The sequence below is a fragment of the Amblyomma mixtum genome, chromosome 5 (assembly GCF_055824585.1).
Source record: "Amblyomma mixtum isolate Tamu chromosome 5, ASM5582458v1, whole genome shotgun sequence".
NCBI lineage: Eukaryota > Metazoa > Arthropoda > Arachnida > Ixodida > Ixodidae > Amblyomma > Amblyomma mixtum.
Genome location: NC_143016.1, coordinates 157,180,732 through 157,252,820, shown reverse-complemented (window position 1 = coordinate 157,252,820; position 72,089 = coordinate 157,180,732). Strand labels below are relative to the sequence as shown.

The window sequence follows — 72,089 nt, the reverse complement described above, 5'->3', positions numbered from 1 at the left end:
AGGACCCTGTCTTTGTCATTTGGTCCGATAGTGACCTCGCTCTATCGACTCAGTTGTCTCTAAACTCCAGTTTCAAAAATTACTAAACCTACATCAAGTAAGTCGCTGCCTCGTTGAAATAATTTTTGTCTTGCATCTTAACTTCCGATTTCTACGCAACAAACTTTATGGCCTTGTTTTTCAGATAATTTGAAATAAAATTTTCTTGCAGTTGTGTTGAGAAAAATGTGGGGCGTATGCAATGCTGATTCCGGGAAAGAGCCCGGACAATCTTTCGTTCCTCAATCGCTCTTCTCGGGAAACAGGCGTTGCCGTCTGCGTAAAAGGTGTCCTAAGTAGAGATGTACTACTACACTTCTCTATAATAACCTGTGATTGTGAAATGCTTTCACTGCAGATTGCTAAGAAAATTGTTTCTGTTATTTACAGCCCGCCGTCAAGGGATCAAGATAAATTTCTCACATATCCAGATAAAATTTTTGAGTTTAACTCAAAAATTCAGTTTTATGCCATTATGAGTGGGGATCTCGACATCATTATAGTGATTTAGAAGGGTTTATAGCGCAAACAAAGACACGGACAAGGGAGACGAAACGCGCACACAAGCGCTGTGTTTCGTCTCTCTTGTCCGTCTTTGCGCTATAAACACTTCATCAAGATGAACTACCCACTCGCCCAACAAGAAGTTTTAATCGATATAGTGCACCCTTCTAATACCAATTGGCACTTCAAAACCATAATCATATCTACTAGTATCACCAATCTTGCTGTTAAAGAACCCCACGTTAAAGAACCCCAGGTGGTCAATCCGAAGCCTTTCACTACATCGTCCCTCATAGCCTGAGTCGTTTTGGGAGGTTAACACCCCATAAACCGAAACCTAAACTTTCCAGTGTTTTCGTCGTGACTACTGTGTACACGGTGAAGGAGAGTTTATTCTTCTCTATCAAAGCATCCGAAGCATCGAACAGGCTTTTCCTGATAACGAAACTGTATTCATATTTTGTCGAATAAGGTTGTTGAATGAGAAGGCACTGGTTCTTGGGACATTTTGTTGATGACTTTAGCGAAATATAGGCGGCACCGCAGTGTAGACAAGATGGTAACCGTAAAGAGGATGCCGTCTGTGATCAGCGTGGATGCAATAAGAACTTTGGTGGCATCATTGAGTCACGTTTTTACCTATATTTAGCTGAAAACTTTGTATTAGACCTTTTAAAACGCACAACCGACGAAAAACTGAAGGTCGACGACCTGTGTCTGCAAACATCCGCCGTTCAAGCCGTGCCGCACGTGATGGTCGCCCCCTCCGGGGCGTTTTAGCAATGTCAAGATCGCCAGCCCTCAGCAATCTTACATTGCGTGAGTGAGAAAAATGCAAGCGCGTTTTGGGTTTCCTGTTGCATTCTTCAGTTAACCAGTGATTTGCAAAATCATTGTATAGCGCTGAATGACAATGGTTTGCAATGGTTTCGTTTATGACTGTCGTGTGCTTGGATTACAATTCAGCAAGTTGAACCCCCTAGGAGTAGCGTGTGCCCATCACTTCTAACAAGCCAGCAACGTCCTTGTGTGTACATTTCTGAGGAGACTGGTTTAGAGCTTTGGAGTAGTGTGCTGAGGAAGAAATTGCAGCGCGCAAAGGCCTAGTTACACGTATCGCGCTGCTTCATTGTTTTTATTTTAATGCATATTCGCTTCATCATGAGCACTGGCCGTGAAGCACAGTACGTGCTGTAAGATATTTCTGTCGTCACTCTGCAGACGCCCGTTCGAGCGCTCCGATACGCGTATGCTCTCATCTGAAGGTTTCGGTGTGAAGTCAATAGCATTAATTGAGCCTAGGCGCGCCCTCGGAAGCGCGCAGGCACGGGTCTCTTCGCTTTCAAGTTTTTTAGGGGGGACCGTCAAGATAAAAATAATAAACTAATAAACAAGCACCAGTACAAAATGCGGAGGGGAAAATTAAAATGTCGGCGCCCTATTTGCAGCTTGGATTACGACGAGGTGCAATTATGCGAGTTGTGTAGTTGCATTTCGGCAGGAATTACGACCAGCCGCGATTTTCATCCTAGTCGTTCAAAGAAACCAAAAACCTATAACGGCACCGAGTCCTTACCTGCAAGGAAGAAGTAGTCTCCCTGAATATGCGGAGCACACATTACTATTGACGCTGTGATTGGCATGCCAATCCGCCTTTCTGCAAAAAAAATTGTAAATTGTAAATTGGTTTTTGAGGAAAATAAATGGCGCAGTATGTGTCTCACATATCTCGGCTCACACCTGAACCACGCCGCAAGGGAAGGGACGAAGGTAGGAGTGAAAGAAGAAAGAGAGAAAGAGGTGCCGTAGTGGAGGTCTCCGGAATAATTTCGACTTTCTTCTGTTCGGGCTGCTAGCAGTTTTTAAGCAGTGCAACAATGACTTTCAATGTTGGTGGCGCTGAAAAAAGGCGCCCATCCTGCTTCTCAGCTTTCTCTTTGCCATGACATTTCGGAGACGACATTCGAAGGTGCTTGCTGCGCAGCAACAGCTGCATACAGTATTAATCTTTATGGCTAGCTCTCCGGGGAGAGAGAGAGAAAAAGTTTTATTTACACAGGAATTCGGGGCACGCCCCAGGGTCCCCGCCCGACCCCACTGCACTCAAGTGTTTATGTTCCTGAGGTCCATAACACTGGCAGCACGGCTGGTGGCGATGGTCTGCACGGCCGGGTCCTCCGAGCGCAGCAGGGTCTCCCAGTCCTCCCAGGTCTTGAGGTTCTCTAGGTCCCGCGGGGGAGGGTCCGCCGGGCAGAGGGAAAGTATGTGGAGGGAAGAGGCGAAGGGTTCTGGGCATAGGGCGCATGCTGGAGTGGGGAAGGAGGGATGATAGTGGGCTAGGGTAAGGGGTGAGGGAAGAGAGTGTGTCTGTAGTCTTCGCCAGAGCGTTGCGTGTTTGTTATCTAGGGAGGGGTGGAGCGGGGGGTAGAGCTGGTGTGAGGCTCTGTAGGCCTGCGTCAGCTCGCTGAATGAGTGCATGCGCTCCTTTGTGAATCCCCGATCCGAGGGAACCTGAGCCCGGTTTAAAGAACCTCGGGCTAAAAGGCTGGCAGCCTCGTTTCCGGGATTCCCGGAGTGCGCAGGCACCCATATCAGCTCCACACGGCGGGGCGGGGGTGCTTCGGGCGAGTCCAGTATGTCAAAAGCAGGGACATGAACTCGGCCTCGAGCAAAACGAGCTCGTGCCGTAGTAGCAGTGTGGGGCGTCTGGTGGCGACAATGTCTGTATATGTCAACGAGGCACTCGCAAAGGAGCAAATAGATGCTTCCGCTCTGGAGACCCTCCTTAGAGTAGCTCATGGCGCTGCCTCAGCGTGGCTTCGGTTTCGTGAAAATCGCCACCGGGACCCTTGGTCGATCGGTACAACCACTAGTTCGTCTATCCAATTTTCTTTAAACGGTTAAGAATGTTTGCCCTGACTACTCGGCTTGAGGGTTCGGTTGGTGAAGAAAGAGATAAAGCTCGTGGTGAGCCTATACTCAAATTTTTTTTTTTTCATGCTGTAGTTTACGATACTTTTTATCAGTAAGTGCCTGAGCCATCAGGTCCTGATTGAACAGGTCTTGACCTATTGCTTTGTATTATGGCCATTTGTGCAATATGCGGACGTAGACAAGTTGAGCGGCTACAGCTTTCGTTCTGGCAGATTTAACAGCTCTATATTCGAAGGTTTTCAAAACCCACTGGCAGTACGATCTGTAGCTAAAAGAGGCCCAATTACGAGACGATTAGTTCTGCTTTCTAATTTTGATGGGGCTCCAAAGATATTGAACATCGAATAACTGTATAATTTTTTAAACAAGGACTGAGCCGCTTTCGTATTCTACGTCACGTTTTTTTTATTTTATTTGTCTTCCTCTCCTTACACCCGTAGCATCCTACAAATATCTAGGTGTCATCCTAACGCAAAATCTACTTGGAAAGCACACGTCACATCAGTCATCTGGTACCCTGAGCGCATGCTTGGATATCTGAAAGACAATCTTTACTTCGCACCGGCGCCTGTTAAGCTTCTTTTACACAAATCACTTGTCCGTTCCAAATTAGAATGTGCTTAGTATGGGAAGTTTTCACTCTCCGCCTTGGAAGAAGTGCAGAATTGAGGAGTTCATTTTATCACCCGTAAATTTGATCGTTTGTCGAGTGCCACAGAAATAAAGAATCCTTTGTCAACACCCCTCTATATCTGCGCAGGAAAGTATCACGCATGTATCTGTTCTTCAAAATTCACAATATGCACTCTACTCTAAAAAATGCGCTCATCACGCCGCCAACGTATGTCTCATCGCGGATTGGTCACAAGAGAAGTTTGCGTTCGCCGGTACAATATCCAGCATGAATTATTTCATTCCAAAGACACTGTTGGAGTGAAACCACCGGTCACCATATGATTCACTAGCGAATGGCATTGAAGAATTTGAAGCAAATATATCAGTATATTATTGCTTACCATGGTCATTGGTCATGCGTTCTGTTATGTGTATGGCGTTCTGCAATATGCCCATTTGTGTTTTCTATATTTGTACTAATGGCAATGTTCTTTTTCAGAGTTTTCTTTGTGTGAATTTTTCTCTCTTTGGTATCTGTATTTATTCTCGTGTTTCGATTTGTCGGCTGTCACATTCATTACACTTTTTAAATTTTATTTAAGCACAGTTGCGTACAGACTTTTTTTCGGTTTACGCTTTATCCCCTCCTGTAACTAATTTATTTGTTTCTATCTACCGATCCCCTCAGTAACGCCCTGTTCAATATGACAGTATCAGAAATAAATAAACAAACTACGACAAGCTCAATATAAGACATGGTTTCACGCCGAGCTGCGTGCTCTAGTTCGAAGACTGCGAAGATTGCATCAAAAATACAAGGCGTAAAAATTTCCGGAGTATTTGGTCTTGCTGAACGCAATAAAAACTGAATTGAGACAAAAATCCAATATGTCTGACTTCTAGTTTTCCCATCTAAGTGAAAGGCTTGCCAGGGACAGAAAATAATTTTGTAGCTATGTGAAACGTATTGGCAAGAAGAATAGCTCGGCACCTGGCATTAAAATGATGCATTGATTCATGACAAGTCCAGAGTTGAACTTTTCAGCCGTTATTATTTATCCGTGTTCAACCCCTTAGCTGACGTGGAGTTGGTTTTATATTGACTTCTGAAATAGACCGCTTACTGGAACGCCTTCTCGGCTTATTACACAGTTAAATTATTGGAAGATGTGAACTAGGCAAAGGCATATGGGTTCCTAATTATGTTCATGCCAGAATTACAAAAAACTGCGCGGATACGTCATGCTTCTACTTCAACCGATTGTTCCAGAAGTCCCTCACTGAAGCCTACTTGCCTGCCTATTGGAAGTTAGCGCCAGTCGTTCGCATTTAGAGGAGTGGTATGCGATTCTCCGCTCAGAACTGCAGACCCGTTTTCTTGACTTCCTAACCTGTAAAATTATGGAGCATATAATGCGTAGGTGTGTTATGACTCATTTAACCGAATTGTCTCCAGGCGTGGTTAAACTTCAAGTGGCGCTTCATTCTGTTCTGTATCTTCGTGTTTTCTCCATTTTTGGACCCTTAAAAATCGTGAGCAATAAACAGTTGGCAGAGTTTACGCACCATTTAGCCTTGGACATTGGTAAGCAATAAGTCACTGATTGCTTTTTCTTGAATTTCCGCAAAGCATTTAAGGTAGTCGCGCAGTCTCCTCATTGACAAATTAAAAGCTTACTTCATTTCATTTCATTACCCTAAAGGCCCAGGAGGCCATTACAGTAGAGGGAGAGGGTGGAAGGCATCATCAAAACATTATTCGTGTCATCAAATGTTTACAACATCAACCGGTAAAAAAATAAAAAAATGCAATAGGTGCGGCGAACACAAGTAGCGTGTACTACAGCGGTGCATTTACATACACAAGTAACATATGCATCAGTCATTGAAAGCACAAGCAAGAAAAAGCAGCAATAAAGCACACGAGGTAAGACAGCTCTCATTCGGGTCAGTAATTCTGCCCAGTGAGTTGAGTGGCTAAACTGTCTCCAAATTCTTCGTGTCTCGCAATGCAAACAATCTTTTTACGAAGGACATCCTATACACTAAAAACAAGGTAAAGAAATGAAAGCAGTATTAAATTTGCTATATCAAATGGAGGTCCTACTTTATGGTTATGGTCGATATGAGGAAAGATATTTCTGGCGGGTTTAATTATCTCGGTCGCGTAATCAGACGGGTTATACGCGGTGAGTCAGCGAAGGCAAACCAAAAGTTTTGAAAATAGGCTTTTTCAGGTATCAAGGCACTTTCTGCGGCACAAAAATACCTGCGTTGAAGGACATGAGAAACATGTAAATAATTTTAACTAATTATCCGCTTAACTAATGTGTGATAAACTTTTTTCACTACAACAGTTAGGCTACTGGCTGCAATTAGAGATATGCAGCAGGTCGTTAGTGATAGCCATATCACTTTTTATAGTTTCGAAAACAAGATTACCTAGACGCGGTGACTTGCAAAAATGTATTTTTTAACTAGTTACTTACACTGAAAAGGTTGTTTCGGCGGAATATATTTTGGAACCATGTAGCCAAATTTTTTTGAGCAACAGAGCCGAAGATAATCTTGTTTTCGGAATTCTAAGCTTTGGAGCAACGTAATTGTCGCAATTGGAGCGTTTTCTGATTTCTGGCATACGTACGTACGTGTATGGCCGCCGCGGTGGCTCAGCGGCTATGGTGCTCGGCTGCTGACCCAAAAGACGCGGGTTCGATCCCGGCCGCGGCGGCTAGAATTTCTTTGGAGGAGAAATTCTAGAGGCCCGTGTACTGTGCGATGTCAGTGCACGTTAAAGAACCCCAGGTGGTCGAAATTTCCGGAGCCCTCCACTACGGCGTCTCTCATAGCCTCAGTCGCTTTGGGACGTTAAACCCCATAAACCAAACCATAAACCAAACCAAACGTACGTGTATGAAGCTTGCTTTGTGGCAGGTGGCCTAGCTGCCCACCGGGTTGTGAACAACCTGCCAGATGTGTACGCCTGGCAGATTGGCAGGCTAAATATTCCGCGCTTAGCAATGCTAAATCGTCTGCTATTTTTTGTATACCAGTGATATTTCTGTTGGTATACAGTCTACATGTAGGTTTGCCAATGATTGTGTTGTTTATATCGTAGTAAGTGTTTTTTTCTTATTCACAAATCATGCAAGCTCATGTAGTCAGTAATAAAGCATGTTGGTTTGGGGCTCAGGAATGACATTAAATATGGTAGAGAGATGGAGACTAGTCCCCTACAAATCAGGCGGAGTCCAGCGTGGCTGAAGCAAACAGGCCGGCTGGCCTGTTTGCTTTAACATTAACTAAGTGTACACTGCTTTATTCTCCTTACAGCGTGGCGCCGTGCCGCCGGGGCCAGCGCGTGATGCGAGCCGAAGCGGAGCAGCACTGATGATGGTGATAGCGGCGTTCCGGGACTGCCCCCTCCCTACCCCCCCCCCCCCCCCCCCCCCATTTCAGAGAGGAAGGAGAAGATTGGCGGTCATCAGCGCGGTAACCAGCAGACACGCTTGTTGGCAGCACGAACCGAAACATCGCAAGGACTTCACCTTGATGTTTCTACGGAGAGGGTCGAAAGAAAACCATCCGCGACATAGAAGGTTTCACTCGATCTATTGCGACTATCCCTTCTCGCCCATCGATGGTTAGCTTCAGTTTTATGGCTGCGCTGAAGGAGTGGATCAGGTTCGTCGTAAGGAGAGGTCAGTCAAGGCTTGACGTTGAGGTTACGCGCAATGACTTATGTGGACGTGACGAGGTCTTTGCTGACAAAGACGTCGCGAGGCGAATGGCGTGTGAGGACAGGTTGAAGCGCCTGAAGAGCAGTCGTAGTTGCTCGACGTAAGCAGGCGGAGCAAGCTCCTCGGTTCGCGCCAAAACGAAGAAATCGCCTGGCAAAAGGAGGGCAGTCCCTTAGACCAGCTCAGCCACCATGCTCTGGAAGTCTTCTTTGAACGCTGATCGAAGGCTAAGGGGAACTACCGGAAGGTCATCGGGCCAAGAAGTAAGCGCTTCGCCTGCAACAAAGGCGGCCTTCAGCGGGAGGTGTAAGTATTGAGCCATGCTGTTCGCGGAGGGATGGTATGCGATGGTGTGAATATGGCGCACGCCAAGCAGAGAGGTCAGGGCTTGAAACAAGGCGCTCTCAAACTGGCGGCCACGATCCGTCGTGACCACGCTGGGGCAGCTGGGGCATCCATTTATAAAAGCCGATCTTGAGGGGCTACCAACAGAACCCATGAGGGCCTGGGCTTCACCGATGGCTTGAACTGGAACGATGACGCAACCGTCCGTGAGAGGAACGTGGGCAGCGGTTAGGATTCGAAGCTCGCAGTGCGGCAGGTGTGCTCGCGAGCTGGTCGATTTTATAGCGAAAGCAATACTACTTGCACTTTCACGCCGTTGCGTGCCGCGGCCGGTGACCACCATCGTGCCGCGGCCGGTGGCCACCATTGACCTTCATTTGACCTTGATTGCATTACATTGGCTTAGATTAGATTAGATTGGATCGGATTGTATTGTATTGTATTGTATTGGACTGGATTGGATTAGATTACATTAGATTACATTGGATTGGATTGGATAGGAGTGGATTGGATTGCATTGGAGTGGATTGGATTAGATTGGAGTGGATTTAATTGGATTGGATTGGAGATTAGATTACATTGGAGTGGATTGAATTGGATTGGAGATTAGATTATATTGGATTGGAGTGGATTTGATTGCAGTGGAGTGGATTGGATTAGATTGGAGTGGATTGAATTGGATTGGATTGGAATGAATTGGATGAGATTGGATTGGTTTGGATTGGAGTGCATTGAATTGGATTGTATTGGAATGGATTGCATTGGATTGGTTTGGATTTCATTGGATTGAATTGGATTGGATTGTAGAACCGATGCATCACCACAAGTCTAACCACAACCACCATCACCAGCTACACTACCAGCTGTACTATGGCGTACGTACGGATATTGCTTTCGCAATTACCGGGCTTAACCAAGCTAAGCCACAGATTTTTTATCCTCGAGGCTTGACTGCCGGTCGATGAAACTGGAGGACGGGGCGGACGGAATTGCAGCCACAGCACGCGGGCGGGTGTTACAGACACTGTCAGCCAACTCCGCGAGCTTATCTAAGGTAACCTCACCTGCTGCGACAAGGACGACTACGAGGTTCTTGAGGCAGGCTCTCTAGGAACAGCTCGCGGTCTGTCGGGCTGTTGACATCCTTCGAGCGGTGCCAAGCAGCTGTCGAATGCGATGAAGGAGGTGAGGTGGTCGACTGTCGTCATGGTGCACGGCGCTGAGGAACTGCTGCAGGCGGCTGCGTTCTGAGATGGTCTTCCAGACCAGAACCATAGATTTGAAGTGATCGTACGGGGAGGAGAGGTCAAGCGTCTTCAAAACGTGGTCATACACGTCAATCAGCTCAGGGGACAGAGTCAAAACGACGTGGAGATACTTCACGCGTTGTGATGTGATGCGCCGAAGGTCGAACACGACCTCCACCGGCGCGAACCATACGGTGAGGTCCGAGGCTAAAATGGTGGCAGCTGAACGTGGATGTTGGGGATGCCCTCCGCAGCTGATGCATGACCCCCGGGACCTACGGCCTGGGCGCCGCACTCATGGCGGCGTTGTCCGCGCCTATCACGTCCGAGTCTAACAAACCCTACACGGATGAAGACTGGGCTCTACCAATTAGACGGATTGCGACGCGGATGAAGCACGGACGCGGAGAGGCTGGGAGACAGGTGTAGACTGCTTTAATCTCCTTAGCGAGTGCGGAGGCAGCGCAGCACTGATGATGGCAATAGTGCTAAAAAGTACAAAACTGTTCAACGTCACCTTTACAAGAAAACGCACGAGCCGACTGTGCAAGCTTAGAAGTAATGATATTACTTAGACAGGAGCAAGGTACTTATATACTTAGAGGTCTTTTTACGTTTTACTTACGATATAATTAGCCCTGTTACCTGTTTTGAAAATAAGGCAAGATCCGCATCGAGATTGTTTCGGCGCAATTTCAGCCATTTAAATTTTAGCTTAAAAACGCAGCTCTATTCCAGTAAAATCCGTGGAATACTTTAACATATATATGTTTTGTGTGATCCACATATCTCCTAGCTTAGTTGTGGAAATTTAAATATAATTTAAACATTAGTAGGTAATAACTTAAACATAATTGATTAGATAGCTGAAGAAAAACAACCACATGCGCCCGGTGATATATGAACCCACGACCTTCTAATTACTCGTCCAGTGCTTTAAAAACTTAGCTGCGGTGACGGCTGTTCAATCTCCTGTTGCATCGTTGCATTTTCTCCGCACACTCCGCCTCAGCCGCCGCCGCTGGGAGGGGGAGACCCGCCAGCTTCGCATTCCAGAACCATGACGTCATAGACCTGGCAGGCGCGCCGGCGCCTGCGCGCGTTCCAGGGGGTAACAGATGGCCTATGGCTTCAGCGCCGCGTTTCTGGCACAACGTTGTCAATGCCAATGCATGCAGCGCACGCCTGTCACTACCGCCACTTAGCTTAAAGGGTCAGTCTACTCACCGAGATGAGTGTATAAATAATGGCATATTCTGGTAGTTGGCACCCTATAACGTTAAAAACGAGGGAACTGCTCCCGGTTTAGGCAGCAATTTATATTTTATTTTGGCGTTAAAAATCGCGTAAAAATGCATGGTGGCGACCCCATACGTTCATTTTGGTGCTGCAGGGGGTAGTGTTTGTTTGTAGAAGCATAAGTGAAAATAAAGAAATGTATATAATAATAATAATAAAGTGTAATAAATGTAAAAATAAATAAATTAATTAATATACTACGCGTTAGTTAATATACGCGTTAGTTACTACGCGTTAGTTAGTATATAGTTAATATACTACGTTAGTGTGCCCCAATGTCACAGAAACGTGCGTTTTGTTCTAGTAAACTGCAGAAGGCTTACGGCTCGCTTTTTCTGTAAATCACATGGATATTCATAGTTATACGCACGCTAAACGCAGACACATTCCCAATTTTAGTTCGGGGTATGCTAGCAAAGAGGCAAAAACAAACTCAGCCTATATTGGCGGCATATCGTTGTCAGGACGGGAACAATTACTGTAATCGTCACTCTAATTAAAAAATAAAGCAAATTTATCAGTTATACATTTTCTTATAGGCGAGGAGACGAAGCGAAAGACCGTCGCCCCATTTATGGACAGTGAATGCACTGAATAAAGCAGCAAAAACGAGAATTCAGTCCGAAGCGAGAGGTCGGGCTTTGAAGGGTGCCGTTATGTTTGTCGCCGCGCGGCGCAAATCGTCGGGATCGTCGCTACTCTCGCCATCACTTGGGCTGTCGCGAAAGCGTTTATACGGAGTTGACCGCGAAGAATATTTCCCACCGTGGACTTGACTCATATGGGCCAAAGTTTTGTTCGTTCATCATTGACAATATTCTCTTTTCAACTTCGCTCAGGTTCTGCAAGCTTGATATCCTGCCTGTTAAATACCATGCACCGCGACGCCGCTTCGTCTTCGGTTGGATTGATTGCCGCACCCTATCATGGTCATGGGTCTCCCGTTCCTGTACATTATTATTGACAAAATACTGCTTCTCATAACTGCGACATATGTAAGCAATGTGCTTTCAGTGCCGATTTCTTTTAATTATCTCAGCAGTTAAAAATTGACTTTTTAAATTATATAACATTTTTATTTTTATCGCTGCCAGATAAGACTACCATCTCATACAAATGTGTTCCCACATAAATAATTTCCATTTTAAAATATTCTACCACACTTCTTGACACTACACATGGCTAAACGGTAATTTGAGCAAAGAGCTATCGGTTGACGCAAAGAAAGTACGGCCGATAAAATTCAGTAGACTGACCCTTTAAAGCACGGTTGAGGTGTCCACTTTGCAAGGGGGGGGGGGGGGGGCAGTTATGCGTCTCCCTCTGGTTCAGGTGTCCACCGATATCTGGACACCTCGCCCTCACCTCACGCTACTTATATCCTGGCATAGCAGAGCTAAGCCACTGCCATATTTTTTCTCTGTGAGGCCTCACCACCGTTTGACGACCGGAGGGGTGGGAGTCGCTTTTGTTCGAAACGCAGAGCGAAGCGCGGACCCGATCGGGAACCGTCAAGCCTTCCTTGGAAATACACGTATGCGCTTCCCGGTGTGTGTTTGTGGATTTTATGTGTTTGTGTCTTTTCTCTGCTCCTAAGTTTCTGTCTTGGCAGCGTAGACAAGACGGACGAGCGAGAAGCAGTGTGTGTGTGGAGCTGTCGAGCGCGCGAACGCGGGAAAGGCTGTACGACACTCGACTTAGCACACACACAGAACACGCTAAAGCATACATGAACTCGCACGAGTTACAACCTTTTGGGGGGAGGGCGGAGGGAGGCGAGGCGGGAGGGGGGGGGGGGGGGGGGGGGGGGGGGGGGCGTATGCGTGTGCGGAAACTAAAGGCGCTACGGAAAGCGCGCGCGCGCCGAGCAAACTACGCGACGAACCGGCACGGCCACTCTTCGCCCGTAAGTCAGAACGACGCATCAATAGAATGCCTTTTGCGAAGGTTTTCAAGACGAAGTCAGCTTACAGGCTCGGGAGCTAGAGTGGAGGATGAGCATGTTTGCTTCTCTAAGGAAAGAGCAAACGGGCTTTGATTTGAATTTTTACAGCTTTTCGGGACGCGCACTGCTCTAGTATTTTGCAGAGATTAACTTTGATGCCTCATTTATGCACTGGGCTTGTTTGTCTAGAATGTTCAGACCCCTGGTCAGTGTCCTTTTAAAGAGAGGTTGAAAGTAAGCTAAAGTATGTCATGGAGCCTATTATATTGGAGAAACCTCAGCAGACTCCGGCACTTTGCGTTCTTCGTTAACCACAAGGACAGTGTTCCTCTCTTGCAGACAAAAATTCACCTTGTAGTAGTGGTCGTCTTGAGTTCTGCGTTACCACATCATGTTGGCCGGCAGTAAGAACCCGTTCAGCGGAATAACCACAAAGGGGCAGTGGGAGAGCGCGCTGCGCAGCTCGGACTTGTGGCAGCGAAAGTTCCTCACAGAGAGAGCGGACCACGTCGCCGAGATCCAAGAGATCAAGGCCACTAAGCGACAGGAGCCCGCTCGCGCCAGAAGAGAGCCCTCCTCTTCAAAGACTCTAGAAATAGTTTATTCTCTCTCTCTCTCTTCGGCCCTGAGCGTTCTTCGTTAACAACAAGGACAGTGTTCCTCTCTTGCAGACAAAAATTCAACTTGCAGTAATGGTCTTCTTGAGTTTGCGTTCCTGTATACGCGCCATTTTCTTTAGGTCAACAGGTAGAATATGCCGTAATACATGTAACCGCACAATGTGTACCCTGAAAACTGCTGTAGGTTATTAATTTAAAACACATGCAAAATGTATGCAATGCCAAGCATCCACAAAAGGACAAAAATAAACAAAAGGCCATAAAGGAAACAGTTGCGCCCCAAGAGCTCCTGACGGAAGAAGTCGGAATTATTACAGTATAATACATTCAGCATTTAAATTTATATCAGAAATTTTTTTTTAAAAATTCACATCTTTTAGTTCACTACTGTATATGGCAGTTTTTCCTGAAGCTCCTCTCTCTACTCTCGCACGTGTTTCAGGGAGGAAGGGCACTGGCACCCAATATATCCTGTGGTGGAACACAACTTATTATGTTCTTGTATCAAAAACGTCCAGGACAGCTTGCCGTACAATAACTGTTTTAATTTCTCCGGCCTTAATGGAGGGTCTTTCAGGTTTCCATTGTTTAATAACTTGACGAATATAGCGGCGGTGTCTATCCCTGATGAATAGTTCTTTGAATAAGGTGTGCCAGTTGCGCAAGGGCGTCTAGTATTGCGTCGCATACTGTAGGGTTAGCGGCACGCTTATCCTTCGCCGCATGCACCCAATTTGGCGCGGTGCAACCGATCTAATCTTGCCCAGCGCCGACCTGCTATTCTTACTTCCTTCTGGCGCAGGTGTTCAATTTGTGCTGCCAGCATTGCAATTTGTCTATGTCATGCTTCTGACTTCTGCAATCCTGTAGTTCCGGAAACTCATCGCCAGCGCACGTCGGCATCATCCTCTTTCTGTTTCGCTCGATCCGGAGCGCTGAAGCGTAAGATGACTTGTGCTACGCGTATTCTATGAGTGACTTCGCGACTCCTGCCGTCTCACTGTGCACCTCTTGAGACAGAAGAGCAAGCCTGTTATAACTGTTAAAGCATCATTGATTTCTGTCGCCGTTCCCGTGCTAATTGAAGCTTTAAATTTCTTCTTTGGATACTTTGACGAAGTGATCTCTTGGTGCTTGAGGGGACGTTTGTAGCGCGACAAAAACCGACAAGGGACAGCGGGACAAGCACTAACTCTCAACTGGTTTATTCAAGATTCGATCGCACACATTTATACGTTTCCCTTCTCCTTCAAGAACATAATCACAAGAACACTCGTGGGAATGGCACGCAAAAAATTCACAGGCTTGCATCAGATCAGGCTATCTAAAAAGTTATACTCCTTAGAGTACATCTTCACCGAAGGGCTGCTGACGCAGTCCGGCCCTTTCATTTTTATATGGAACGCCTCTATCAGTTCTCGCGTTAGCGCGTCTTTGCTTCGGCCAATGACCTCTGTCTTGTTTAAAATTGGTAAGCATTTGCATGATTTGCAGTGAAGTACCATATTTGTTCCGCTCCCATTGTCAAGAAATTTTTCATGCAAGCGCAGGCGCTTGTTCAAGCATCGTCCGGACTGGCCAATATAGACTTTGAAACATGAAAGCGGAATCTGATAGACAATTCCCACCTTGCAGCCGACATATCGATGTTCATGCCTCGTTTCGCATTCCTTTTTGGCTTTTTCCTCATTCACCTTTGGACATAGGCTTTTTAGCTTGCAGGGCGCAGAAAAATCCACAGGAAGTTTGTATTTATTTGCCACTTTTTTCAAGTTGTGGGCCACGCGGTGCGAATACGGAATGACCGGTGGCCTTATGTTGTTTTCTCTCTCTCTTCTTACCTTCTTAATCTTTTGCAGCAATGTTTCTGCAACCATAACCAACAGAGACAAGGGAAAACCTGCTGATAGCAGCCTAGATACTTGCACATCAAAACTTTCCTGGACAGCATGGATACATGACTTTTTGATGGCTTCTTCAATGCACATGGTTGCAACGGCTCTTTTTACTGTCTTGGACTGGGCTGAGTCGAACGGCATTATTTCTTTGTGGGCACGAGGCTTATAGCCCTAGCAAGCATGGTCGTCATACACAGAAATTTGAAGATCTAAAAGCTGCAACTTGTTGTCTTCGGCAATCTCATGAGTAAAGTTCAGCCCCCTTCCACAGTTTATAAAAGTAGTTAAAATTTCCACCACACTCTCGTGGTAGGCCACAGTTTCTAGTTTTTCTAAAAACACCAAAAAATCGTCAACGCGCCTGAAAACTTTAATTACTTTTTTCTTGTCTAAGACTTCGTCTAAAACGCGGTCAATGAAAGCGAGAAATATTTTGCACAACACAGGCGCCACACATGACCCAATACATATGCCACTCTTTTGCACAAACGCCCTACCTTCGAAATTAACAACCGCTGCACCCAGATAAAATTCGAGAAGTGACATGAAGCTTTCAACAGTTATGCCAGCTGCATTCTGAAAGCTATCACGCCATTCTCTTCAATGCACTTAAGAACAGAGGTAAACAATTCTTCGTGGGGAATAGAATAATAAAGATCTTCAACGTCTGTGGAGAACATGCTACCAATTGAACGGTTGTCTTGTAGAAAACTTGCTATGACATGTGAATTTCTGGTCTCAAAAGGATCTTTGACACAGATTGGGTTCAAGTTTTTTAGGAGGTACCGGCTCAGCATTTGCTGCCAAGTGTATGGTTCACTCACGATACTCCTGAAAGGTATTCCCGGTTTATGGGTCTTAGCCGTGAAAAAAATTTTAAGGCTATTCTCATTGCAATCCGCTATGCTTTTTGCAAGCTTATTCAACTGCAATTTGGTACACAGGGAAACAGCTGCGGTCTTTACTTTAGCAGGCTTTAGTTTCGTGGCAATGAAGTTCTTCTTGACAGCCCGCATAGCTTTCTCGTTGTACATCCCCGCAGTGAGGACAACGAAGCCTCCTTCCTTGTCACTCTACAGGATTCGTCCTGCAATTTGTTTGAAAGCATGACCTGCTACAAACGCTTTTAGAGCATAGGTTACGCTGCCGACTCTCAATTCGGGAGGCACCCATGCGCGTTCAGTTTTTATAATTGTTACCTCCGTTTTTCCTTCAGGAAACCGTATACGTTGTTTGTCCGCTTGAATCCGGTTTTCTTGTAGGTTGAGCGCTTGTCCTGTTCTTTCTTGCGCTCACGATGCATTTCGAGCTGTCCGCTCCCAACGAAAGGCATTCATCCGCGTCCTCCTATTGCACTGCTCATTATAGTTATGTGTGTCGCTTTGTAATAAAAAAGTGTATCACATGGAATCCCTTTCTTATAGCCTGAAGCATCCGGACGTTCGTTTAAAAACCGTCGGTGACAAGTGGAAGCGCTAGGCACATAAGCACTCAGAGAACACTTGTAGTTTTTTAAGACAGGAAACATGTGTAAGGATGATTTACCTCAGATTATGTATTTTTTTTTTACGCGGACGCAACTAACTGCATACCAAGAACCCTTTCTGGCACTAATAATGCAGGGGAGCGAGCCCCTTCAGCTCTTTGATTTTTCATGATTGCAACAGTAAAAATGAAGAAAAATCGTGTTTATATCAGGATTTTGGCATAAATAGTGTTTTTTTTTTAAATGAAAACACTGCCTGCAAATTTCTGGTGGTTGTAAAGCAAGAACTCAAATATCGGTGACTGGAGCTTCTGTAAAACGCGGACGAGTCCGTCTAAAAAAAAAAAAAACGCTTTCCGGCGTTCTTTTATCATGCCTCCGTACCAGTGATGCCATCTGGCTTGTCGCCGAAGGTTGCAAATGTCAGCTACAGTAATTCGAGGTGCATTAAACTCAGAACTTAGACCTAATTAAAGAAATATACATGTTCCCTCTGGAGACGCCATGGCTGAGGCACCACGGCTTACAAAAATACACGGCTGGAAGCGTCATGAACAGTTAGAACACACAGCACGAAAGCGCTCGAAATTAACAAGTTCACATTTCCAAGTCCACCGACACATCAAATGAGGCTGTCGAGAGGGCGAAAATCAGTGCGCAGGAGAAGTGTTCCTTACAGGTTAGTATAAACAATTTTGTTAGCACTCCAACGCCATTTTTTCTGATCAACATTCCGTTGGCGAGAACACTGCTCATCACAGAGTTTTATTCTACGAGTCAAGCTGTGTTATGTTCTGTTTTAAAGCTTCAGCACTTCTTAGCCGGTTCGGCACTTTCGCGCCCTTGTGTCGACATCCGGAGCGCCGACCTCAGCGCACCAAGATGCTGCGTGTTGACAACATCACGGCCTGATTGTCTTCGACGGGTGTTCTGTCCGGCATGACTCGCTCAGTGAACTTCGCAGAGCGCCAAGACGCACTGCACCCATGAATTTAAACCCCCAAGCAGTAGACGAATTCAGAACCAGTTGCACTACGCTGCCGCCGCCGCCGCTGCCGCGATGCACCCTGGGAGTGGTGGTACTGCTGCCGGCGGCCGTGCCGGTGAGCCGCATGGCTCCTGTCAAACAATTTCGGACAAATAATATTGACAGTTGGACAACTGTAAAATACTTTTATCAAAATATCGAATGCAATAGTCCATTCTTCTGATATGTAGCAAAATCTTTTTTAAAGTGCTTCCGTCGATAGCATCGAACAGTTAAGACTGCCATAGAAAACCAATAGGGAACGCTTTTGACGACAGCAAAAATGTTAATAGAAAAAAAAATTCAATCCTCCCGTCGGGTGACCTGCGGATATATTGATCGTTATAGTGAAATGTTACATTATATGAAAAAAATAGCGTTCATAAAAGATTTCCCGCTCAAATACGCTTTAGACCCTCATTGTTAAGCTCAGTTCAGTTCAGAATAACTTTATTGTTTCAACCGCCCCCCCCCCCCCCCCTACCTATTCTCACCGGCACGGAACGCAGGCCTCCGGAAGAGGAGTAGGGGGTTTATTTACTACTGGACTAACACTTAAGTTTGGTATGTGCGTGCTTTTTCCGTCGCCACACGTTTCTTCATTGTTCGTATTTAAATTTTGCAGGATAGGTGGCTTCGTCTCAACGCCACCGTATGCTGTGACAGATGCAGCGAGAAGACTGCCGCCGGTTTCGCGTTTACTGTAAAAAAAGAGTGGTACACAAAAACAGCGTGTAGAAGTTAAGGTTGGGCTCGCAAAGAAAACGGCGCGAAATACGGGTACACAAGCGAAACACACACGACAGGACCAGCGTGTCTGTCGCGTATCACAGAACCAGTAATGTATGTTTCTCTTCTGCCACCGTATTTCGCGCAGTTTTCCTTGTCTGTCATGAACCAAGTAGTTCAAACTAGAGTTGTTCATGAAGAAGTTGAACACTAAACGAAGTTGGCCAGCCCACTTCAGCGTGTTTAGCTTCTTGTCCCTGTAGATGAGTACGTTGACGCAGTGTGAATTCTCAATGTCTTAAGCGTGTCACCACATGCCGAAGGGCTTTTGCATTAGTCGCCGCCGAGTTCTGCCGAAGGCGAGCAAAGTTCTTGGTCAGTTTCACCTTCGCTCTACTTCCTGAGCCTTGTTAGCAGCATACGCCTTGTTTAAGGATGTGGAGGAAGTAGCCAGTAAAACATCAGTGCTTTATTCAGGCTCCCACGAGATGTGATGACATGCAGCGCGTATTCACAGCTCACCGCTCATGCTGTCACACTGAAGAAAATGCTTTTATTTTATCACATGAGCTGCACGGTGACAGCGGTGTGTTATGTGAACCAATTCATGGTATTTTCTTGCACATCAATTTTTACTATGCGTAAATGTGTTGCATATTTTGGAGCGTGCATTTATGCCGAAATATTCCAGCTTCTTCCTCAATATTTTCTAGAAAAGAAAAAAACGGTAGCTTGAGAATGCACCGGTGCAGCTCCGTTAATCATGGCAGGCAAGCACTGCTGCAGCACTATGCTGCGGAGGGGCCATCACAAGGGCTAGATTAAAATTTTTCTCGAATTGGAGAAAGCTTCTGCAATGGCCACCAGCAAAATCAAATTAAAAACCAGGTAACTAATTGTGTAATCGAATCAAAAGCGCGCGATAACTAGCTGTTTCTTTAACGGAGGCGGAGTATGTGCATGTCATCTACCTTGTGTTCGCTCACACCACCAGCGCTGACGCCAGGAAATGTTCCGCAGCCATTCCTGCTGAAAATTCATCTCTCACCTCCTTATCACTGCCGCATCACCTTCTTATCACTCTAAATCACCATGTGACCAAACTACCATAACTTCCTGCCACCTTCATATCACGTGATGGTGCTTTCCACTAAAGGCAGTCTTTGTTCACCTCTATCCGGGAAGGAACACGGCACTTGTGGCGGCTATGCGGTTCCATACTCGGTACCCCCGAATAATTCATGGGTTCGAATCCAACCCGTGGTACCTTTTTTTCTGTCTTTTCGTTCTGTTTGTGTGACGCAAAAGAGCCCCATAAAGCTCGCTGAAATCGCTTCCCGCGGTCAGTAATGCTAGAGGATTATCGTAAAGCACAAATGCTGTGTAGCTACAAACAAATGCGACCGTCATTATGGCTAATTATCCTCTTTGTCCTGCTTTAGAGTGGGACTCATTCGGTTGGATATAATCGATAATTCACTGAAACACAGCTTGAAGCAACTGCCCTATTTGAGTAGATTTATGTTGGTTTGTGTCAGAAAGAGCAGAGAACCAAGCGCCATTTCTTTTTTTTATTATATATCTATAAAGGAACACGAATGAAGGAATAAAAAAATTCCTGACGAGGATTACTTCCTGGTCTGGCACTGAGAAAATTACCATGGAACAAAAGTGGGCAGCAATGCAAATATCGTTGGAATACGTGAAAACGCGCATGCTAATACACATCGGCATATTTTTGTAGGAAATCCAGGAAAAATTACGGACAATAGCGTTTTGATCGCCACCTTCAACATTACAAGCCAAAAGGTGGTTGGTGATGGGGTTTAACTTCCCAAAGCGACTCAGGCTATGAGACAGGCCGTAGTGAAGGGGTCCGGAATTATCGAACACCTGGGTTTCCTTAACCTCCACTGACGTCACACAGTACACGGGCCTGTGGAATTTCGCCTCCACCGAAATTCAACCCCCTCGGTCAGGACCAAACCCACGTCTTTCGGGTCAGCAGCCGAGCACCATAACCTGTGAGCCACCGCGGCGGACCCAAGCCCAAAAGTTCGTGTGACTAGTAAAACCCATAAAGTGACAAGTGCCCAGTGGCAGTTGCTGCCGTCACTTGCCCATGTTGCAGCGGATGCTGCCCCTCTCCAAGATATACCAGTGTGGTCCCTCTCTCCGTAGCTGCGTAGTGAAGGCAATAAATGCTAAATAAGCGCAAAGAACGCCGCGTAGGAAACCCGCTGCGAGCGCACCTCTTGCCATTCATATCTGCAAGGAAAGTGGGCTGTCACACTGGCGGCGTCGCGAAGGGCTACAGCTATGAAAAATGAAAATTGGTTTTATGGAAAGGAAATGATGCAGTAACTGTTCACAGATCTAGGTGGACACCCGAACCGCGTCGTAAGGAAAGGGATAAAGGAGGGATCGAAATAAGAAAGGAAGCAAAGGCGGCGGCTTAAGTGCTTCCTGTAAGCGCTTGCTTGCCAAGTGGGCTTTGTTGCAAATTGATTTAGAGAAGGCCTTTGACCGTGCATGTCATGACATTCTGTTTAAAATCCTCGAACATGTCTGTGTTGGAGAAGTTATTTTAAAAGGGGTTAAAATGGCCTATAGTAACTGTACCACGAATCTGGTTGTTAACCGAGAGCTCACAGAGAGAATTGCCGTTAGAGCATCCGTGCGGCAAGGCTGCCCAATGTCACCGCTACTTTTCGCTCTGTACCTGGAGCCACTTTGCCGAAATGTAATAAATAACAGCTGTGTTCGTGGTTTCGAACTTGAAGCATGTGAAATTAAAGTATTGGCTTATGCCGATGATGTGGCAGTTTTCTGTAGCGACCACAGTAGCATAGAACATGCGATGTCGGTTGTTCGTAGGTTTTGTGATGTAACCAATAGCGTTGTTAACCTGGACAAGTGTGCGGGCCTTTGGCATGGGAATTGGGCATCAGCGCCTTTGTTTCATGCAAGTGTATAATAGTCACATGTTCCTTCCAAATACCTAGGTGTACCTCTTGACAAGTATCGAGATAACGATGACTTTTGGAAGGAGAAAATTCAAGAACTCTCCACGCGTGCACAGAAATGGTCGGGAAAGGAACTGTCTGTATTCACGCGCGCAAACATACGCAATGTATATCTGGTTTCAAAAGTGTGCTATTTGTTGCAGGTCCTTTCATGCTCTAGACTTAGCATTCAAAAGTTTCATCGTCTCTTCGCAGTTTTTGTTTGGCAGTCCTCATGGGAGAGGACTAAACGTGATAATTTATTTCTGCGTTTGAGAAAAGGGGGTCTTTCCTTGCCACACTTGTACCTGAGGCAGGTGGTGTCAAGATTTCTGTTCCTTCGAGATCAACGCGACCCTTTCCTGCGGACGTTTATTCAAGTGAGGCTTTCTTCGGCTTTGCCAAACTATGTTATTTCCAGTGTGGACGGGATGAGATACAGTGCAAGTAGGTTTTTGAAAGAAGTGGTCTTTTCTTTCCGGTTTCTTAATGCTCGCTTCAGTTTGGAATATCTTTCTAATGTCACGCGTAAGAAATTGTTAAAAGATTTGCTGGACTCTGTCTTCCCGGAGCCAATCTATCGATCTCTGTATAGTGGAGGCCAAGCAGGAAATGTTTTAAAAAGAGTACGAAAAATGGTGGTGCCAGCGGGTGTGAAGACGTTTTTCTTCAAGTTACACACTGGGACGTTGCTGGTTAAAACATGGATGGAGGAGAAGGGATTGTTTCTACCATGGGGTGCTGACTGCTTGTTGTGTCATAAACCAGAGCCAATAGAACACGTCTTTATTGATTGCTGGGATGCGCTGCTCTTTTGGGACGTGCTCCAGCGTACAATAAAGAAAGATTTACCCTTGACGCCGTATGGGATACGACTCCTGGACGTTAAGCTGGATCTTTATAAATATGATGCAATTTTCCTGCTTGGCCTGCACAGTATTTGGCGAAGAAGGATGGCTGTACGACACTGTGATGAAGATACGCGTTCTGTCCGCGATTACTTCAAAGAAAACATATTTAAGCTACGTGAAGTGTACAAGGAGCTATGTTTTGGAGATGAAGTTATCGAGTTGATGGGAGAGTTGTGTTCCCTGAAACCGTTTTGATTATTTCACGCGAGTGAAACACATGTCCGCTCTTGATGTTTGAGAGTGCAGCGCAGAACTTCTGTTTATGATCTGTTATAATCTGTCAAAACAGGCAATAAAGACAAAACAAAAGTGGGCTTTGTCAAACTGGTCTGTTCGGTGAACTCGATCCGAAACGAAAATGCCTAGTACCTCCCGCACCGCAGCTAACGATTAAACATTGGGGTAACACTTAAACCATTCTACGAGTTTTTTTTTTTATTGCTTGGTAGGTTGGGAAATTAAAAACGAATCATACTTATATGTAAACAAAGAAATAGTCACAAGAAGGAACACAATAACTGAGACTGGAATAATAAGTGGCGCGGCATTCACCGAAGCCTTCGCTTCCAGTTCTCGTTGGTTGACGGTGAGTATCGGTTTTTCCGACGTACCTTTCTCAGTGACAGGTCTCATCTTGTCGTAGCCCGACCTAGTACGAAGTGTTTGCTCAGACGTTCCAGTGTAGAGGCTTGCAGCAGCGGAAACTTCTGTACTCGTGGCGGCAAGACTGCCGTAGACGCTGTGGTCTTCATGACTTTCTGTTTCTTTGAAGGTGTTGACTTCGAGTGGAAGCGACGCTTGCATGAACAATTTTTTCGTTCTTTTCGAGGTATCAGGTGAAGTTCTGAGCGTCGCGATGCTCAGGCTAGAAGAAACTGTGGCAGGTTCAGACCTCCGTGTTGGTGTTTCGTGGCGGTGCTCATCTTCAGTACTTCCAGAGCTTTGCAGCGTTGTTTCCTTCTCGTCCACTGCTGTGATCTGCAACGGATGTGGCTCACGGTAGGTAAATCCTGTTTCAGCTGCCGCTTCTCCTGATGCGGGGGTATTCGGGGCAGCGCTTTTGTTACTGCGGTCACTGATGTCGTCGCCCTCTACGGTGCTCTCAACTTGCAAGTCCAGGCCAAACGGCGCCCTGCTGAAGGACAAGTAGGTTTCTGGACTGGTTACAGGCGGGTGTACGCTCCGCGCAGAGCTCAGTTCTTCCTTGCTTGGCTTTTCTTCGGTTTCACTCTTCGCGACGACATTTTTCGTCGCAGCTTGAAGCTTATTTTCAGTGGTGGCATCGATGTTTGCGAGAGTCGCTGTAGTGCAAGGAGTAGTTCTAGAGGCGACCTTGTTCAAGTAATTTGCCTCGTTGGGTGACCAGGTACCGTCTAAAGTCATTGCATCTTTTTGATTAAGAGTAGTATGTCTGGACGCGGATTCATATGCCGCTGACGTTGCCACAGAGACTGGTTCTGTAAGGTGAAAGGGCTGACTTGTTCCCTTGTCGACATGCACAACACCCTGAGCTTCACCTTGTGTTTTCGAAGAATTTGCTATTTGATCGCTTTTTCTTACTCTTTTTTTGAGATCATCCGTAGTACACATGGGTTTAGTAACTCTGCTGTCAAAATATGTCGACTTGGTGACCATGTTCATGTAATTTGCCTTCTTTGGTGACCAGGCGCCATCTAAAGTCGTTGCATCTTTTTTATTAAGAGTAGTATGACTGGACGCGGATGTGTATGCCGCCGACGTCTCCACAGAGACTGGTTGTGTAAGGTGAAAGGGCTGACTTGTTCCCTTGTCTACATGCACAACACCCTGAGCTTCACCTTGTGTTTTCGAAGAATTTGCTATTTGATCGCTTTTTCTTACTCTTTTTTTGAGATCATCCGTAGTACCCACGGGTTTAGTTACTCTGCTGTCAAAATATGTCGACTTTCTTGTACTTATAGACGAGGCAGAAGAGCCTGTGCTTGACATGGGGCTTGTGAAGGTATTCTCCGGGTTCCTTGTCACCGTTGTGCTGCGCATAAGAAGGAATAGTTTTGGCGTGGTTTCCATAGTTGAACCTTCTGTTGCAGTCCCACACTTGCTTCGATCTGTGTTACCTGTTGAACAAGGAACATCCACTGAAGTGGTCGGAGTTGAAAAATCATGCTGGCGGGGAGAATAAAAGAGGGATGTGGTTTCGCAGTTCATGTGGCTGAAAAATAATTGTAGAAGGCTCCACAGCGCTTCAGTGGCGTTGCGATCATTTCCTTTACTCCACGGAACTACTGTTCTTTGTTGGTAGCTTTCTTGCACGCATTTCCGCATTTTCTCCTCGTAAGCCCTGCGAGAAAAAAAATGGTTTTGTCAAATTACGTGCAGCTGCTTCCTGAGACTTGAGCTCATTATGCCTGTGAATATCGAGAACTTGATGAACGAACAGCGCTTTGATATGAAGCAAAAGCTGTATCGACTGAACAAAGGTGTATAACTAAGTAGTAAACGGTTTTCCGCACGCTGAAGAATTTACTTGCGAGGATAGAGACGTAGCTCGCATAACGAGCGAAACAGTTGCTAGGGTAGGAAGTTATGGAAGTGAAAGTTGATGGCTCATGAGGTCATCTAATTAGCCGGGCCTTTTACTGTACTGCGTGCACAGAAAGCTTCCCATATAAAAATATTCTATAGACAGTCTACAGACGTCTTATAGACTCTATTGCCTTGCTATATATATTTATTTTTTCTATACATAGTCAAGAGACTGTCTATAGACAAAGGTCTATTAAAAGTGTATGGCCCCAAATCTATAGGTTGTCTATAGACTGTCTATAGCATTTTTATTGCCTGTAGAATCTTCTCTAGGATTTCTCTCTAGAGTCTATAGACTTTATAGAAAGAAGTCTATGGAAAGTCTATACACTGTCTCAAAAATTTTTTTAAGGGTTTTCTCCAGAACACTCCGTTTAAAGACAGAGTTTCTAAGAGGCCAAAGGAGTGCCAGTGCGTGGAAGCCTTAATAAAAAAGCTCGCGCTAAACACAAGCTTTGCACTGGTGGTGCTGTAGGGGGGCTCATGAGCAGCGGCGCTTGGTTCAGGGAAGACTTATTGGACAAGGTAATACAAAATGAAGTCTGGAAGAGAGCGAGAAAGCTGTTTTATTGTCTTATTTTGAATGTCCCATGAAAAGGCCTGAAACAAACCACTCGAAACAGAAAGAAGGTTATGGAAGAATGGAATAAGAATGGCATTCGGGGCAATTTGGGGGTAGAAAGCGCCCAAACCTCTATGTCCAGATGCAGCTTAAGTCATAAGTGACAGTCCACCCACAATCATGGGCGCTGCACACTATTCCTCCGCGACAAGAAAATAGCCCGAAGTTGAAGCTTTTATTGCTACCTTCACATGATGCTAATCCCAAGCTAGTTTGTTTTTTATTCGAAAAGTCTGCTAAGCGGCATAAGTTGAGAAAGAGGAGTAAAATGTAGGATATAACAAGTTAAAAGAAAGAGTGGAGACCAGCATTGGCGAGGAAGTCCCATAGGCTACTTGTGAACTTACTGCCCATAGTCCTAATCACAAGTTAAAATTGTAAGCTTTGATGCCTTTAACTTCTTCAATAGACTGAATCAATAAAATGTAGATATTAATTATTCCTGCCGCTTTACCGGCTACTACAGCACCCTGCGAGCTTGCATTTGGGTGCGTGGCCTTCTCATTTGTATGGGGCTGAAACTAAGAGCACCTTAGCCGCGGTGGCGGTGTTCTTCCCGCCATGTCATCCAGAAAACGTAGTGCGCATTGTCTTTTCCAATCTTCAAGGCGTCATTTTGCTTTCTAGGCCGCCTTTCTATGGCGGCTTTACTGGCAGCAGCATTGTCCCGTGCCGGTTACCTCGATGAGCGTTCAACGCTTGCGACTGAGGAATCCATCAGACAGGCATAGCTAAACTCTCCACAGGTGAGATGTTCTACTATCTTTTCCTATTACCCAAGGTGAGCACATATAATTTCTGCTCGGCCTCTACCTTGGCAATCGTGCGCTGTTGTTATCACATGTTCCTTTCTTCAGTCTATTTAAGATTAGTTTAATTTCCTCAATGATCTCTGTTCAGAGGTGTTGCCCTGCAATTGTATCCTAACATAGCCATGTAGTTTTATTTTGCACCATACTGAAGGAAGCAAGGAATAGAGAGGAGCGCTTTTTCTTACTCATCGAACAACGATGTAGCCAAGCGATAAATGCAGCTCCGGCGAATGACCACAGTAAGATGGCAGTCTGTTTGAGTTATGTTCAAATATTGAACTTCTTCGCGTGTTAGACAGGTCGGTTGGTCCCATACCACCTGAATTTAGCAATATAACATTTTCCGCACCTTAAGTTGGCATAGTAAGGTACACTCAACTGTTACTCGCTAAAAAGGTTATGATGTTCTCTGCTCTATTTTTGAATTGGTGGTTTATCTGATTTTAGATTTTTGTGCACACCACAGAGACACTTCCGCACGGTCAAGTCCACAAATTTCTAATGACATACATTTTTTAGCCCTAAGAATCTGTGTACCTGCTGGACATGTGCCTTTCGATGAAAAATGTATTTTCCTTGCTCTTCCATAATTCTAAAAGCACAAAAATTATAATTCACGATAACAAATTTACTGTCTTGTTCATATTCATGAAAGTTTGTTTGTCTAGCCTACCGACTCGGAAAATCACCTCACACCTCCAGCGACTCTAAAAATAATCCAATCACTCATATTTTTCTTTAACGGATCTGAAAACTTGGGAAAAAGAATGCAGAGGCATCATCTGGTTTCTTTGCTGCGCAACTTCTAAATCCAGAGTGATCACATGGATTGCATGTTCACGTTGTTCCTCGAGGCGTTCTTGTAGAAGAAAAGAGCGCTCCTGTGTCATCATTCACACCATCAGCATGTCGCAAGAAAAAATTACACATATTACTCATTAATACCGTAATGTTCTCAGGCTTCAGCGAACGCAACCCTCTTTATATCGCAATATTTTGGTTTTCTGGGATTTGTTTGTTCTCCATCTGTCTATTTTGACGCTCCATTCCTACCGCTTTTCTCTTAAACCAACGATTTTTGAAGTACCAGCCCTCCTCCCATCTCTTGCAATCCTGTCCTAGCTAGTCACCTTTTCACCTTTTTGCTTCCTTTAGTTCCTCTTAGCCAAAAAGATTAAAAACACATTTTTATTTTATTTTTTGCAGCCCTGTTGGCCGTTGAAGGCCGTTACAGGGTGGAGGTAGATGACAAGCTTTTTAAGAACAAAAACCAAGGTTGTTGGAAAAAGAACAAACAAAAAACAACACTTATCAGTACTAAATTGCAACCTATAGAAAATTCATTTTAAAGCTTCTGGTTAACACTATTTTCGAATGATGACAACATTTCTGATTGTGGACCAGCAGCTGGTATGTTGTTTGACTCGGCTATGGTTCTTTTTTTTTATTATTCAAATACCCTAAGGGCCCGTGTGGGCATTACATAGGAGGGGAAATAACAGTGAAAAAAATGAAACAGCATAAAAACTGCAATGACTACAAAGGTAGCAGCTGCGTACACCATCACGAAATACACATAAACCACTGTAAACATACATGTTAATCTGACTGCGGTTTTTCACGATACATACACAATATGGAAGGGTCAACACTACAACTCGAGGTAGCGTGTCAGAAAGACTTCAAATTTGTCGTGATCATTGAGAGATGCAACGGTGCGAGGGAGCTGATTCCACTGACGGATGGCGAGGAGGAGAGGCGAGTGAAAAAAGAGATTGGTTCGGGCAAAGATAGGTTCTACTTTCATTTCCTGATCAAGTCGTGGAAAAATGTGACGGGCCGGTGTGATATGGCACATAGCAAAGGAAGAATGACTATGATATATCTTGTGAAAAAAGGATAGAAGTGAAAACATTCTCCGTCTTTCGAGCAAAGGCAAGTGCAGGTCCTTCTTTATTTCTGTTACACTCGATGTTCGCCAATAGTTCTGGGATATAAACCGGGCGGCTTTATTTTGTAAGGACTCGAGTTTCGCTACCAAGTATGTTTGATTTGGATTCCATATCAAGGAGGCGTATTCCACTTTCGAGCGCACTAACCAATTGTACGCCAAGAGCTTTGTGTTAGAGTTTGCTAAACGAAGGTTTCGTCGGAGGAAGCCAAGAGTTTTCGATGCCTTGTTAATAATTGCATCTATGTGACGGTTCCACGATAGGTCGGATGCCAAGTGAACCCCTAAGCACTTGATGGTGGGTACTGATTCTATGGGCACATTTTTCAGGGTGTAACGGCATGGTAAAGGGCTAGAGGCTGTGGTAAATGTGATTGCTTTTGTTTTTGATGTGTTTAATTTTCATTTGCCATTGCATGCACCAGTCATTAATCTTGTTAATATCTGACTATAGATAATTGGTGTCGGAAGGATCATCTATCTGCCTGTATATTACGCAGTCGTCTGCAAATAATCTCACCGTAGAATCCATGTTGTTACCTAAGTCGTTAATATAAACTAAAAATAAAATAGGTCCGAGTACAGACCCTTGTGGTACTCCAGATTTAACGTGAGATAGGTATGATGAATGACCATTTACAAATACTGATTGGAGGCGATTGGTCAAGAAACTTCTGATCCATAGGATAAGTTTCGAATTTATGTTAAGATTATCAAGTTTTTTATTAAACGTATGTGAGGGACTTTATCGAAAGCTTTCGCAAAATCTACAAAGACAGCATCTATTTTTGACTGACCATGAACAGCATAATGAAGTTCAGTAACTAACTCAGACAGTTGAGTCTCACACGACCTACCGTTTAAGAAACCGCGCTAATTAGGAAAAAGAAATATTGCGTCGTCAGATAGCCCATGTAGCAGATGAAATTATATTATTCTTGGGAAAAATGAGTGGCGTAAGCATTAATCCGCGATTGTGGAACGCGGTATAAATAATCATGCCTTCTTCGTAAATTCTTTGATTCTCCTAAAGTTAGGTGATGTGTTGTGTCCATACTAACGACGTTCATTGATAATGAAAAGATAAGTTTCAGCCTAGCCGATTTGCGACGGCCTGCTAAAGAAGACAACCCCAGTGAACTCAGCATTTCCTCTCTGTTGCTCAATCCTGTCATCACTCATTTTCTGCCCAGTCACAATATTTCCTTCTCCAACCAACTGCGAGGCCGCCAGAGCGACGCGAGTGTTTAGATTGGCCTCTTTGTAATAAGGTGTTCAATTAATGGCACTCCGCTGACCCCATTCTAGGCTGTTGTTCTTTGCCTGGGGCTCTTGAAGTAATGTGAGCTTCCACCCTGTGGAGCATCCGTTCCATGTTTAGGCGAGTCGGCAATCGTCACTGGTCGGATGGCCTAGCGTGATGTTCATATTCTTTTCCCTACCCAACCGTTTCCCCTGCTCCGGAAAGTTTCTCATCCTATTCTCCATAACAGCCGCTCCCCTTTGTCAGCGGCGGTGGCTTAGAGTGACGTTAGAGAATTTGGCTGATTTTGGCGGTGACACCGTTTCGAAGGAGCCGAAACAGACACGACGTTCACATGCTGTACGGTATGAGCGTACGTTCAAGGATAACTTCAACGAAATATTATTACTTTAGAATCCCTCTTAAATATGCTCGGTACATCAAAAACGAACTGTGACAATGTTCTCAAATTTTTAGAGAAGACCTTTTGTTATCAATGTTTAAAAAGCACCTACGTGCACCTGCTGAAGTATCGCGTAGTTAGGCAATTTACCGACCATGATGTGCGTATTGAACACGGAGGATTAACTCATGCCGGGCACGTGGAGAATGAACGGATTATGGACGGCGTGGCTTGGCTGACCGATTGTAACACTGTGGAAAACTGTTTGAAATTTTAGGGAAGATTATCATGCTGAAGAGCGATGTAGCCGTCGGGGACATGAACGCGAATGCCACAGATGCTCATCGCAATAAATTCAAATCTAGGAAAACAGTGAGCTATGTGCCGCATACGGCAATCTTTCTTTCACGCTGTTTTATAAGAGGGTCCTTGACTGGTTTGGTCATGATTTATCAAAACTTACCATTGGCTATGCCTATTCTACACAAAAAGAAAGGGTTCGCAAAAGCTCTACTATGAGCGAAATCTTTCGTCGGTGACCGAAGGACAATAGCAAACGCCGCAAAAAAAAGTGGTGCCGGTTGGCGGACGTTCCTTCGCAGTACTGTAAAATGATGTGTGCGCCGTTCGCCTCGAAATACACGGTTTTTACGGACAGGGGCGAGTCGCCAAAACACCGCAACTAGAGCGCCCGAGTGGTTCCATGTGTGCCCGTTTTTACGTCATTTACGGCTCTTAGCAATTGCAGCCTTTTTCAAGTGTCAGCTATAGCGAACGATTCCTGACGCAGTCGCTTCTAATATCAATGTCATCTTTTGCTTCTAGTGCTCTTTTTGACTTACTATAAAAACAACTTTTTACAGGTTCAAAAATTGTGTTACAGTTGGCCTTTAAAGAGCTCCAGGATGTGGACGGTAGTCCTGACCCTTCCACTAAAGCGCAACTTCCTCTCTTCTTTCTTTCACTTCCTCCTCCACCCCTTCCCTCACGGCGCAGCTCATGCGTCCAAGGAGAGATGAGTCGGTTACTCTGCGTTTCCTTTCCTGATCATCAATTCTTCTTAATGCGAGAGGGGTAGAAACCTCATTGAGAAAAATTCTGTTCTTCTACTGAGTTGGAGTGGCCGGGGTGTAACCCGACCGTGGCGGCCGCGTTTCGATTGAGGCGAAACTTCTTATACACCCTCCTCACATGCCCCACCTTCCCTCATCCCCCATCACCAACCGCGGCGGAGTCTTACTGGCAGTCTCTTTTGACCAGCTCGTCCGCTCAAGACCAGCGCCGGATCATCTCCAGCGCTCACAGAAGGATTGCGCTCCAGGGGCTATCCTTCGCGTTGTAAGGGTGCCTCCTCCTCACATTGAGGAGCAATCCAAGTGCCATGTAGGGGGCTTCGCCCCCACGATTTACATCATTGGCAATAAAAGTTTCCACCACCACCAAGAGTCGCTCGTGTGCTGTGCGATGTCAGTGCACGTTTAAGAGCCCCAGGTTGTTAAAGATCCCCAGACCTCGACTACTTCACCTCTTTCTTCTTTCGCTCCCACCTTCCTCCATTCCCTCATGGAGTGGCTCGGGTGTCCAGCTAGATATGCGAGAGAGTTACTCCCTCATTTCCTTTTCTCAAATTCGATTTTCATTTTTGAAAAAAAATGTGTTTTTAGTCATAAAATTCTTCCATTGAGTGGAGACAAGTTAAGTCACCAGTGTTAATAGTTCCCACTGGCTGGATGCACGTGGTGTCAGAAGACCGGAAGTGACGACACTCGTTAAAGGCATCAACAGCTTCTGATCGTATCGCACCGCCAATATATAAGGTGCTTCGGCGTCCGTATCAATTTTTGTTATCGTCCTTCTTCCTTCTGAATTACAGTCGAACTGCGCAAGAGTTTGTGATCGTATTTCAGCGCGCTAATCTATGTGCTTTACATACCTAAACGAAGTGAGAATGAGTACTTTATCTTCATCATTTGAATGAAAAATATTCATTTCATTGTTGCCGATGGTGGAGCAATCATTTCACACGTCAAGGGCCAATGTCACGCATCTGTTCATGTTTTGTCATCAAAATCATTTCCATATCTTCGATGTTTATGATTCATTGCTACCCAGCCAAATAAACCGACCTCACTCTTCGGGAAATTTGAGCTCAAATGAAAGCCGTGTCTTTGTCGAAGAAATTAGTTTTGTCAGGCCTGTTTCACGCTGTCTTCTTCACTGTCTCCAAGGTGATTATCGTGGTCGAGGAGGGGGCGATTCAGGCCGCCTATCACACTCATTCGGCTGTTTTTAAGGAAACTATACCCTGCCTTACAGGGGAGCCTAGGATATCTTACTTTTTTTGGCACAGACCGTTTCACGAGTGACACGGCTATCGGTCCAAATATGTTGTTTTTTTTATGTACTGCCTTGTACAATCGAAAATAAATAATACTTTAACTTCAGGCTGTGACTTTCAAAAATAGAATTTTTGAGGTTTGAAGACGGCTTGCGTTGGTGGTCATCAGATAATAAATAGGTGAATAGCGTTAACTAGTGAGATGGTTAACTAATTTCATACAACTAACTCTTTAAGTATTTTGTTTATGCGGCTGGTTGCAAGCAGAGGTATGTAGCCAGCCGTTAGTAATAGATTTCCACGAACGAGATTCACATCAATGGCATGGCTCAAGAAATTTAGACCACCTCAGGAGATCAGAAGGTTTCGAAATCTCACGTGCAAACCAACGCCCCCAGTGCACGTCATTGCATGGCACACCCGTGCAATTTTTTTTAGAAACTGTACAGAGAGTGCACGCACTTCACTTCTGTCCATAAAGTCTGTAGACTCTTCAGAGACATATCCTAGGGAACAAATGCTACAATAAATGCAGACAGTCAGAGACAATCTATAAATTAATGGCCAACACTTTTAGTATACTTTTGTTATAGGCAGTCTACAGACTATGAATACAGAAAAAGAAATATTTATCGACAGCAATAGGGTCTATAAGGTGTCTATAGACTTTCTATAGACACTTTTTGTTAAGTCAGATTCAAAAGGGACCTACTCTGTACCGCCTGCGCCACGCTGTTAGCCGCTGCTCGCTGTTCCTAACCACGCGAAAGTCCGAAGGTCAAATGACACATGCCCCACGAGGCGACATCGGCTAGGGAATGTGGCTTTGAGGGTTTTCTATTGTGCACGTCCTTTGCGCGGGAAGGCCGAAATTTGGTGAGATACAGCGCCTATGTGATCGTTCTTTTTTTACCTGTCTGCTTGCTCATCCATAAAAGACTACAGATTTTGAAGTAACTGCTTCAGGGGAAATATGGCCAGTAAAGGTTTAATGCTGCACACATTGATGCTCAAAAAATTAGGTGTCTGTACAGTTGAGGTTGTTTAATATCGGTTTTCATTAATAAAGAAACCGACACGTTTAGAAGGCAGATGGGATAGCAAGTGCCACTTACCGGCAGTCTTGTTGTGATTGTGCAATAGAGAACAGCTCTCCCACTCTGGTTGGGCCCACCACGGTGCTGCAGTTCTTAAATTTTTTCATATTCCAGGACGGAAAGTTAGCGAATAAATCTGGGGAACAGGAAGATTAGGAAACCTTTAAGAGGACAGCAACAATTAGAACACATTTCGTTCAATTAAACAGTATGGATATAGCTCCTTTTTAGACGACGTGGAGAATAATGAAGATGTGGGCTCTTGTCGTTTGCTTTTCGAGCGCTAAAGGTGCCCACCAAAACCTTCAAACTCTTGCATATAACTGCGGTTAATACAATGCACAAATGCCAGTGCGACCTAGTGCGGTTAAAAAAATGTGATAGTAGCAAAATATAAAGCTGTCATACGTTTGGCACCTCCAATTTTAACTTATACATCAGCTAACATTTTGCAACCACTCAAGAAAATCTCATCGCGAACGTAAGAACTCCCTGCTCATCATATTTTTATGCCTGCGACCTTTACACGTACTAAAGCAAACATATCTAAGAGAACACGTTCTCCGTGTCAAAATAATTTTCATAACCGGCGCGGCCATGGCTCGTCCCAGAGTGACTGTAACAAGAGGTTGAGTTAATCTGAATCCTGTCCCCGTGGAACATTTTTTACATACGAAACTCAGTACCTGGCAAGGACAGCTTGTTTCAACATTAAATTATCCAAGACCGGCGACAATAGTTACGGTTAATTTAACTCTTAGTTTCATTATTTTGTTAGTGCCCATTTTGGCTTGAAAGCCTAATGCGTAAGCAGCGCGTAAAAGGGGTTGCATGCTTGTACTGCAGGGAAAAATCAACACCAAACTAAATCTGGTTTTTGAAAAAGATTACACCATGATTAGGGAATACTGTGACATAGTATGTGAAACCATTTGCATCGGTTGAAATCATGTGGCGATACTAGGAACAAGGGACAGTGACTTATCCGGAGGCATCAAAGGTGTAAAATCAGCATGACGTGCAAGAATCTTGCAGTTTGCTCTTAGCTTATGGTTTCAGCACCGGCGCGGAGTGAGGGCAACACATTTGCAATGAGGTAGGAAGAAGACAATGGCTCAGAGTACAGAGAGGATTAACTGTGCTCCCACAGGGTTGATTCTTGAAGAACTGTGACATTTAAGTCTGCAAGCCGTGCATGTTGGTGCTTAGTTAGGGAAGATATATCATTTGCGCTAAACAACTACTAGCGTTTCTGTTGTCTGCTCTCTCTTCGTACCTGTGGTCGCTAGTGCCATGTGTTCTCTATGTAGCATTGTGGACACTGTGAGGAGCTTTGCAAGTTGTTTACTTTGCCTAAATCGTATTAATGCCCCCAATAGCAAAGAAAGCGCAATGACAATGGTGATAGTCATTACAATATTGGCAAACGTTTGTTTAAATGCCTACAATGAGGTGCGGGACTTAAATATAAGCCACAATATGTTTCTGCACATCTATGCATGCCTAGAAGGCCGCTGCACAGAGCATAAAGAAAACTCATGCATGAAGGACGGTTTAATTTTTGGCTGCAAAATTTGTTTTGTGTAATGATAGGGACACGCAAACTTAAGAAATGTATTTTTAGTAACCCTGATGAGTCGGACGTTTGCTTAGGTCTTACAAGAACATATACAACAGCATACATTCTGAGTTTTGGAGGTTTTTGCGAGTGTGATAAATCAGTGACGTCTTTCTTTCAGGCGAATTTAGCCTTCTTCATATCGCAACTATGGTGTTATTATTTTTTCTACCGAAAGCATTATACATTTCAAAAAAACAGGGAGCTCGGTCCTTCCTGCGGCACTGTCTTAAGGCGTTAACAAGCTTTACGCGCAAAGATCAGCAAACATACTTTCACAATTTTACTGGCCCGGCTCTACACAAGCCCATCAAATGTCAGATTTAATATCCTCGTCTTAGGTGACCAACTAGCCGGTACCCTTACTCTAGACGTTTGATATCAGCCAGGAACCACGGCAGCAGATGCTGCGAGTACTGTGCTGTGTATCTAGAGTGGTCATTTTTATGCCACTTTCAAGTGATCCGCTCTTTCGTCTGTCATCACTGATGTAGCTGAAAGACCTATTCATGTTCGCTGAAGTGCAAAACAACATTTGTCGATATTTCTTCACTCGCTCTTACAAAAAAGATTTCACTTATTAAGGTCAAATTTCCACTCCAGTCTGATTAAGATTGTTTATCCCTCTTCAGAAAGGTTTACTGCTTGTTTCATCAACTTTTTTCGTAATCGTAGCAGAAGGCGCGCATTGTGCCGTCGGCATGAGATTTTGGATCCAAGTCGAACGGGATCTATGTGCGGAAGAACGGCGTCAAGTTGTGGCTGCTATGCGAAGGCGGCAGGGAATCAATGCTTGCAGATGGGGAGCTTATGCTTATTATAATATTCACGAAGTCGTTACTGATAATGTAAGCAAGAAACCCATGGACAGATGAAAGAACACTAGGGGCACTGCTTTTTGCATGAAAGTATGCATAAAAAGACACTATAATTTCTACGCATGAAAAAACGGAAGCAAAACCGCCTACAAAGATTTATACAAATGTGTCGATCATGTTTAATGAATGGTGCCAGGTCTGCAAAAAGCGCAAAGGTTAATATAGTGAAGAGCGAAGAAGCATTTTTACCTGTTGCATAAACATTTTCAATGGATGCAAAATACAGAAAGCGCCCGAGTGTTGTGCGATGCCAGGGAATTTTAAATATATCCAAAAGGTGGAAATTATTCGCGAGACCTCTTCTATTGTGCCTCTTTCGCTCTTCTTTCATTCCCAGCTCCCTCCATTCCTTCACGGCCTTGCCTAGGCGTCCACCAATACATTCCACAGGTACTACGGCTTTCTATTCCTGGCATCAATGTGTTTTTTTTTTTTACAAACTAACCAGAAGTAATTTTTTCTTCCCAGTGCACATAGGGAGAACCCTCCACATCTGCTTTGTTTGCTGCCGCAATTTTCGTGTTTCCAGCGTACCTAGAAACGATCCGCAAACGAGTGAAGGTCATGTTACATTCTTTTTCTGCCAGGACAGTCAGTCTCGACAGCTCTCTAAGGTTATTAGTGTGCCCTGTCTAGCTGCTCGGTGCGACTGCATAGCCATTGGACAGTGGACGAAGCACATAGTCTGAGTCGCTTTGAGACGTTAAACACCAATAAATCAATAAACCAAGGCATCCAGTGCGGTGCTGTAATCCAGACGTATTGATTAAAGTAAGAAGTTTTCAAGCACATTAGAGCCTACACACATGATAGCCGTCTTTCAAAACATTTCTTCTTTCCACATTACCACTGGGAGAGCTAGTGAGGAAATGCACAGTAAACAAAATTACGCGACCAAAGCATGCGTTACCTTTTAGCAGGGACATGTCGTTTTCACAAAGCGCCGTCAATGCAGCGGTGTTGGCGTCCCGGAAGCGGCCAAGGCTTCCCTGTTTATTTGCAGGGCAACCATCACTTTTGTTGTCTTTCCAACATTCGCTGGCCTTACGTCTAGTGGAGAGCGAAAATAAGTGTCAGAACATTGAAAAATGAATGAGGCACAAACTGTCCAAAATAAGCTACAGGAACAAGGATATCGATAATGCATCGAAGGTAAGCTAATGAATCATAAAATATTCTTAGGGCAACCGTTGTAAAAATGTGCATGTGGTCTGGTTGTTAGTGTCCACAGTGTAAGATACGCTATATAGGCGGGGAAAATACCGAACGCCAGCAGGCAGAAAAAGTATTAACGTGAGTTTCTAAACAGAGCCTGTAATCCCGGCGTCTTCTTTCGTGTGAGCGGTTCAACTTGGCCGAGAAAAAGTAAATCATGCATAAATAATCCCATTACCAAAGAAACTGGATGCTATAGAGCGCCACTTGTTTATTCGCTCTTGGCCAACAGGCCACCATTCAATGCAATCACGCTATACAAGTACGGGCGCGCTGTTTGTTTGTTTGTTTGTTTGTTTCAAATGTGGGAACTAGATCGGGTGAAGTGATGGACTCAAGGTGTCGTCACTGACGGACCAGACGACGTTCGAGCGAATAAACACAGCGCTCATTACCATTTCGAGGACAATTGCGATGGCGCAAATTCGCATCACGCAGTTTGTGCTCGCAGCCGAGGAGCTGCTGACAACCGCTTCACCGCCCCGCCGAAGGCCAACCCTGGAAGCGATGCCGGTAGTCTTGTTATCGTTGACGAAACGTGGTACGTGTTTAAAAGAAGGCGTTCCCGAGAGGGCTCCTCAGTCTGAGAGCCCTCTGGCCTACTCCTATAGCCTAGAATGATCGACAAGCTTGAGCTGCTCACTCGCTCGTGTGGCCAGAAGGGCTGTCTCCGAGGTGGTTGAGCTGGGTGAAAGAATCGGTGCAACTCTGATATGGGCATTCCCAGATGTAGTGATATAGGGGGGGGGGGGGGGGGGGCGGGAGTGGCTGCGCAAATAGCACAGTGTGGAGGGAAGAGGGATATGTGAAACATCTAAGCAACCTGAGAAGATGGAAATGAGTTCGATATAAGTTGTTTCCAGTGTGTGCTTTGTAAGAGGTCTAGAGTGGAAGGAGGAGGAAGGTACATGATGCTGCTTTGAATGTAGTGCTGTAAGACAGTGCGGTAGTCGAGGAGCTTGTTTTGGACGAGGGCGTATGGTTATGGGCTGGGAAGGCCTTCCACTGGCGCTCGGACGCTAAGTTCGCGGGAAAATGCATGAAGACACTCATTCCCGGCGATGCCGTCATGCTCAGAACCTCATATAACGGTGACCTGTTGCTGTGGGGCTGGCAGCGTAGGTACTATGTCGGCTGAAGTTGAAGGAATAATGTCTCTACTGAAGTCTGTATGCTGCTTGGGACTGTGCACAGATGCCCACGTGGTTTGTGAGCAGGCTCCAGATGTGAGCTGGAGACATAGGTATAGCCAAGTATTCTGCCTCTGTGATGTTCTTGGTTCAGTGCCGGTGTCCATATAGCCTGCTGTGTTTGTGCCTGAGATTTGTGAGCGCGGTGTTGCTTTGGAATATAAGATGTCTTGTCTTATCTTATGTTGTATAGTTTTGGAGGCAGGAAAGAAGGAGAACACAAGATATAGAATGAAAAAAGGCTTCGCAGCGGCGGCTGTCCTGCAGTTTTTTCCCCTGTGTTCAGTTATTTTGCTTTTGTGCGCTTCAACCTTTCTTTCTTTGGTGCTTGCGAGGTCGCACGTGCGAAAGGGCCTGTCTGTCATGCCAGCAGCGGCATCCATGTGCAACTTCACATATCATGAGTAGCACCGCACCTTTACTAAGCCGGTCGTATCCATACCCATGCTCTTTATGTTATTTAGTTTCTCGCTGCCGCGAGAATGTATACACTGTAACCGGCCAATCCAAATGAAATGAAAGATTTCAGTTGCCTGTAGTTAAGTTACATCGCCAATAAATTCAAATTACGCATAACAGTTTCGATAGGGGTACACGGTTTTCATTGGAGATACCTGCATATCTCGCTGAAGAACGCATTCTCGTCGTTGAAGGAACTTGTTGAGCTTGGTTGCCTCTCAGCAAATCTTTTGGGTATCCAACGCACCTGCTTTTCGAGGCACTTCAGAATCTTGTCGAAATCACATTTGGAAATGCCATCCTCACCGGTGGTCGCACGTGGGGCGGCGGCACCTGAAAAACAAACTCAACTGGTATTCCAAATGGATACGACGAAGTGCCGATGTTATTGTGAAAAAGTAAAAAAATTCAGTCGGCTAATATGTTGTCACTCGACTCGTACTTTGAGAAGAGCGTCATTGAGAACAGCACATGAATTATTTGCAATATTTGTTAGGAAAGAGCGTACATTGAACAAAAGGCACTGCTGTCTCATAAGCGCCCCTTGTATGTATACCACCTGTGGGTTCTCCTTTAGGATACCGCATGAGGGCTTCGCGCCTGCAAACATATCGCTAGAGCATGTGCTTGTTTTACATAGGAGACATATAGTTAGGGCGGCGCTGAAGGAGGCCGCGTGGAGCACGATATTACTGCAGTTACGAGCAGTAAATATATGGTTGTCACTTCTTGTAACCGGAATTGGAAAAGTTGGTTTTTGAAGAAAAGAAATGACGCAATAACTGCGCCACATATCTCTGAGGACACCTGAAACGCGCCGTAAGGCAAGAGGTAAGGGAGGGAGCTAGAGAAGAAAGGAAGAAAGAGGTGCCATTGTGGAGGTCTCCGGAATAATTTCGACCACCTGGGGATCTATAACGTGCACTGACAACGCACATCACATGGGCTCCTTTTGCGTTTCACCTCATTCGAAACGCGGTCGCCGCGGTCGGGTTCGAACCCGCGCACTCCGGCCCGATAGACGCGTGCCTCGACCACTGAGCTACCGCGGCGGTTGTTCGGATATTTTTAACGCCGTTTTTGCACAGAGTATTTTTTTTCCTCCCTTGTGATGTTGCTGTGTGCGAAATTTCAACTGAATTCCCCCAATATTGAATCCACTTCTAGAATTCAGGCTACGGCGCTACTCGAGTGTACAAAATGGTTGTTTGGTTTATGGGGTTTACCGTCCCAAAGCGACTAAGGCTATGAGAGACGCCGTAGTGGAGGGCTCCGGAAATGGCACTGACAAAGTTAAATAAATAAAGAAGAAAAATAGCAAAATAAGACTCTCAGCTGCATTGCCTTAGTGCGAGCAAAGTGCACTTATGGGCCGAATGAGAAAGTTAAATTTTATTGCAGACCGACCGCTATTTAACCAGCCTTCCAAACTAATAAATGTAATTACTCATCATCGTCATCATCATCATCATCAGCCTGACTACGCCCACTGCAGGGTAAAGGCCTCTCCCATGTCTCTCCAAATAACCCACTCCTTTGCCAGCTGCGGCCACCGCATCTTCTCAAACTTCTTAATCTCATCCGGCCACCTAACTTTCATTCGCCCCCTGCTACGCTTGCCTCCTCTTGGAAACACTCCCTTACCATTAAGGACCAGCGGTTATCTTGCCTTCACCCTACATCCTCTGCCCAAGCTCATTCCTACCTCTTGATTTCGACTGGAATGTCACTAACCTGCGTTTATTTCCTCGCCCACTCCGGCCCCTTCCGATCTCTTAACGTTACACCTATCATTTTTCTTCCCATAGCTCGCTGCCTTGTCCTCCTTAATTTAAGCTGAACCCACTACGTTAGCGTCCACGTTTCCGCCCCATAGGTGAGTACCAGTAAGACAACTCTTGTAACTTTTCTCATGAGGTATATTTGTAAACTGCTATTCATGATCCGAGAGAACCTGCCATATGCGCTCCACCCCATTCTTATCCTTGTAGTTATTTCCCTCTCACGATCCCGATTAGCGGTCACTAGCTGCTCTAAGTAGACATATTCCCTTACTACATCCAGGCCCTCGCTACCAGGTGCGAACTGCCCTTCCCTTGCTAGACTCTTGAACATTACTTTGGTTTTCTGCATGTTAATTTTTAGCCCCACCGTTCTGCTCTGCCTGTCTAATTCATTAATCATGCTTTGCATTTCATGTCCGGAGTGACTTAGCAAGGCAATGTCATCAGCGAATCGCAGATTACTGGAGTATTCTCAATTAATTCTTATCTCCAACTGTTCCCGATTCCGGCCTCGGAATACCTTCTCTAAACAGGCGTTGAATAGCTTTGGCGAGATCGTGTCTCCTTGCCCGACACCCTTCCTTATTAGAATTTTATTGCTGATTTCATGGAGGACTATAGTAGATGTGCAGTCGTTATAGATATTCTTATTATTTGCACACAACACTCTTCTACACCCCGATTCCACAATGTCTGCATGACAGCTGAGGTTTCCACTGAGTCAAATTCTTTCTCGTAATCAATGAAGGCTATACATAGGGGTCGATTATATTCTGCTCCTTTCTCTATCACCTGATTGATAGTGTGAATATGGTCTATTGTCCAGCATCCTTTACGAAAGCCTGCCGGATAACTTGGTTGATTGAAGTCTAAGGTTGTCCTGGCTCTATAAGCGATTACCTTAGAAGTCTAAGGTTGTCCTGGCTCTATAAGCGATTACCTTAGTTAATACTTTGTAGGCAACGGACATTAAGCTGATCGGTCTGTAATTTTTCAAGTCCTTGACGTCTCCTTTCTCATGAATTAAAATAATATTAGCGTTCTTCTAAGCTTCTGGTACTCTCGAGGACACACGGCATTGCGTACGCACGGTGGCTTTTTTTAAATCGAAAGCTTTACTACTTGCACTTTCAGCCTTTGCCGTGGCGCGGCAGCGCCACCATTGACCTTTAGTCGACCTCTGTGTGACGTCATGTGTGACATCACGCCGAAGACAAGGGCGACCGACTCGCGCCGTCGCAAGCCGCGGCGGTGCCACCACCGGCGCCTAACTCCTGCGCTCTCTCTTAGGAGCGCAACAGATGTTGTGACATCGAGCCGAAAAGAAGGGCGACCGACTCGCGCCGTCGCAAGCCGCGGCAGTGCCACCACCGGCGCCTAACTCCTGCGCTCTCCGCTAGGAGCGCGATTGTGGCGTTACGCTGAAGAGATTAGGCTCTACACACGTCGCTAGAAAGCAGTAGCTGTGCCAACTACCAGCGGCTTAACATTGCTTCGCGATCTCGCGCCGTCCGTGTGCGACGGCGATGCACATGAACGGCGGCCTGACTGGACTGGATTGTACTGGACTGGATTGGATTGGATTAGAATAGATTAGATTAGATTAGATTACAATAGATTACATTGGATTGGATTGGATTGGATTGTATAACAGATGCATCGCCACAAGTCTAAACAGCGAATTTTTTTTTTTTTCTAGCAGAATCTCCCCTCTGTCCTTCAACAGATCTGCTCTTACCTGGTCCTCACCAGCTACTTTCCCCCGTTTGAAAGATCTGCTGTTACCTGGTCCTCACCAGCTGCTTTCCCCGGCTTGTTTTACTTCCTCTTTCGTTACTTGCGGGATGTCGCATTACTGTCCGCTTATGTCGCTCTCATTAACGTTCTGATTGCATTGGCTACTATATAGATTTTTGTAGAACTCATAGGCTACTTGAACTATCTTATCCATGTTGGTAATGAGAGTGCGCGCTTTTTCTCTGAACATACAAATCTGTTTTTTATCTATGTCTAATTTTCTCTTCAACGCTTTCAGGCTACCTGTGTTCTTTAGAGCATACTCGATTATCTGCATATTAAACTTCCTTATGTAGGCTACCTTGCGCTTGTTTATTAAATTTGGTACTTCTGCTAGTTCTGTTCTCTCTTTAAACGCCTGCATGCTTTGGCGTTTCTTAATTAGATCATTCGTATTCTGAGATAGCTTGCCTTTGTCTTGTCGAACCAGTAGGCGGTAAATTTAATTACTCAGCTCAGTATATATGCATAAGATTTTGTAGCACTGCAGTGACGAAGTTATTTCACTGTATTCGTAACAGAAATAAAGCACCCTCGCAGGCGTACTGGTTTCCACAGAATTTCACGTGGCCTGAATAAAATGGCAACTTCAAGAGGCAGCGTTCCGTGGCAGCGTACGAACCGCCTATCATCACCGCTGTGATATACAAGGCGGAACCGGAGTAGCACGAAGGCAGAGCCCCCAGTTTTTATCACCCTTTCGTCGTTGTCTCTTCACGTTACTAGACAAGGGGATATGGACTAGCACTTCGTTTTTAACATTTTAAACAACGTAGAGCACAACAAAGAACTCACGAAATTCCCTTGTTGGTATTATTTTGCATTTTAAGAGCGACAGCTGCTGTGCAGAGCCAAACTCGGCGGTCGGCCACGTAGCATGTAGATGCAGCTGGTTACCCATTCAAAACGCTCCTTACGGGAACTCGTCACCTTTGCGGCTCAGAGCTGAGGTCGCGCGGAGCATTTAGAATGCTTGGCGTATTGAGACTTTATACGCTTACCATGAATGTGGGCGTAGTTGGTGTCACGCATTGTGAATGTGTTCTAAATGTGAAGGTTCTTGATGGAACGTTGTACAGCAGTTAGAATACACAAGCATTCAATGCACAGACCACAGGGCGGCCCCTCGTAACTCTGAGGAAGATTTCCCACAAAGAAGAGACACCCCTCGACATGCTAAAATAATACGTGCTATGTGCTGCAATAGCTCATTAGTGAGTACTGTAAGCAGTCTTTTAGATTTCACCGAGTTTATCGTATCATGTAGTGGAGTGTAAGTACTTCGCAATTTTTATTAAAAGAATTGTAGGGATACTGCGCTGCTGCATAAAGATAAATAATTTAGCTGATGAGACTTGTATTTAGAATGAGACATATTCCACACTGACCTTCCTCGTTATTTAGTTTTTTTTTGCGAGCCTTTCAGTTCACTCTAGCGATGCTTGGGTATGACGAGGTAAGCGTCGGCAGCTCTTCCACGGAAATCACGCTAAAATAACCTTCGACGTTACAAATAGATCGGAAGCAACACACCCTAGAACTCTCTGCTATTAGTTAGTCCTACGGGCCGCTACGGGTGATGGGTAATGTTCACCGGAAAGGCAGAAGTGAGCGACGCGACTAGCTGCGGTGGCTGGGCGGATCCCAGTTCTTCGCCCGTATAGCTATCGCGAGGGAGCCATCCGTATAGGGAGCCATCCGTATAGGGAGCCATCCGTATAGGGAGCTATCCGTATAGGGAGCCAGTTATGCGCACTACCTTTCCGTGAAATGGCACAACGTTGTCAATGCCAACACATGCAGCGCACATCTGTCACTACCGCCACGTAGCTTAAAGCCCGATTGAGGTGTCCACTGTCCCAAGAGGGCAGTTATGCGCGTTTCCTTTCCTTTCATAGCTCCGGCTCCTGGAGTAGCAGGCTAAAGCAATAACCAGGCAGACCTATCCTTTATTCATTAAAGTCTCTCTCTCTCGCTCCATTGGTTTCGCAGCTTGAAGCGTAATTAAGGTGTTCACTGCTGGTTACAACGGACAACGGCGACGGCGACGCAGTTAAACGAACAAACGGGCGTCAAAGAGCTGCGCTCTAAAATGATCCGTCGCCATGTGACAGTAACCATTTGTGTGAATAAAATCAAACAATGTGATCTCACTTCTCCCTGAACAGAACAAAAAAAAAAGTCCTTTCGGAGGGCACACCTATTTTGGGTACTTTGTGAAACGCGCCGCCTCGGTTTGCTTCACGCTAAGCTATATTACTGTCCTATTAGACTCAGTAAAAGTCGTCGCATGAATGATTCCTAGCCTGTTGTTTATCCTAACCACGCGTCCTTGAGGCCGCAACTTGCGCCAGATGACGCTGTGAGGTCGTTTCGGCTCACTTACATCCGCAAAGTAGTTAAGTCCGATTTTCATCAGCCCTTGCATTGATGCATCTTTTTTATAGCAACATATGTTTATAGAATCGTTTACGCTAAACACACACAAAGGTGCGTGACACCCGTAGGCCCTTGTTCGCAAAACGTACAGCAGGGGTGCTGCGCGAGTCAGCGGTGCCACCACGGATCGGAGCGGGATAGCGAAGTCAGCGCTCGCGTCGGAGACGGAGCAGAGTAAAGAAGCGCTCGAAGTGCTAACGGAATGTGTGCACTTAGTGTAGCTAGCGACCGCATATCCGGATAAAGAGTGCGAAATAACTAGCAGAATTATACAGTGGTAGAGCGCCTTTGGCAGTTTCTCTCAGGTCATGAATGACATTTTATCATTATCTCTCAAGAGATAGCTGTTAGCGGTGCGCCTAACGGGGCAAGCGGACTTAGGGTTCCCGATCGATGCTGAGGGTTTCCGATCGATGCTGAGGGTTTCCGATCGATGCTGTGGAAGAGCTAACGGCATTGGCACGGGCTAGGTAGAAACAGTCAGCCAAGTTACCACATATGCATGGCGCCTAAATCAACTCTGGAAATTTAAAAATGGTCTTTGAGGAAAGGAAATTGGTGCAGTAACTATGTCATGTATATTGGTGAACACCCGCACCGCGTCGTAAGGGAACGAATAAAGGAGAGTTGTGAAAGAAGAAATGAAGAAAAGGTGCCGTAGTGGAGGTCTCCGGATAATTTTGATCACCTGGGGATCTTTAGCGTGCACTGACATCGCGCAGCAAACCGGCGCCTTATGCTGTGCGATGTCATTGCACGTTATCCTTTGTTCTCGTTTTCCGTACACCCATCGGAGGCGCTAATGCCACCTATGTATTTGCACCCTGCACCTTCGCTTTTGTAGACGCAACCCTAGCTGTTAAAACGGCACATAGAAAAATGCATCAAATGGCTGCGAGTACCATTTCAAGAGCTGTACACTGAAGCGGAGGACACTGAGGTGCTTATTACATGCATAGTTGTGGAATGATTTGCCTGCCTTTATCGCGTCGTATGTTTGCACATAACATTGGAACAGCCACTGGCAATAACGCTCGCTATGTGGGATCAGCGAACGTGGTCATCGCATATACAGCACGCCTAATTATCACTACCTTATAGCTTACTACGTACGCATTGAAAATGCTAATGCCATCTGTTGTTTGCAACCTGGCACCTTCTGTTTCCTTAGGCCCAACCCTAGCAGCTGCAAATATCACGTATGCCTAAGAGCACTACGCGGTTGCTAATACAATTTCAAGGGCTCTATTTTAATGAGAAGCAAGCCAGGGTACCTAATGGATGCATTGTTTCGGGATCCTTCTACTGCTTTATCGCGTCAGATTTGAGCAGACAGACGCCACTACAGCAGGCTTATCATCGGCGATGTTTTCGCCTGCCTGCGCGCTGATAAGCCTGCTGTAGAGGCGTTTGTCTGCTGCCATCTCACCTGATAAAGGCAGCCGAAACATCCCGAAACTATTGGTCAATTGTTTAGGGGAATCCCCCAAGGTGGAGTAGATTTGTAATAAGGCAGTAAGTGCTCATTGACATCCACCCGAGCACAGCCATACGGTGGTCCCGGGTTCGAACCCCAGACCAGGACGAATTTTTCTTTTATATACGAAGTTTCTGAGGAAGCTTTATAGCTTTCCTTTGTAGCCGTATGGCTGCGCTCGGATGGATGACAATGAGTAATTAATCCCTTATCCCGAAACTATGCATGCAGTAGTAGCCGCTGCTTAAATTGCTTCGTTTTAGAGTAAAGCTCTTGAAACTAATCTACCAATACTAGGCAAACAAGGGAAGGGGAATGAGGGGCTCGTTACAAATATGACAGAAGCCAACAGCCACAGAAACCAAGGGGCACAGAGGATTTTTCGGAGGTCGTGGGTTCGGATCCCACCGGCGGCATGTGGTTGTTTTTTCTTCTGCTTTTCTAATCAATTATCTTTAAGCGATAACATATTCTGTAATATTCTAAATTGATCAACACCACAAACTAAATAAATAAATTTGAAAAAAATCCTCTGTGCCCCTTGGTTTCTGTGGCTGTTGGCTTCTACCAATACTAGGATGTATGTAGTTATGTCCGTTTTAAAGAGCAACACCACTTTTTGCGAGAATTCAGTGATATTCAGGGATTGAAATCACTTAGGTTGTAGGTAAAACAAGCCAAGTTTTGTTGCGCTACCATTTAAAATGGTGACGTAATCAGCGATTGAATTTCAGGCTTCTCCTCTCAGCACCGCGGGGAGGGACGGATGGGGTGGGGATAGGTGTGCGGAGAAGCTGAGTGGTTTATCACGAAACACAAGGTTTCAAATTTCCGCTGCCGTAAACCATGTCCTTCCTTGCGTCGTTGGATGCTGCCAGACAACGTTTGGCGGGCTTTGCTTTCGATGGCATTGCTTTTGTTTCTTGAAAGCAAGCGCTTATGCGTTAGAAACGTGCCGACAGCCCATATGACGTCATCATACGCCCCCCTCTTGGCGCTGTCCCCTGCGCAGACACTAGAAGCCACAGCGGTTTTAATGGGCGATTACGCTACCATTCCAAATGGTACCCAAGAAAGTACTTCGCGCGCTTACCTTCGAGTTTCACACACTCGACCGTTATAAGCTCGTCCATTTTGAATACCTCTGTAGTTGCGCTATGATTTCTAATGTTGCGTCTAACAAAATGGAGGCTGTTAGGCTGCGGACACGTACATAGATGGCACTGACGTCTGCTCTGCGCACGCAGAAACCAAAACAAGAAAGAGTAATTAGGCGTTTAACATATGCGGCAAATGAGCTCGCTGATTCGAACCTAACTATGTCGCAACTTTTTCTAGTTATGGAGCGGAGGCTATGCAGCCGAAATATGCTCTCTCTTTGTCTTAGCGGATTATAGCCGCTAGATGCAGTTATCAGGTTTCCCCTAAACCATAATATATTTTCAATATTGGTTATTTGTGGCATACTTATAGCACACCAGAACACTTCCAACGATGAAAGGCAATGAAAAGCACATTTACAACATAATTACTACAAATTTCCAACGCACGTCTAACTACAAGAAGCTTCCGTAGATGGCGCCAGCTACCCAACTACGGATTGAAGGCCTCAACGAGAGAGCAGCGCGCCAAGAAGACAGGTGCGCCGGTGGTATAGTGCCTATATTCTAGGCACTATACCGGTGGGGCCTTCCTCTTTTGCCAAGGAAAGGTGTCTCAGAGTGCATCAAGATTTATTGCCAGTGCCTCTTCGGCTATTGTCTGCTAACACCGCACACGATAGCAATAGGCATTTGATCCCGAAACTATGCATGTAGTTCGCGCCTCAGTATGCTTCGCTTCAGAGTACAGCTCTTTAATGCATTAGCGGCCCTCTGATGCACTTAGATTCGTTACGTTAGAACTGGTAATGTTTCGTCTCAAAAAGGAAGGTGTTATGCTGTAAACAAACAGTCGGCGCCATTAGCGCCTTGCGGCGAATGCGGAAACGACAAGAAAGGAAAATTGGCTTTGGCTTAGCTCTGCTATGCCAGGATATACGCAGCGTGAGGTCAGGGCGAAGTGCCCACATTTTGGTGGACACCTGAACTAGAGGGAAGGCGCATAACTGCCCTCTTGGAAGAGTGGACACCTCAACCCTGCTTTAAGCTAAGTGGCGGCAGGGACAGGTGTGCGCTGCATGCGTTCGCATTATCAACATTGGGTCAGAAATGCAGCGCTGAAGGCATAGGCCGTCGGCGTTCGTTGTGCTCAATGGCGTTGGCGTTGACAACGTTTTACACTCCGATCATTTTAAGGAAAGGAAGGCGAGCGCGCGCGGCGAGGCACGCCAGCTGTGCGTAGTGACGTCACTTGCTCCTCGCGCATGTGCAGTATATGGTCGTGCAAGAGAGCACGCGAAACGGTGAGACTGTGGGCAATGAAGCTCGCGCTACCTTAATTAGCCGTCTTTCACGTACGGCAACTTCACAAGCTAATTTTACCTAGCTAGTGCCGTTGCCTGTAGCTCATCAATGCCTCGATCGAACACTGGAATAGAGCTGCCTATGCAGAGAATTAGAAGGGTTTATGAGAGAGCCTGCTTCGACGCAGAATATGCGCGCGTGGTACAGTTGTTGTTGTTGTGACTGAGAGAAGGATGAAGAGGAAATTGCACGGGCCTGCTACTGGCTCGAGCCAAGCCACCACCGCTGCCACGTGCAGATAGAGGAGAGTTAAAAGATCACAGGAAAGAGAAAAAGGAAAGAAAAGACGCGCGTCGCAGCAACAACTGCGTCCGCCGGAGCGGACGCTGCTCAAAAAGAAGCGGCCGAAGCCGCGCTCGCCGAAGCGAGAACAGATACTCCAGTCTCAGAGCTCCCTTTATACTGAAGACCACCGTAAAAAAAAGAATATTACGTACTAAAGGAAAAAGAGAACGAAATGAAGAAAACAAAATTTTGTTGCCCTTGTTTAATTACGATGTTTTTTCAAGTTAACTTTCGCAAGGAACCAACTAGCATGCTTTAAAACGTCAATGCAGCAGAGAAATACATAGATAATCTAATACTTGGCAATAAACGTGAAATAGGCACCGGAACCAGGTTTCCTAATCTTTGAGCTGGAGTTAACTAACTTCAAGACGTACAACACCGCTTAGTATCAATAAATGCACTCTAATGACCTACTGATTTCGACTGTCTCGGATCATTAATGGCTGCTTCGCAGCACGTGATAGCGCCCTGAATCTTCAGGTGACGGACGGTAACTCCTTGAGGCTGTGCTTAACTCAACTCGAGCTTTTTGGTTGGCAGTAGCCTGTCGACTATACAGCTCTTTCCGTGTAAGAGAGCGCTGTAGAAAACGGCAGGATGACTTTCCTCCCGGAGAAAGCCACCCGTAGCATCGCCAGGTACTTGTAGGTCGCTATCATAGTAAACAGGACCCGGCGTGCCTCTCTTATCCAGGTTGAGTGAAAGAAGGTCGGGTGAAATCGCCACTTCTCCTGAGAATCTGAGAGCTCTCCATCTTTTGGTGTGGATGTCGCTGGTCATGTATGGAGCGCATGTGCACCAAGGCTAATAGACAAGATTTCTGCCATTTGTCAAAGGCTGTTTAATTTTATGGCTGTACTATTAACGCTGGCCCACGTGAAGAGAGCATTGAGTGTGTTGAATTTTCAAAATAGTATAAACTGAAGGAGTTTCCTGCCATCTATCGGGATTCATTTTCCGTTCTCTGGCGGTCCTCTAGTGTGAAGAGCTGCCAAATAAAGTGGACAAAATGTCGGCTGCGGTTTCTCATTCATTATCGTGCGTCAAATTCCTAAATAAGTCTCACATTGCTTACACCACAAAAATGCAGCCGAAAGTACTCACACGTTTGTAGTGCCACCAGTGCCCAAAATAAACACTCCTGCATCCGCACCATCGCAGTTAAGCAACCTTTCTCTTCCGACGACGTGTTTCTTCTGACGCACCTCACGGTTGTAGCTGTAGATAAATAAGCCGCGAAAAGTAATCGGCTGAGGAGGTCTCCTCGACGTAACTCCCGATAACGGCTCGCGGCGCCCAGGAAGATAAACGCGTGCATTTCCCAGCTTGCAGCAAGCACCAGAACAGGGCATAGAATAGCACAGCGGTTTCCCAATAAGCTATCGCCGTTTCTTAGCAAACAACACGCGCGCAAACATCAACACTTATTCATTTTTTGAACATCACGGTTGCTACTGGGTGCTCGAGTTGTCTTCAGATATTCGCCAAATTTGCATTTTGTTGGACTTCCCTGGCCTCGATCCGATTCACAACCTTCGGCTCAACACAGGAATGCCGAAGCTAGTGAGAAAAGAATAAGTGTGGGCTTGGCTCTTGCAAAGTCACACGTCACCATCATCCCGGTTCACTTACCCCGTACTTTGCTAGAACTGACACTTTTAAATTTTCCTTTTTCCCGCGTACCATCAGTGAGTGGAATTCTCTGACATGATAAAATGTAAGCGCATAGTCATCCTGCATGCCTTTTTTATTTTTATTTTTAGTTTTTCTTTCTATTTTACTTGTTATTTCTTTTTATTTTACTTGTTACCCGTGTATCTGTGTTATCTTGTTCTGCTTGGATCTGTAAGATGATCTGCAGTATGAAATAAATAAAAAAATAAAAAAAACATAGTGGCCGCAATACACTGTAGCTGTGACAAAAGGATGTAACTCCAATACGATGTTTCCTACAATGCCATGTGACCATAATATATGAAAACAGTGCAGCTAATAAGAGGTGTACAGCCGAGTGGAAAGAATTCCATAGTAAGGAGTGAGATGAATGAAGAACCGCGAACAAAATGACCTAAACGCCAGCTATGTGAGTCAGTCTGTGCATGTCTTTGGACTCTTCGTCATCTTAGCTCTGAAACTCTTCGCATTCGGTTATCATGCCAGATGGACGGCGTGAGAATAGAGTCGTGCACCAAGTGACGTTTTATATGGTTGTTTAGTGAAGAATAGAATGGTAAACGGGTGAATTAATGTGACTTATCCATGCAGCAAAGCCAAGGTGTATCTCCTTCATCATGAGCTCGTCGCCGCTATACCGCTACCGCCCACCACTCAAGAAAGCTGATATGGAATGACGGCGTGCTTGAGTTGAAACTGATATGCATATCAGGCAGAGAGAATGAAAAATAATGGAATGGTCAGATCTCACGTGTAGAGCCCGTGGTCATAAAAGTGTCGTGCAGTGTGGCGCTTTGTGTGATAAGCTATGTAATCTATACGATCCCTTCTAAGGCTGCCGAACACAGGCAGGGGTTTCCCCGTGAATTCAGACTGTGTCGTCGAACAGAATCCCTGGCTCTCTCGGCTGCGCTCAATTTAAAGCCAACAACCAACTTTCTTGATACGGCTAGTAAAGTAACCTCAACAGTGTGGAAAAACAGAATCGGTTCCGCCTGGGTGAAATCAATCGAGATAAATCCGGTCGCATCTTGCATCACAAAAAATTCAGGGGGCACTTTGGCTCTCTAAAGTGCTGCAAGGCGAAAGCCTTTCCTTGCGCACAGGTTTAAATCAGGGTGTCGAACCGGCATTTTTTCGGCTTCGGTTCGGGTTCACGCCTTTCGGGTTCAGTTGCGGGTTCGGCTCTAGAGGGCCATTCCGTTCCGGTTCGAACCGGTTCGGACCGTCTCGAACCGGTTCAAACGGGTTCAAACGGGTTCAGGACAAAAAAAATTAGAATGCAGATGGGTTTCAGTCAACCTTGCTATGCGTTTTCTTTTTTCTTGCACATCGCTATACAAAACAAAAAAATGCAAAGATTTGTTCACGAGAACATAAAACTGGGCTAGTTCGTAAGGGTTTCCAAGCAGCGCAGGTAATCGGCTCAGTATTGGAAATGGATGGTTTCACATTGATCCATTGAATAGGGCCGGCCCTTGCCAATAAATTTCCAATATTGGGCCAGTTATCTGCCCTGCTTGGATTCATACTTAAGCACCGCAGTAAACAGGACAAAAGGAAGACGGGAGACGACACAGACGCTGACTAACAACTGGTTATTACATTCGCGGAAAAGTATATGAAGGCGCAGGACACAGTGAATAATCCAAAAAACAGAAGAGCAAAGATTAAAACCAAAAAAACCATACTGCGCATGCACATCATAGTCGGGTCATGACATCTTTCTCAACGAAATTCGAAGGCTATATTCCATAGTAGACGGCACTCCCCTATCTCCTGGACCTCACACAATTCCAAAGAAAGCCTAACTCCTTATCTACGAAATTGATGGATGCTGAAGCAACACGCTCATCTGCTTCCTTCCTGATAATAAAGGCCTCCACCATCTCCATACCAATTCGATCAGGGTGACTAAACAGGGGACTTGTCTTTCCAAGTGGGGAAGCAATGGGCATTTGTTCGAACATCACAGATGGGCGAAAAAAGTAGCGGAGTCGTACAACTTGGCTTTGCATTGCAGCGAGTGCAACGACTGCTTCCCCCAGTAGATAAGACAAGTGTCCTGTTTAATAACCCTGTTTGCTATTGTAGGGAGTTGGTCGAGGTCAATGGGGTCAGGAAGGAAGCAGATGAGTGTGTTGCTTCACCATCTATCAATTTGGTAGATAAGGAGTCAGGCTTTCTTGGGATTGTGTGAGGTCCAGGAGATAGAGTAGTGCCGTCTACTATGGAAGATGCTCTTCGAATTTCGTTGAAAAAGACGTCACGACTCGACTGTGATGCGCATGCGCAGTATGGTTTTTAAGTTTCAACCTTTGTTCTGTTTGTTTTTTTGGGTTGTTCCCTGTGTCCTGCGTCTTTATATACTTTTCCCAGAATAACATAACCAGTTTTTAGTCAGCGCTCGTGTCGTCTCCCGTCTTCCTTTTGTCGTGTTTACTGCGTTACTTCAGCATGAAAAAATAGTTTAATGCGAGATGTTCTAACTTTACCCATTTTATTTATTGTCCGCAGCAAAAAGACCAATTTACGGGAAGAGCCGCAAAATGAAGTGAACTCTAAATTAATGAAAATCGGCTATGTCTATAGGCTATAACCCACCTTATGAGGTGTAAGACGAAAAGCCGATAGATTTTGCATCTACAAGACCCTCCTGCTTGAGCAGTTTGGGAGACCCCGTAGCGCGAGTAATAGGTCTCCCTTGAAGCTCTAGTCAGGTGGCACTTTCTCGTACGCAATTTACTCACGGGGCTCCAAAATTGCTGCCGCGCGCGCCCTCTACGTTCCCGCGCACTACTAAGAAACGAAACTGTCATGTATCGGCATATATACATAAAGACAGATACCTTTCCGTCACCCCGAAACCGACTTGCCAGTCCCCCCCTCCTTTACTACATGGTAAGAAAATGTTCGAGAATTCAAGGAGTGTACGATGGGGGGCTAGTTGGTAATGCATGAACTTAGAACTAAAACCACGCAAAGGACGATACACAGGGAAGAAGTAGACAGGACGAGCGTGGACTTGCAACTGTTTATTGAAACACATCTTCCTTCCATCAACAACCCTACGCATGCGCTACAAGCAATCTGTTCAAGCAATGTTCAAGCAATGTACAAGCAATGTTTTCACAAGGTTTCACTCAGCTTTTCCGCTGAAGTCGCACGCCTAAGTTCTGCTGGGTTTCCCTCGTCGCCTCTGCAGGCCACTGCCGGGTCTCTGTTGAAAACCCTACACCCAACTTCTAGTGCTCGAGAATCTGGCATTCGTGAGAGGCGGAAGTTTGAAGTACTGCCCTATGTGCATAAGACCTCACATGGCCTGAAGAGGGTGGCAAGAAAATTCGGTGTGGAAATCTTCTTTTCGGCGCCTTGTAAGCTGTCCCGTTTGTGCGCGCTAACTAACAATGAATCAAGAACAAAAGCAGGCTGTGGTGCAAACCACAGAATCAAGATTGTGTCCTGTAGAACGGGAGTAGTGTATGAAATCCCGCTTAGTTGCGACTCAGTTTACGTGGGATAAACGGGACGCTGCATTAATAAGCGCCTACAAGAACATAAAAATTCGTTGGGCTCTCACAGCGGCATTCATTTGCCAAAACACTGTCTTTCGTGGGACAAAAAATGCGCGCCACTCTTTGAGCGTACAAAGATAATCGGAAAGGCCAAAGACCAGAAAACACGTGAGGTCATCGAAGCCTGTCAGATTTATAGATATGGGTTCGATAAGTGTGTAAGCGAGGCTTTGGTCCATCTGTACAAGAAGGAACTGAAGTTCCTGAACTCGATTAGATAGAGATTGCTTGTAGCGCATGCGTAGGGTTGTTGATGGAAGGAAGATGTGTTTCAACAAACACTTGCAAGTCTGCGCTCGTCCTGTCTACTTCTTTTCTGTGTATCGTTCTTTGCGTGGTTTTCCCTCTAAGTTAATGTTCGAGAATCCCTCCACCGCCTATCCCCCACCCAACGAGAGCCTCGTGGGAGCACTGGCTCTCCCTAACATCCAGAACTTACCAAATATATTTTAATTAAATCACCTATTCGACATTGTATTTGTGACTCACGTTATATATACCGAGCCCCTATAGGTCAGTATCTTCAAAAACTCAGCTAATCGTGGCTTCTCACCATAGTAAAGTAAGACATTTGTTTGTGACAGAATGTTTGGGACTTTTCCTGGGGCGTTATCAAAGGCAACCTTTGTGTCGAAAGAATTTTTTGCGCCCTTAATAGAGTGATAAAGAGTGGTTAATCAGGCGTGCACCATTTGTCCACCAACATGTTTCAAGCATTTATCTTCAGAACTACAAACAACCCCTTTCTGGCAGCTATGCTTAATAGGTGTCTAAGTGCACGCCTGTCTTTTCTGGACATCCTCGTGATTGCTGATTCATTCGGTTTTCTCACTCTTCGCTTTTACTTACCTGTACGGCCTCTCCACAAGGCAGATGACCAATGTTGCGATCGGTCATTACTTCCTCTACCCATACATCTACAGCCTTACCCAGACTTTCTTGATGCTAGTGTATTAAAGCGTAGTCAGCGGATGTACAGTGGAGCCCACTTTAATGGCCACAGATATTACGAATGCTTTCTTATTACGAGCGGGTGTAGTGCTACCGTGAAAATATGCACAATGGCAACGGAAATTCGTCGCAGATACAGCGAACAACTGTGTCCACACCACTCGGTTATAGCGAACGAGGTAGCGTGTTGAACTACCCCGAGGTTGTAGAGGTCGTTCTTCCGCTAAGCACGCAGATGAAATAGCGCCTCTCAACCTTAGCCGCCGCGGTGGCTCAGTGGTTATGGTGCTCGACTGCTGACCCGAAAGACGCGGGTTCGATCCCGGCCGCGGCGCTTGAATTTCTATTGGGGCGAAATTCTAGAGGCCCGTGTACTGTGCGATGTCAGCGCACGTTAAAGAACCCCAGGTGGTCGAAATTTCCGGAGCCCTTCGCTACGGCGTCTCTCATAGCCTCAGTCGCTTTGGGACGTTAAGGCCCATAAACCAAACCAAGCCTCTCAACCTTCACGACACCGCCCCGGAAAGAGCATGTCAACCCAGAAATGGAATTAAAAGGCAGCACTGCTGTGAGCAGCGCTAACCGGAAAGTCCGCGTCCGGTAACACTGTAAACGCTAAAGTAAACACGGTAATGATATGCTATAATTCTCTATTGAAATAGTAAGTAACCGCCGGCCAAACGCGCGTCGATAGCCAACGAGGGCAATCATTGCCTACGCGTTCGCCGGCTCGGCAAAGCATTCCGAGTAGAAGAAGCGCGGTGCGCGTGAGAAAGGGGCATCGTCAAAAGCGAAGCTGCTGACCATGGTCGCGGATCAACTAACAGCAGTGATTAGATAATTCTGAAATCCTTGCTGGCAATGCCAGTCACGTGGTATGCATAGCCTGCCCAGTCGGCTCCATCTTTTTCACTGCTACCAAGTGCAGACATTATCATATAACGGGCAGTGCAACGGATGCATTCAGCGCCACAAGCGCTGCGCTACTTCGTCGCTGCATCAACCCAAGAACGACAGAAGAAGCTCGAAAACACGCGTGACCAGATGCTTGCATATTTCTTGCAATGATTCGTTGATCCATAGCCGACCGGATGTTTCCTCGGATAACTACGTTCCTGCGGACCACAAAATCGCAGAAGCGCCTGCTCTGACGGAGACGTTGAACACCAAGTGCGAGCTGTCCATACTGCCAGGAATCTCATTTAGGTGGCCGACCTGCCACCAGTTGCCATGCACACTTCATCTATAATTAGTTATACCCCGTCCCTGAATTTGATAGTCGGCAGCAAGGTCTCGACGAGGATTAAATGACCGCCCTAGATAGCCTGGAAAGAGCCGCGACAGGCTCTGCTTTGCGCAAGTAGGCACGCATAACGCAGCTTTATAAGAAATAATTGGCACTTTTAGAGGCCATAGTATTTTTAGCTGTTCTTCGAAGAATCCACTTGCTACGAACATCAGCTATAACGAATGGAACCCGCGTGACCGTCAGGTTTGTTATAAGTGGACTCGAGTGAGTATCGGCCACAAAAACCTCTTTCACCCTTCAGACATGAACCTTACATGTTAGGACGTACCTTCGCGCCAAAGGGGCGTTTGTGCCGCGGTCAGTGCATTTCTACCTGTGCGAGCAACGAGAAACAATTTCAGCAATAAAATGATATTTATGACGAACACTACGCTGTGTTCGTCCTTCTCTTCCTGCTTCTTTTCTTTGGCCGCGTGCCGTTGCGCTGAAAAACTATGAGTTTAAATCATATTTTTGTCGTGATGCTCTATTCTTTTCGGACATACTTAAGCAGTCTCTTAAAGAACCCATTGACATCATACATTTTACGATAAAATTTATGTATGCGATGAAAAACTCCGGCATTTCGTGCGAACTCTTCGTGTTCATAGGACGCAGAACCGCCGTGTTCCACGAGGTCACTATTCAGACAACAGTGCACTTTAACGTAGGAGGAATATGCTGCGCAAGTTCGACCTCCTGACTGGTTCCCCTTTCATGACGTGTGCACCGTCTAGAATTTTCATGTGCGGGCGGAGGCAGGGAGTTATGGTGGCATGAAACCTTATGCCGAGATCGCTGAATTCGACGAGGTCAAGTAAGGTATGAGGAGGGTCATAGAGGTTCCAAATATTCCATGCAACAACCATAAAAAGAAGCCTAGAAGATAGCCGAGTAGCCTAAAGCATCCATAAACACAGAGTTTTCTGCTGCGCCGCCATTAGTACGAATCCCACTCGTAGTCAGAGGTTAGACTATGCATACTGTTTTAGATGTTCTTTTTACTGCGTTAGTAGTATAGCCTGCTTTCCCAAAAATAACCGCGCTGCGTGCGTGCAGCCTCAATCCTTGATGCACACTCCGGTGAGCGCACATCAGGGCAGTCACTGGCAAAAATGCACCTTCAAAAACTTTCATCCATCTACCAACCCCCTATCACCCACCTGTACCCGTTATAGCCGAGGCAGATTGTTGTGAAAGCTCAACGTATTCAGTCGCCTAAGCGTTCTACGAAAAAAACGCTAACCATCATAAGCCTGTCGTGTCAGACACTGAGAACGGCAAATATGACTGCGAGAAGTAGATATAAGTCGCCAGACAGAGAATTCAAGATCGAGCAGTGTGAGAAGAGCGGATGGAGCCGCGCGCTGGCGACTGGCAGCAATTTTTTCTTAGAGGCAGAACGATTTCAGTGAATCGGCATAACGAAATCACTTCATCGCAGTAGCATCTTTCTGGGCGTAATCACTATCGCATGCGAGCGAGCGCATGTATTTCGGCGTTGCCCTTTTATGTAATCGGTATTTAATTTATTTCTTATTGGTTGGTTGGTTTATGGGGTTTAACGTCCCAAAGCGACTAAGGCTATGAGAGACGCCGTAGTGGAGGGCTCCGGAAATTTCGACCACCTGGGGTTCTTTAACGTGCACTGACATCGCACAGTACACGGGCCTCGAATTTCTCCTCCAAAGAAATTCAGCCGCCGCGACCGGGATCGAACCCGCGTCTTTCGGGCCAGCAGCCGAGCACCATAGCCACTGAGCCACCGCGGCGGCTTTTATTTCTTATTAGTACATCTCCACCGGAAACCTTTCCGGTTAACATCCCTGCCTTTCCCCCTCTCTGTATCTCTCTCTCTCTCTTTTGGTAACACTATTAGTAATATCGCGGGTTTAACGCATCGAGTAGACATTGGGGCTATATGACAGACGGTGTAGTGGAGGGCTCCAGATTAACGGAGACCAGCTGGGATTTTCGACGTGCAACAAAGCACGCTGGTTTTTGTATTTTTGGAATCAGCAGCCGAGCTCCACAGCCATTGAGCCATTTTTTTTTCTTTCAGCAGAGTAGTAATTTGGGCCTGTTGGTAGTTCACGATGAGGAAGTTAGAGCGCAAAAAAAAAACAGACAAAGTGCAGACGTGCCCTACATGCCGATCGTGAGGGGTTTTATTCAGAACTTGCTGTCTAAGACAATAAGCGCCTACAAAAGTAAATGTTGCACTACCCACTGCGGTTGCTCAGTGGTTTAGCGCGCTCGGTTACTTATTCGGTGTACCCGGGTTCGAACTCGGCCTCGGCAGCCACGTTTCGATGGAGGCGAAACGCAAAAGGCACCGTGTGCTGCGCGATGTCAGTGCACGTTGAAGGGCAACTGCGCCACTTTTTGAGAATTTTGCGATACTCAAGGATTCAAATCTATATAGGCTTTAGGTAAAGCATGCTAAGTTTTTTGCACTGCCATTAAAAATAGGGATGTAATCAACGATTAAATTTTGCACTTCTCCTCAAAACAACAGAGGAGTGCGGGGAAGTTCAGTGTGATGTCAGGGAAGGTATGATTTCAAATTACTGCTGCCGTCAGCCACGCCCTGCCGTGCGTCGTTGGACGCTGTCAAACAATGTTCGGCGGGCTTTGACTTCGGTGGCGTTGGTTGTTTCCTTCAAAGCAGGCGTTTATGCGTTGGAAATGTACGGATACTTTCGATGACGTTATCATGCGTCCCTCACTTATCGTTGTGCGCTGCGGAGAAGCTTGAAGGCCGTCGCAATTTTAATTGGTGATTACGTCACCGTTTCCAATGCTAGACCAAAAGGACTTGGCATACTTTACCTGGAAGTTTCACACATTCCACCCTTTTAAGCTCGTCGATTTCTACAGCCTATGCAGTTGCCCTTTAGGGATCCCCAGCTGGTAGGAATTATTCCGGAGCCCACCCCTACTGCGCGTGTTTCTCTTTTTTCTTTCACTCCCACGTTCCTCCCTCTCTTCCGGCGCTGTTCAGGTGTCCATCAAGAAGTGAGACAGGCTGCCCCATTTCCTTTCCTCAAAAACCACCATCACAAGATTGTTGGAGGAGGAGGAAAACTTTCATTCCTATTTACAGTGAGAGGTCGATGGGGCAAGCCGGAAGGGCCCGCCCCTTACAAACACTAGGAGGGATCCCTAGTCCGGGATCCCTGTAGCTTCCGCAGCGGCCCGGGCTCTAGCTATCAATGCCTTTTGGGCATGGAGTTCGGAGCAGCCGCGCAGGGCAGCTTCCCAGTCCTCTCGAGTGGGGTGGAGGTGGGGTGGGTAGGCAGGATTGGAAGGGCATGCCCACACCATGTGGTAGGTGTCCGAAAACTCCTCCTCACAGTGTGGGCACGCGCCCGAGAAAGAAGAATTGAAGTGCTTAAGTACTGCCGGGCACATTACGGTATTGGTATAGAGGCGGAGAAGCCAGCGCTCCTCCACCCTGGTGAGGCCTTTACAGGGAGGGGGATAGAGACCATGAAAATTTTGATAAAGAGAGGTGATCTCTTTAAAGGTGATGGCCGGATTCAAATTGAATTCCGGATCAGGCTGCGGATGAGGCGACGCCCGGTGAGTAAGCGCGCGGGCGGCAGCGTCGGCTGCCTCGTTCCCCTCAAGACCCGCATGAGCCGGAGCCCACACGATGGTACGATGGGTCGGAAACCCTGTGTATTCGCATGCGTGGAGAATTTTGAAAGCACGGTCTGGAATATACCCTTGCTCAATATTGCGGCAGGCGCCCCTGGAGTCCGTAATAATGACTCGGGACTCTGGATCTGCGGCGGCCAGTGCAATGGCGATCTCTTCCGCAAATGTAATGTTTGGGACACGGAAAGTAAGGCCCTGAACTGTAGTATTTTGGTGGATGACGGCCGCCGTGTACCAACCCCCATGGGGTGGGCCGGCCGCATCCACATAGAAGACACCTGGCTTATGGCCATATTGTTGAGAAATAGCCTCCGCCCGCGCGAGACGGCGACCATCATGGGTGTCTGCAGTCATGTTCTTCGGAAGGGGTCGCACCTGGAGTGCAAAGCGCCAGGCTTCAGGGATGCGGACCCGTTCTTCTGTGTGTGTTGCGTAGGATATGTGTAAGCGGGTCAGAAGGCGGCTCCCCGCAGGTGTTTTGCTTAGGCGCAAGTATTGATTGTTAGGATGAGCTTCTCGTAACTCCCCAAAGGTGTTGGTCATCCCCAGACCGAGGAGACGCTTGTTGGACGTCGTTATGGGGAGGTCGAGCGCTCTCTTATAAATCTTGCGGAGAACTACTTCTAAGGCATTCTCATCGCATTTGCGTAGGTGGAGGTAGGGAGCCGAATATAAAATCCGGCTGGTCACGAATGCATTGGCCAGCCGCAGGGCATCTTTGCATCGTAGTCCCCCGCTTTTATTGGACACCCGGCGGAGCATCCGACCCACCTGGTCCCCCACCTTACGTAGCTTGTTTAGGGTAGTGTCTATCTTGCGCCTATGATGAATGAAAAGCCCCAGTACCCGGATCTCCTCGTGTTCAGGTATCGGTCCGCTAAGTAGGGAAAGGGCAATTTTGGTTGTGCACTTTGAGTTGGGGCGTATGTGCACAAATTCCGATTTGCTCGGGGAGCATTCAAGACCACAGCGACGAGCGTATTCGTCCACAATAGCTCCCGCTTGTTGCAGGTTGATCTCTATGTCTCCAACCGATTGTTGTGTTGCCCAGAGGGTGATGTCGTCCGCATACAGAGCGTGCTGCACACCGGCGACCTCCGCCAGCTGGGTAGGGAGCTTCATCATGGCCAGATTAAATAGTAATGGCGAGAGGACAGCTCCCTGTGGGGTCCCTCGTGTGCCAAGTTGATATGGGCCTTATTCTGTGTCTTGCAGCCGAATATAGGATTGGCGATCTGTAAGGAATTGTTTGATATAATTGAAAGTATTGCGCCCACAGTCTGTTTGCGACAAGTGGGATAGGATGATCTCGTGGGTCACATTGTCGAAAGCCCCCCGCAGGTCAAGTGCGACGACTACTTTATCATTGCTGGGGTGCTCGACGGGGTCCCTCGCGCTAATATTTCGTCTATTTGTAGGAAATGACGCAAAGAAAAGGAAGGCATTCTCAATCGGTTCTAAAATTACTATAGACACCCAGTTTTATTGCGTATTTTCTCCTTTCAAAGGACACCATAGATATTAGAATACATGGATCACCATGTGGTATTCGCCTACTGCCACTAAATAATTTAGAAAATAATTTGTCCTATCATGCTGTTTCGGTTTCATCAACCGAATCATGGTTGTGACGTGAGTACAACATTAGGTCGCGTGAGGCACGGGGAAACTAACACAAACGCTGATACGTTGTTTTGACTAACTGCAGCACTTAAATAATCCAACTTCAAGACCCTTAATTACAACGAACTACGTATCAGCAGTTATATTGCCGTTTTATAGCACCTCACCGGCCGAATTTCCACTACACGTCACAGCCATAGTTATGTTGGTGAAACCGAAACAGGGTCAAGAAGAAATTCAAATATAAATTATTTATTATGTCTTGGTGAATACCACGCGGTGCTCCATGTACACCAACGTCGAACGCATCGTTTGAAAGAAGAAAGCACGCAAGCAAAACTTTGGTGTCTATAGTACTGTATTGAGTTAGAGAAGTCCTAACATTTTCATTAAATATTTAAGCAAATATGTAAAAGGGAGGCGTAATAACTCAAGATTTCACATAAATATGACGTACACATGTTTTTAGAATTGGCGGTAGTACATTACAGAAACGTCCATTAGGCTTCTTCCCAGGCACCAGACCTCCTGTAAGTTTGCTGTCGCATATACTGGATACCATTTTCGCACTTCCCAGCGCAGACAGCTACGGGCGGATAATTCTATGCGATAGATCATATCATTTTGTCGAAAAACAAGACTTATGCCGGGATGCAAAAAAAGTGGGGCGGAACCGGGTCCCGAACCGGTTTGGAACGGTTCCTTTGAATCGTTCCGGTTCGGGTTCAGTTCCAAAAAGGCGAAAAAATATGGGTTCGGTTCGGTTCCGGTTCCGGGCGAAAATTCGGGTTCGGTTCCGGTTTCGGGTTCAGTTCCGGTTCGACACCCTGGTTTAAATTGATTTGTGTATTTATTACCATTTTTGTTTTATATATTTTTATTTCTATAGATTTTTTCTTAGTATTTTTTATTTTCATTCCTTTACTTTTGAAAAATATTTCTTTTTTAGTTTTCCCTTAAGGGAAGGGAGGAAGATGAGAGTGAACGAAGACACCGTATTCACTAGACGCGCCTTCGTTCATTCCAAACCATCGAGCTGTTATGGCGGAGTGGTTGGCGCGCTCGTCTCGCTCTCTGGAGACCCTGGCTCGATTCCACAACTGCACCAATTCCTGCTCGGTTTTATTTACTGATTTATTTTACTTGGAGCATCACTATACCATCCCTTTAATTGGTTACGTGGTTACTAGCCAAAGTACAATTGGCCCCGTTTGAAATTCGCGCACTGTGACGTCCCGACCATTTTGACCAATTGAAAAGTGTGACATTTCTGTCGACAGCTCCTGCTTACAACTATGAGACATTAAAGGGATGCTGAAAGGTTTCCCAGAAAAATTGAGTCAAGAGATGCACTTTAGAGTTTTCTACCCTCGGAACTCGAATTTCTCGTCGAAATTACGCAAAGGAAAGCGCAAAACTATTTTATTTTGGCGAAAAGTGCAGCAGCAGCCTCGGGCCAGCTCGCGCGTCTCGTTGCCGCCTGTGATTGGTTGGGCGCCTCGTGACGTGAAAAATGGCGCTGGCTCGTTCGGCCCGGCTCGGCCGCCGCCGCTGCACATGAAGCACGGCGCTCGGTGGTTCGAGGCTGTTGGTTTGCTTCTTATACGACGATGGAACACATAGAAGATTACCCAGAGTATCTTGGCGTCATTCCTATTACATGTTCGAGCCGACTGAAAAGAGCAAATCTTCAAGAAAGACACGACGCTGGCGCAAGCCGTGATTTTGACTCGAACGAAAGCGAAGTGTCAGCATCTCCACGTGTTGGAAATGGCTTTAAAAAGTATAGTTTTCTTGCCAAACTACATTCAGAGATACAATGGATAAATTTTGAGGCGAGCAAATGCAGTATAGCACTGCTCTACGTAATTTTCCTGATACAATGTAAGCGGGATGCAATCGTCGGCATTTTTGTCTTGCCTCTAATCGGTTCTGCCGCAAATCTACTTGTAATCCACACAGATCATTGGCACGCGCAAGAAATTATCAGGCTCTTTTTTCAGGCAAATTTTATGCTTGCAAAACTTCATGGTCCCTGCATGCCGGCTCGGTTCATAACACACGCGTAAAACAGAAGTTCGCAGCGCTTTCCGACAGAACTCGTCTAGGTGACAAACGTGCGTCTTCCGTTCTGCGGGCGAAGATGGCAGCTAGGAGTAAATTAAAATCCCTGTTTAGGCGAGTTGGTTCGTGCTACAAGTCCTTGTAAGAATATTTTCATCCGTTTGCGGCAGCCCCTATCGTGTTTGTTTTCAGATCTAGCGGCAAGGAAATGTTTCACTAACTAGATGGACTCGTGCTGCAACCGAGCAGGACGAATCGAAAGGCTGGCTATAGCACACTTGGCGCACAATAATATAATATTATTATTAATGTATGAAGCCATGCGGCAGTCGGCAATTTTTTACGACTTCATGCGTTATTAGAAATGTATTTCTGGCAGTTGAGTGATGTCATTGTAAACACTCTACTTCCAAAATAGGTGTTCCTGTGTCCGCTGCATTCCAGAGGAGAATGAAGAAGACTGCTGGTGCTGCCAAGAAATAATAAAATTATCAGAAAACAGACAGACGGTATTGCGCCGGGTTTCAGTCGAGCTGACTGTTGACAGGCCCAATGAACGCATTGTCGACAGGCTCTGGTGATAGTCTTCATCACGAAAGTGGTCAGAGCATAGCAAGGCTGTCTTTGACGGCATGAAATCTCTTCGCTTCACAGCAGCGACTCACTTCTCTCAGAACTTCTTATTTTGCGGGAAATAATGAAAGGTCACATAGTCGCGGCCGCTGGAGTTCGAGCAGCCGACGGCTGCGCAGAACGCCGGCATGATGGGTCCACCGCTTCATTCAATGCTGCACACGTTTCTGTACCTCACCACAAACATAAAAACGCACAAATACAGGAACACATGGCAGCTTGAGGCAGCTTATGATGGCACGCACGCAGAAACAAGCACGGTCGCGGACGCTGCGAAGCGACGGACCACCGGTGTTTACGTCACCATTCCGCGGTTTCCGGTTTCGGCTTGCATCGTCAGGGTCATCAGCAGAGCTCGGCGGACGGCGGGGGGCGGAGCTACCGCGCAATTTTAAACGGCGATTACGTCGCTCCTAAGCTATATATCTGTAAAAAAATTTCACCCGCATGATTTATAAGGTTCCCACATCCACACGTGAGCATTTTAATGAATTCGAAAAACTCTTCAGCTTCCCTTTAAAGGCTTCCGCCTTAAAAAGCGATGAAGCCGCCTGCCGGCAGCTATGAAGAATGAACCAACATCGAAAAGTTTTTACGTCATTACCCCTCATAGGAAAGCATCGACCCGATGATTTACAACGAAAACAAAGTTGGGCAAACGTAAATGCTGAGGGGGCAAGAACAATTAAAAATGCAAAACAGTCGCCACTAGCGCGCATAAGAAGGCTTTCAACAAGGCGAAGTTTTGGACCAGATGGTCTGACATGTTGAACAGGAGGAATAACCGCGAATTTGGACGAGTCTTTAGAACGAGAAGACAGGACAAGCGGTAACTAGCAACTGAAGTTTATTGGGAAAAAGACATGTTGCAGCAAAGGTTCCATCTGCGCATAGCGTACACAACACTGTTACACTCGTCCTGTCTTCTGGTTCTTAAGTTTTGTCCGAGTTCGCGGTTATTCCGCCTCTTCAACGAGAAGGTTTTAAGCGCACAAGAAGTGCAAGGTCGATCACGCTGCGCGCATGCAGAGCACAATTGCAGCCCAGCAAGTAGCAAAGTCGTGCAAAGGGGCAGATGACACGAAGCACCACGTTGAGGTCTCCCTTCTCGTGCTCCACTTGGCAGTAATTGATGAACGCATTAATTGCAATGGCACCCCACACATGAACGATCACGCAGAGCGATGTTCCTGCTAAGTGTGATTGACCCTGTATAAGTTCTGGCTGTGCACAGCTGAGACACAGTGACACCACCGGGGACTAATTCGTGTTTATGGTCTTCAAGTAGCTGAACGATTTTGTACGGGCCCAAGTAGCGGCATCCAAATTTTTCACTCAGTCAGCGGCGGCGAATGGGGACCCACACCCATATACGCTCACCCGGTTTGTACTCCGCATGTCTTTGCCGCAGACTGTAGCAGCGGGCGTCGGTGTGCTGTTGACCTCTAATGCACAGGCAGGCTTGTCGTCGTGCTTCTTCCACGTGTTGTAGGTAGGCGCCGACGTCAAGGTTTTCTTCGGTAACGCTGGGCAGCATGGCATCGAGCGTGGCGGGCAGTGACGCAAACCTTTTAATATTTGCTCATTTTTCACAACTGCCAGCAGCGGCTTTATGGCTCTGTTTGTGACGCAAGACGCGACCAGATATATCTCGCTTGATCGCATCCACAGGAGCCTATTCTATGTTGTTCCAGAGTGGTATGAAGACCACGAGTCTTCTCTAACGAAATGGGTCCTATTCAAGAAGGAACTATTGAAGGCATTTACGAGCGTCGTGAGGAAAGAAAGAGCCTAACGACTCCTTGAGTTCAGGATCCGACGAAGCCTTGAACCGAGGCCAAGGAGGACTAGCAAGGCAGGAGCCAGTACACCCGACTTAGAAATGAGTATCGAGGGCCGAAAAGTTACCGACCTAGTCGACCCAGGAGCCGATTATTTGGCGATGAATTTAACCAGTGCCAATGAGGAAAGTCACGACCGCTCAGGACGACCTTTAACTTTGCTCCACTGGAGACCACCTCATTACCTGATCGAGATGATACACAGCACTAGTGGTTGAGAAAGGACATACCTATGTTGCGACGTACGTAGTGCTACAGCAGTGCTCTCGTGAAGTGATCTTGGGCATGGATTTCCTTAATGAGCATCAGGTGGCGATGAGCATCAGCATCATCCTTTCGACGGACGAAGGAACCATGACAACCATGGAGTATCATGTTTTCCTGAGTGTAATGAATGACCAAGTGAGCGTTTCATCATGATCATGCTTCATGATCACCGTAGGTACAAGGGCAAGGTATGTTGCTGGGCGAGTTGGTTGGGGAACATCTTGAGAACAAACAGCGCTTACAGACAAAGGACCAGAACAAGAAGGACACACAACTGCGCAACCTAACCGCAAGGGAAGGGCAGAGTCGCAATAAAAAGGTAGCTGTAATACCCTACATCCACCAAGTGTCCCACAACCTAAAAAGAATTGGAAAAAGGGCAGGGGTAGACGTTATTTTCTCTGCTCCTCACCGTCTTTCTAGACTCTGCAAAAGGGTCAATGGCTCTGGGGAAAAAATTCCAGACTGCACAATTAAGCATCGGGATCCGTTTGTTGCTTGCGCATCGGGCGTTGTCTATTCGATACCTTTACCCTGCGGCAGGAAGTACATCGGCCAAACAGGCCGATGTATTAACAAGCGGTTACTAGAGCATAAAGCTACTGCTGAGGATAAAAGGTCCGGTAATTTGGCCATCCACTGCCGTGATTGCAGTCCTTGCCGTCGCATCTCCCCCACTTTCAAGCAAACAGATATTCTGGCGAAAAACTTAAATCAACTGACCCGCGAAATCATTGAAGCAGCCACTATTATCAAGCTAAAAGATGAGTGCGTTAGCACGCCGTCAGTTGCCCTGTTAGACAAAGAGTGTTCATTCCTCTCTGCTTCGATTTGATACAGCGCATTCTTTTGGTTTTTCCCGTGTTTTTTTTTACGATTTTTTTTATCCTAAACATTTCTGTAAAAAGTTTTCTGTTCTCACCTTAGGTTTTATCGCCCACACGTTTTTACGAATCATTGCTTGTTTTTAGAGATCTGTTGTCTGTTCAATTTCATTTTTTTAGTGACCACCTTTCCGGCTTGTTTTTATACTCATCGGCTTCTCAGGTTTTTGCTTTTATCTGTTTTAACGCTTTTAATTCCGTCATCTTTCAGCCGTGCCGATTTTTTACATCTTCCGCAGGCTTTTCCTGCACCTTTTATGCTTCAGTCTGTTAAGTTTTTAGTGCCTTTATCTTTGTCACCTTTCATCGTCATTCGTTTAGCCGTGTTGGTTGTTGGCTTCTTCAGGATCTTTTAGATTTTTTAGAATTGTTTCTTAACGCTCCCTGCCATTGTCTCCCCTGCTTTTCTCGCTTGTTTTGTTTTTTTGCTGTGTTATTGGTTATCAGTGACGATAAAAATACTTGGTCTATGTGTTGGCACATTCCGTGCTCCCACTTTCCTGATCTTTGCGCATGCGCTTCACTCCCTCCAGTTCTGTATAAAAGGTGCGGATCGGCTCCCTTCCCAAATAAAAGTTGTAAGCAGCGCAGTAAGCAGCGCAGGGGATCTGGCGCCGACATGGCAGCCAGACGCTTACATCTTGTTCTTCTTCAGATGCTGCAAATGATGGCGATTTTTGATCCTGCCGCGATGACGACGTGCCTTCCAATGAATGGAGCCGCTTCTACCGAGCAAGTCTGTCCTGCTGACCTGGCTTTTTTGAGTGACGCTTCGCCTTTGGACCTCACAGCGCTACCGGCGCTCGAACGTTTCATCGACTGGCAACCCTGGAATCTTCAGCACAAGCATGACCTACACATAAGCAGCTGTTGTACCCAGCCACACCGGGATCTGGCGCCGACATGGCAGCCAGACGCTTACATCTTGTTCTTCTTCAGATGCTGCAAATGATGGCGATTTTTGATCCTGCCGCGATGACGACGTGCCTTCCAATGAATGGAGCCGCTTCTACCGAGCAAGTCTGTCCTGCTGACCTGGCTTTTTTGAGTGACGCTTCGCCTTTGGACCTCACAGCGCTACCGGCGCTCGAACGTTTCATCGACTGGCAACCCTGGAATCTTCAGCACAAGCATGACCTACATAAGCAGCTGTTGTACCCAGCCACACCGGGATCTGGCGCCGACATGGCAGCCAGACGCTTACATCTTGTTCTTCTTCAGGTTTGTTACTCTTACCTTTCTGTTAATGGCAAACCATTTAGGAAGTCGACGCCAGATCCCAACTTTGCTGTGTGCATGTTTTTACGCCTTCTGTACGATGTGTCCGCGAGCTGTTCAGGATACATAGGTTTGTTTAAAAGAAAGCTTTTGCTTGCGGGAGACGTAGAGCAAAACCCTGGGCCTCTGTCTGCTGAGCAGGAAAAGCAGATGTTCGATACTATCATGACAATACCAGTGATACAACAGCAACAGACCGAAATATTGGACGAACTACGTTCCATTCGGCTTGAGCAAAAGAATCTCGAAGAAAAACTAACAAAACTCGCAGAAAAAGTCAAGAGCGTTGAAGATAATGTGTCACTGGTGCTCCCGCTAAAGCCTGAAGTAGAAAGATTATCTCAAAGTTCCCAGAAACTTGCTGTTGCGTGCACGGCCCTCCAGTCATCGCACGATGACCTGGAGAACCAATCACGAAGAAATAACTTAATATTCTACGGCATCCATGACAAAGAAACCGAATCGTGGGAACAGTCTGAGACTAAAATTATCTCTTTTTGCGTTGAAAAGTTAGAGCTTTCCGTTGACGCCGCTGCTATTGAAAGAGCGCACAGACTAGGAAGATATGCGCCTGACAAGCACAGACCCCTGATCGTTAAATTCTTGTCCTTTAAAGAGAAAAATCGTGTTCTTTCAAATGCTGCCAAACTAAAAGATACTGACTGGGCGATAAGCGAAGACTATTCGGCCAAAGTACGGCAACAAAGAAAAAAGCTCATGCAGTTTGCTAAGGCACGCGGCGGAAAGTTGAAACTGCGGTTTAATAAGCTAAACCTGGACAACAAAACCTATATGTACAACATTGAAACAGACGATATCACTTGCGTAAACCAATAGCCATCACCGAGGCTTTTAGCTTGCCCACAGACTGCTATTAAAAATGAACTTGTCTGTATTGTTGTTAATTGTCGCAGTCTAAAAAACAAAACTGACCAATTCTCCTCACTCTTACAAATGACAAACGCACATGTGGTGATTGGAACCGAGTCATGGCTGGACAGCAACATAAGCGATGGTGAAATATTTCCTCCATCCTATACCACGTATAGGAAGGATCGCAATGTACGCGGTGGTGGTGTGTTCATCCTCGTTCATAGCAGTTTGAAAAGCCTGTCTGTTAACCTAGAAAACGATTCCTGTGAAGCTGTCTGGTGCAAGGTACAGCTGGGCGATGGTACTTCTTTCGCAATTGGCTCTTTTTATAGGACGCCCGGTTCAACCTGCGCACAGCCATTTTTTGAACTTAGCAACACATTATTAGCCTTAGATGCAACACATATTATCCTTGCCGGTGATTTTAATATGCCCTGCGTAGAATGGTCTTCTTTTAAACCAGTAATTCGCACTGCATCGCTCTTGTATACCGCTTTCCGTGAAGTAATTGGTGCTCACTCATTATTCCAGCTTGTTCAAACCCCTACCAGACTCGGCCTTACCAGTGCTAATGTATTAGACTTGTTTTTCTGCAATGACCCTAGCCTAGTCTCGTCTGTCATAACGCTGCCAGGCATAAGCGACCACGATGTAGTTTTAGCAAAAGTATCCTGTAATGCTATGAAGACCCACTACACCCAACCACGCAAAGTGTATTTTTATGAAAAAGGGGATTATGCTTCGCTATCACGGGATCTCGACGCATTTTTTCCTGAGTTTCTTTCACATCGGCCATCTCTGGATATCGATTCCTTCTGGAACTTGTTTAAAACTAAAATTTTGTCACTGACGCAGACTTTCATCCCATCCCGCTTGATTTCAGCCAAGCGTCGTGACGATATGCATTGCATGAATAGACAGTTGCGGGCAATGATCAACCGGCGGAAACGGCTGTTTCGCAGATATTGTGATACGCCCGCACTAACTTTGTACTCCGAGATGAAAAAGCAAACTAACAACTTATCGAAAGAAATCCGTAAAGCAAAAAGGGCATACTTCAGCACACTAGGCCAACAACTAAAGACAAACCCGAAGGCAGTCTGGAAATATGTTAAAAATAAGAGAAACAGCAGGGTCTCTGCGCCTGATATACTAGACGGAACTGATTTTGGAAGGGATTCAAAAGGTAAAGCGAGAAGTTTCAATCTTTATTTCCAATCGGTGTTTTCCGATCCCATTAGTATACATACTGATTTTCAATCTTCCAGCACCCTGACCAGAATGAATGACGTAGAAATTTCTGAACGAGGGATCATGCTTTTATTACAGAAAATTAAAGTTACATCAGCACCAGGGCCTGACAACATTTCCAATTACGTTTTGAAAAATTGTGCGGCTTCGGTTGCCCCGTATCTAGTTGCATTATTTCAGAAATCGTTAGAGAATTCTTCTTTACCCCTTGACTGGAGAAGTGCCAATGTCGTTCCGATTCATAAGGGTGGTGACAAAACTAAAACATGTAACTATAGGCCCATATCGCTGACGAGCGTGTCGTGCAAAACACTGGAACATGTCATTTATACTCAGTTAATTAGCCATCTACAAAACAATAGTTTTTTCTGTTTGACACAACATGGATTTAGGTCCGGCTTCTCATGTGAAACACAGCTCGTGGAATTCACACATGACATTTCTGTTTCCTTAAACTCTGCCGGTCAGGTAGATTGTATATTTTTAGATTTTCGAAAAGCGTTCGATTTAGTTGCTCACAACCTATTGCTACAGAAACTTTCAGAATTAAATATTCCTACCTCACTCTTATCCTGGATTGAAGCGTATCTTGCGGAAAGGAAACAGTGCGTGGTTATCGACGGTGTCAGCTCGGAAAGTGTGGGTGTAACTTCAGGTGTTCCGCAGGGGTCGGTTTTGGGCCCTCTTCTTTTTCTCATTTTTATAAATGACCTCACTAGTAACATTTCAAGTATAATCAGACTTTATGCTGATGACTGTTGTATCTACCGCAACATTTCTTCTGAAGCAGATGCAATTTCACTACAGCATGACCTCAACTCTGTATTCTCTTGGTGCAACAACTGGAATATGGCGCTAAATATCTCCAAATGCAATCTGGTCCGGTTTACAAAAAAGAAACAATTCTTCCAAACAGACTATTTCCTTGGTAGCACTGAATTATCCACAGTTTCAACTTATAAATACTTGGGAGTCTTTTTTTCTACTGACCTATCATGGAATACACACGTTAATTACATATCTGCTAAAGCCAGCCGCACATTAAACTTTCTCAGACGTAACTTTAAGGACGCTCCCCTTACGCTGAAGGAGACATTATACATGTCTACTGTACGTCCGATACTTGAGTATGCTTGCGCGGTTTGGGACCCGCATACAAAACTGAATATTGAGGAGCTGGAGCGCGTCCAGAAACGGGCTGCTAGGTTTGTGTCTGCCGATTACAATTTCCAAAAAAGT

At 45.8% G+C, this 72,089-nt stretch overlaps 2 protein-coding genes across 2 annotated transcripts; one reads left to right on the top strand and one right to left on the bottom strand.

The window, feature by feature from the left end:
* Positions 1–22,657: 22,657 nt before the first annotated feature.
* Positions 22,658–50,303, bottom strand: LOC149344255 (uncharacterized). The gene is made up of 5 exons (XM_089547190.1): positions 50,090–50,303; positions 38,891–39,068; positions 36,782–36,921; positions 33,394–33,511; positions 22,658–24,664 (listed from the first exon to the last, which is right to left on the bottom strand). Exons 1-5 carry the CDS (start codon positions 50,301–50,303, stop codon positions 22,780–22,782), a joined length of 2,535 nt encoding a protein of 844 aa, XP_089403316.1. The 3' UTR covers positions 22,658–22,779.
* An 18,017-nt stretch (positions 50,304–68,320) lies between these two features.
* Positions 68,321–69,863, top strand: LOC149344254 (uncharacterized). The gene has a single exon (XM_089546228.1). The coding sequence runs from the start codon at positions 68,352–68,354 to the stop codon at positions 69,561–69,563; it is 1,212 nt and encodes a 403-aa protein (XP_089402354.1). The 5' UTR covers positions 68,321–68,351; the 3' UTR covers positions 69,564–69,863.
* Positions 69,864–72,089: the final 2,226 nt, after the last annotated feature.

Coding starts and splice junctions, on each gene's coding strand:
- LOC149344255 (XM_089547190.1), bottom strand. CDS start 50,303: ATGCACGCGTTTATCTTCCTGGGCGCCGCGAGCCGTTATCGGGAGTTA. Junction 33,512..36,781: donor CGACATGTCCCTGCTAAAAG/GTAACGCATGCT, acceptor CCTGTTCCCCAG/ATTTATTCGCTAACTTTCCG. Junction 24,665..33,393: donor CAATCACAACAAGACTGCCG/GTAAGTGGCACT, acceptor TTTTTCTCGCAG/GGCTTACGAGGAGAAAATGC.
- LOC149344254 (XM_089546228.1), top strand. CDS start 68,352: ATGGCAGCCAGACGCTTACATCTTGTTCTTCTTCAGATGCTGCAAATG.